At 42.1% G+C, this 72089-nt stretch overlaps 1 long non-coding RNA gene across 1 annotated transcript; it reads right to left on the bottom strand.

Moving 5' to 3' along the window:
• On the bottom strand, nt 47202-54955 carry LOC109225113. The gene is made up of 5 exons (XR_002067851.1): nt 54919-54955; nt 54353-54812; nt 53559-53649; nt 50013-50076; nt 47202-47533 (listed from the first exon to the last, which is right to left on the bottom strand). It is a non-coding gene; the product is annotated as an uncharacterized LOC109225113 (long non-coding RNA).

Genomic DNA, 72089 nt, shown 5'->3' with positions numbered 1-72089 from the left:
TGAGTTAGGCTTACCTAGTCCCTAAGACTAGGTGCCATCACGATACCCAAACGGAGGGAAAGTTGGGTCGTGACAACTCAACATAGAGATAACAACCGGGGATCTCCCAGGATACCTTCCTGTAGTCCCAAATATAAATATCCAGTGGATCTCCCGGGATACCGTCCTGTAGTCCAACTCATAGTGCGCGGGGATCTATCGGAATCCCGATCCGTAGTCCCAAATGTAAATACTCAGTACTGGGGGAATCTACCGGGTGCAGTCCCATAATTCCAATGTAAAAGTGCAGGGGGATCTCCCGGAATACAAATCCGTAGTCCCAAAGTAAACATACAGAGGGATCTCCCGGGATACCGTATCGTAGTCCCAAAGTAAATACACAGTAGCAACATGAAGAATACTCAATTCAATCAAATTTCACACCAAGGTAAAATATGTATTTCTAACCTAGCATGCTGCACATAATCCCGATAAGGCAGTTGAGCAAATAAGCAATTAAGTCAATTTGACATGCTTCCCTAAGCTAACAATAGGCTTAAATTGCAAGTAGTATAAACAGGAAAGGAAACACAATTTTAGTTACTTAATGAAAATAAAATTTTCAATAATTAGCACAAGTATGCACTCGTCACCTCACGTACAAGGCATTTCAAATATCAACAATGCCAAATCCTAAGGGGAGTTTCCCCACACAAGGTTAGGCAAGCCACTTACCTCGAACCAGCTCAAAAATCAACCCGAAACCACGCTCTTGCCACGAGTACTCGACTCCAAATGGCCCAAATCTATTCAAATCAAATTGCATAATGTAAATAAAACTTCAAGTAACTGATTCCACTAATTAATTCTAAGCTAATACGCGAAATTAGGAGAAATGACCAAAATGCCCCACGGGCCCAAGTCTCGGAATCGGGTAAAACTTACAAATTCAGAATCCTCACACTCTCACGAGTTCATGCATACCAAAATCACCAAAATCGGACCTCAATTGGTCCCTCAAATCACCACTCAAAGCTCTCCAATATCAAGCCCTAATCCCTTAATTTTCTTCCTTAATTTCCACGAATACCACGATTTAACAATGGAAAAATGATCATAGACTCAAGTATTGAAGCTTAGGTAGCTTACCTGACTGTAAACCTCCGATTTCCCTTTGAAATTTACTGCCCTAGCTCACTTCCCGTCTTAAAAAATGGAGAACTTAGCAAAAATTCGCGAAGGAAACCTTATATACTTTCTGACTAGGGATTCCGCACCTTCGGTCCATTACCCGCTTTTGCGATCCCGCTTCTGCGGTCTAACCAACCGCATCTGCAGTTCTCACTTAAAGGCCTGGGACCACACCTGCGGTCGCTCACTTGCACCTGCGCCATCGCAGATGCATCCAGGCATCCGCTTCTGCGGCTCCTCGCGACTCACCTCTTGGCCGCTTCTGCGGCTTGATTCCGCATCTGCGGGAGTCGCACCTGCGGCCTCTCAACCGCAGATGCGGTTATGACAGCAGCCATAAACATCAACTGCAACTCCAAATTACTAACTTTCCGTCAACCATCCGAAATCACCCCGAGGCCCCCGGGACCTCAACCAAAAGCACGAACAAGTCATATACCACTATCCAAACTTATACAAATCTTCAAAACACCTCAAAGAACATCGAATCAACCAATTAGCATCGGACTCAAGACTAGAACTACAAAAACTCTCTTTCGATCAAAAAGTCTATCAAACCTCGTCCGAATTACCTAAAATTTTGCACACACGTCACATTCCACACTACGGAGCTACTCCAACTTCCGGAATTCCATTCCGACCTCGATATCAAAATCTCACTATCGAACCGGAAACTTCAAAAATTCAACTTTCGGCATTTCAAGCCTAATTAAGCTACGGACCTCCAAAACACAATCCGAACACGCCCCTAAGCCCGAAATCACCCAACGGAGCTAACGGAACCAACGGAATTCCATTCCGAGAATGTCTTCACACTGTTCCGACTACGATCCAAATTCTAAAACTTAAACTCTCATTTAGGGACTAAGTGTCCCAAAACTCTCCGAAACTCCAAATAAATCCTCCCTGCAACTCACAATAGCAGAAACAAACACGGGGAATGCAGTTAATAGGGGATCGGGGCGTTAATTCTTAAAATGACCGGCCGGGTCGTTACAAGGAAAAAGCAAATTTATTTTTCCTCTAGCGTTTTTACGCTATTTTGATTATTTGGCAATTCTGGATCATATGTTTCTTAGGGGAGTCTCTTTCTAAATCGATAGGATCAAAATTTGTGCATTGTTGTTATGGAGATTCTATGAATATCTAAGTTTTTGTGTGATTTTGTTGCTACTCGAAAAAAATTGAGTCATTATGTCTGGAGAGGAAAAAAGCCAAATAAAAAGCTTAAAGATTTGACTAAACCAACCAAAATTAAATTATTCAACTTCAAAGCCTAAAGAATTACATAGAACCAATTATTTAGAATTTAAAGGTTCTTACATGTAGTAAAATTTTATTATACCTTCGTAATTGATGGAGTTTTATATCTTTTAAAAGCATAAAGCATCCCCTCGAGTAAGTAGTAGATGCGTTTTTAATGTACAAGAGACTTACTATATGTACGAGTCTTTCCGGGATTTATATATAATATATAAACAACTAATTAAAGAGACATACTCCTATCTTTATAAGTCTTTCTAACTAGTCGTATTCAGCGGAGAACAAAGATAGAGAGGATACAAGCGACGAACTATACCAAGGGAGCAACCACATGCCTTCTGGCATTAATTTGATGAATGAGAGCAAATTGAAGTTTATACAGTTAGATTTCTATTACTTTAGTTTCTATTTTATAGTTCAACTAAATTTATTTTGAATATTAATACGGAAAAAAATATTATTATTTCTTACATAAAATTTCTACTAAATGACAATAATTCTATAGACGACGTGGCAACGCATGTCTATAGAGACTAGTATATTATAAAAGTATGAATACAATACAAAAATAACCTTATAATATTAAACATAATACTCACTGTTGATACCCAATTTTTTTCTGTATTTTTAAATATGCAACATACCCTCAAAATAGCCTATATAGGCATATATGAGTACATCCCGAGGTTTTATTATTTTTCCTTAATGTTTCAAAAATGTTTAAACCAATTTACTGCCCTATTTTATCAAGAGAAACCAATAATTGTCACCAATATTATCATTTTGGTGATTCATTTGTTGGATTCTTATGTTTATACTAAAATATAGCTAAGATATTTTTCACACATTTTTACAAATTTATTTGGTATTTTTAAGGATAAAATTGCATAATGGCAATATTAACCATTTTAGGTTTAAATTCGTCTCATATTTATAAAGGGGATCTTATATTTTTAAATTATTAATTATATATTGTAAATCATTTAGTGCTTTCAATTTGTTTTCATAAATTTACTTACTATTTTTTATAAATTAAAGGGGAAAAAGGGCTATTTAAAATATAGCCAAATTGGCTTTCAATTGTAGCCCAAAGTTGGACCCCATTTTCCCAGCCCAATTCAATTGAAACTCGACCCATACCCGCTTTACCCATGCCCGAACCCGGAACCCCACTTACCCGTCTCATCCTGGCCGTTGATCTCTAAGATCAACGGCCCCTATTTCCCCTTACCAAATTAAACCAAACGACCCCCAAGACCCCTCTCATTCCTCACTCAACCGACTCTCTCTCTATCTCTCTATCTCTGGTTCTCTCTAGAACCTTCCCCTTCCCCCTCCGCTACGATGAGTTTCATCCATCTTCGGCCACCTCCTGGCCTGAATCCATGGTGGTTTCACCACCCACCGGCCCTCTAGGGTTCCTACACACCTGTTCGTTGAGGTTTCATGGTTTGAACACGAAGAAGCTTCATCCAGACCTGGTTCGATTCAAGTTTTAGGGCCATCTCCGGCCTCGCTCTGGCAAGCCATGTCTGTTTCGAGCCTGGCTTCGCCTCCTCCTGGTTAGATCAACAACGATCCAAGTCTTTCTCACCGTTTGGGTTCCTCTGAAACCCTAGCTTCTATGGTTCTTATGATTTCTTTAGATCTGTTCTAGATCCAGGTTTTCCCTAAACTTTTAAAATGACTTCTTGATATTTCTTTTAAAACCATGCTTTCAAAACCTTTATTTTTCCGATCTAGGGTTTTTGAGTTATGTTTCTCTGATTTTCTTTGTCTCTTGTGTGCTTCTCTGATTTTCTTTTCTCTTGTATGTTTCTTCTACCATGTTTATCCTACTGTGTTCTTGTTAAAGTTCTTCTACCATGTTCTTATCAGTTGCTTCTACTGTGTTCTTTGTGCGTTCCGTCTACCTTGTTTTCTCCTACTGTGTTCTTGTTAAGTTTTTTCACCATGTTCCTATTTGTTTCTTATACTAGTTCTTCTACTGGTTTCACATGTTGTTCTTTTACTATGCTTATCATGAGTTCCTACTACTAAAAGAGCATGCTAAAGGTCTCAGTTCCTTTCTGAGACCTCTGAACCTGTTTCAATTAGTATCTTTTCCCTTAATCACTTGCCCTTTCGTCTCTGCACTCGGTTAATGGCAAGAACCCTAAATTTGGGGTTCATCCGAGTTTTAAGACCCTTGGCTAGTGGTTTTCTTGCTCTTCATCTTTGAGCTTGTTTGATTTAAGAAAACCTAACTCTTTTGGACCTACTTCGAGTTTTCTGAATTTGTTAACTGAGTCTGGAAATCTCTGTTTCTTTAAGCAATTCTGATTTTCTACTATACCTCTTCTAAGGACTTTGTGCTGGACCCTTATATGCTATTTGATACTATTTCTCTTTTACTGATTTTACAATTGCATGACACTTCTTCTTTTGTGTCCTAAACCTAGCTGCGAATGCCTAATACTTGTATGCTCTTGTGCTGAACCTCCCTCTAAAAATGGCTTTCAATTTTGATTGATTTCAGACTCCCTTTTTGTATAAGTTTGATTGATTTTCTTTCCTTGTTTGCTGATTTCCTTGTTACTCGATTTGAGTCAAAACTCTCCTTAGCTTTCTGGCTTGGTTCATTCATGGACCAATATTTACAAAATCTCTGACCTCTTGATTTACTGTATACTAGTTAACTCTTGCCTTATTTGTTTTAACCGTGTACTTCAAACTTCTTCCCTTAATTAAACTCCTATGTATTTACCCCTAATTGCCTACTTTACACAAGATGTTTATTTGATTTCTTTCCTTAAATAGTTTTCCCGTTTGAGTCTGAATCCCTTAGTTAAAGGAAGTCTTGATTCTTAAATGATATCCAGTTCCTTAATTATTTTCTTACCTTATTTTTGCCTGTTTTTCACACTATAAATACACGACCTTTTCATTGACATACAGAATCACTGGTAGTCTTTCAAAAAAAAAACTTACACATACACTGCAAAAGTATTCTCTTTCTTGTTGCTTGTACTGTGGCCTGTTTACAAGACCTACTGCCTACTTTTCTTTATTTGCTTCTTTGAAACTGGTATGTCCTGATTTAAGTTTCAGCACCACAACAATGTGTTTATTTACTGCTTTTGGTATCCCTATTTACTGCTTATGTATAGTTCAACACTCATTCTAGCTTGTTGATTTCTTTCTGCCTGTTCTATTATGAATCCCAAACCCCTGCCCCCTATGTGTTTAAGCTATGGTTTGAGGCATGGCAATATGCAAGTTATTGTCCATGAATTGAACTTGATCCCCTCGGGATCCTAGCCTCTAATAGTATGTGTTCTGGCAGGCTTATAGGTGTGCTAGCACTCCCCATTGCTGGGCATGCCTAAAGTTTGCCTTTGCCTAAGTAACAAGCTCTTTTACCCTGAATTCCCCTGTGTGTGCTTACCTGTAGCCGATTTCCTCTTTTTTTCCCTTTTAGCACTCTATTCTGCACTTGCACACTTTCTTAGTCTTTAAGTTCTGCCCCCCTCTTGTGAGCCTTGTCTTGGGACCCTTTGAGTTCCCTCTGAACTTGGACACTTGAGGGCTGGCCCTTCCACTGCACTTGTCCCAATCTGATAATACATTTGGGTGTGAGCATTGCCCGGAGTCCCTTCGAGGCTCTTAGGGAACTTTGACACACTCAAATGAGAGAAAGGCTTTGGATCATGATCTCCTGGAGTTGGTTTACCTCATATTTCAGACATGAAGTCTGAATCGGGCTCTCCTTGGTTGTACTTTTATTTATTTGTTTTCTGATGTATTTTTACTTTATTCCGGGCTGTAATAACTTGTAGTAAACTCTTGGGGATGGATAGTGAAAAGGGACGGGTAACTATATATGCAAAAAGGGGTAGATATCATGCCTATAGGAATTTTGAATTCTGCATATGCACATAGAAATCATGCCTATAAGTCCTTTGAATTCTGTATACCCATCATTCACATAGAAATCATGATCATAGGACTACTACATTCATATAGAAATCATGCTTACAGGATTATCTAAATCTGTACGTTCAGCACCTAGATATCATGTTCATAGGTCTTAAACAAAATTCAGCACCTAGATATCATGTCCATAAGTTTAAAATGAGTCTTCTGCATTTTATACCATGTTCAAAATCAACTACGCGTAGAAAGCATGTCTATAGGAACTCCTAATCGAATCTGAGCCGCTTCATTCACATAAGGAACTAAAAATCAGTAACAACAGGTACTATTAGCTGTAGAACTTATAATCTTCGTTAAAAACTGGCCTTTCTTTTAATAATCTGATTCCTTTTTTAATCGGTATGTGTCCAGTTCACTTTAAACCCTGTTACTTCGTTGCTTTCTGAATTCAATAGATACCATTCCTATAGGATCCTTGTCCAACACTTAGGTAAGCCTTAGGGAAAAAGTTATAAACTGAATCAGTTCTATTAATTACAACCAGCAGGCAGGCCTGATTCGGGCTTCTTATCTGAATTATGTAATAAATCAGTCTGCCCTAACCTTTAAGTTATTTCACGTTTAGTATTCAATCAGACCCTAAACAGTACGTGTAAGTCATGCTAATTACGTGTTTCTTTGTTGAAAGGGGGTATATTTGAGCCTTTGCTTGTTATGTGCTTTCCCCCCAACTTGTTATACGTGTTTTGTATGTCGCCTTAGAATTATCCCCTTTGAAACCACAAATAAGCCTAACATCCCTTCCCTTTAGGATTAGTAATCCTAATACCTCCGTGACTGATAGGATTGGGACGGGTAATAGCATGCAATAGGTAAACGAGACCATTCCGCGCTTTAATACCTTAACGGGGTGGGAAGGGTATATATGGATATGATGACCACGCGATAATGTCACGTGTAGCCCCTCATTGAGGAGTGATTACCGGGCATTGTGTAGGGTGATCCATATTATTAATAAACCTAGGACCCCTCTCCCTTTATTCTTTATTTTTGATTTTTTAACTTTTTGTTTTTAAAATCAACTTTTCTAATTATTCTTTCAGACCTTGTTTACTTTCAAACCTTTATGTGACGAAATCTCCTCTTATTTGAGCCCTATTTGTTTGTATCCTAATTGTACCCAAATTCACAATAATAGTCGGGCTGGGAACCACACAAGTGGATTCTGAGGGGTGCCTAACACCTTCCCCTTAGAATAATTTCAAGCCCTTACCCAATCTCTGGTTACTCAAATCAAATCTCCTTGGTGTCCTAATGCACCCTGATCATTAGGTGGCGACTCTTCAAATCAAACCCAATTCCCAAAAGGAATGAGTTGTCCTCCCAAATGTCATAAACCCGATTTCGCGAGAAAAAGGGGGCGCGACAGCATGGCGACTCTGCTGTTGAAATTTTTAGGCTTTTACCATTTCAGGCTATTACTGTGAATTTATGCTTCTTTAGGCGCAATTATTTGTTTATTTCTTTTAAGCATTCAATTTCCTTTTCAACTACAAAACTGACTTGTTTCTTTGTTTCTTGCCTTTACTGCTTTCCTTCATTTCCGCTTTAAATTATGAAACTGTTGTATTTACTGCTTTCTTGAACGTGCAAATACGTGACAACATGCCTCTAATTGTCGCATAATCATGCTCAACATCATAGTCCACTCGTGCCAAGCAAATCCTATGGCAACGCTTATAATAAGTGGTTGCGCTCTTCCAATATTATCACCCCCTAAATCCGGAAAAGGCGTATTTACGGTAAAACCAGTCGATCAACGGTGTAGTCGACGGTTCCATGCCTTTCCCCCTGGAGTTGTCCGCTCAAGGGTACCAGTCTAAAACCCCAAAGAAACCTTACTCTGTTTAACTGTGCATGCATCATTGTCAAACCTAGCCGAGTCAGTTATGTTGTCCGCATAATGACTCTCTAAGATAGCCTTGTCCAAAGTCCACTGGGTTTCCCTGAAACCCAAACGGACAATACCACGTTCTGTGCATTTATTTGGAGAACTAAATGCTTTTATGCCAATTATTGATGTTAAATAGTCGAGTCCGGTGGGGGAAAGGGCCTAACCTTATTTTCTTGCAGATAATGAGGAATGAAATCCCCAGATTCGGCATGGTTACCAACATCCACCCGAGACTGCTAAGCTGGTGGAAAGATCTTCATTTCAGTGACCAGACTCTTGTTAGAAAATATCTAGGGAATCTACCCTCCCTCCTGGAAATTCAACCCAACAACAAGATCATAGAAACTGCTACTCTATTTGGGGATTGTGAAAGGTCCGTCTTCCGCTTCGGAGAAATTGAGATGACACCTTTGCTAGAACAAATAGGAGGATTAGCCGATTTGGTATGGGAGACTCCAGGTTTATTGATGCCTGAGAACCGCAAGGGCAGGGGTTTCCTCAAAATGATGGGTCTGAAGAAGAATCCAGAGCTGACATGCCTCAAAGAATCGTATGTCCCCTTTGAATATTTGTACGAGAGGTACGGTCACAGCAAATCCTACCGTACATATCCTGATGAGTTTGCCATCACTTCATTGGGGCATATTCATCGAAGGGTCTTTGTATTCATGTTCTGTTTTCTGGGGCTGATTGTGTTTCCAATGAAGAAAGCAAGAATCCACACCCGACTAGCCATGGTTACTAAAACCTTAATGGAAGGAATTGGAGGGCAACCATTCAGCATCGTGCCCATGATCGTCGCAGAAATATACCGAGCCCTAGAGAAGTGTCAACGGGGAGCTAGTCACTTCGAGGGTTGCAATTTGCTGCTTTAGCTGTGGCTCGTGGAGCATCTACAAAAGGGTGAATACCGATAAGAGATTCAACGAAGGGACTGGGACGATCATATCACTTTCCATCACCCAAAGCGAATGAATTATATCCCTGATATGTTTGCTCAGCCAGAGGATGCCAAAGGATGGTTCGAGCTATTTGATAATCTGACCGAGGAACAAGTACAATGGATGTTCGAATGGTTTCCGACTGAAGAATTCATCGCCCGATCCCGAGACGCACCTTTTCTGATATTGATCGGTCTGAGAGGAACGTACCCTTACGTACCTCTCCGAGTTATGAGGCAAGCTGGTAGGAAGCAGTTTGTACCCAGGGTCGACAAGATGAGCCATTTCCGGGCTGACTTCCAGGCTGATGATAGTCCTTACAAGTGCCAAGCTCAACATATGTGGCACTGCAAGATCGTCATGGGGAAAGATACCATCGAGCCAGATAGATATCACGCCGGTTGTACTCCCTACTATGCCGGCTGGTTGGAAGATAATCACAGTGGTCCGAGTCAACTTGGGTTTGTTCGGGGTCACAGGATCATAGATGAAAAGTCCGAGGCACAGGTCAAATACAATCAACTATGCAAGAGAATTCGGGAGTGCGAAAGTGAGCACCGTGAGATACAAGAAGCCAATCAAAAACTAATTGAGGAATGGAAGGACATGGCCATCAATGCCAACAAGCGACTAGGATACCTAGAGCGAGGCATAGTGGAGCTGGAAAGAAGGTTTCTCAAAAGGGTCGAAGATTGTCAGAATGCTGAGGGGAACGAAGGCGGATATCTAGCCAGAGCCTACCTGTTGCTGGGACTTCGCGCTGGGGAAGTTATTTGACAAAGCCAGGGATGCCGAGTCTGGGGAAGGTCCTTCAGGGACCAAGTAGATAGGACTTTATCTTTTCGCTATTTAAATGTAATAAGGCCGATGGCTATTAGTGACTTTATTTTTCCTGTTATTTAGTGTCGATTTGGGATTCATCTTATTTCCTATCAATAAAATGAGGCATTTAGCATTCCAAGTTCTCCAAATCAATCTGTCGCTAGGCCTACCCAAATTAGGACGTGATTTACATTCCCGCATTATGTGTTTAAATATTGCATCGATTTTTCATGAACCTCACTAACTTGGTTACCTTTTTGTTTATTTTTTGTTTTTGATTATTCCCCTCTCCAAAGGTTAGTTCGTGAACTCTGGCAACATCATCCTACTTCACAAGATGTAGGGGCCCTCCACCCACTCCTCATTTCAGTCCTGTCAAAAACAAGGACAAAGGGAAGATGGAAGATTTGAACAACGCCAGAAAGGAGAACTCAACTGAACGGGTAGAGGTCACTCATGGTCATGGTACTCTGGTTCCCAAGGAAAATGCATCCCAACTGGAACAAAAGATGCTGAAATTTCAAGAAGAACTTGATCAGGTTTGGACACTGGAAAATCTGTCATTTTCCCTCACTACTCCAGATATCAATTTCCCAAATGCTCAGAACCCTACACCGCCACAGAACATCCCAAAGCAACAGAACCATCCAGCTCATCACCACCACTGCAACACCTGCCATACTTCCAACAATACCCCACTGCTCACCCCCGAACTCCAGAACTCCACAAACGACCACTACCACACCCAACATAATACCCCCATCTATGTGGAGACTGTGCCACACTCCACCCAGCCCATTCAAGCACACCCGAGTCCGATGATAAGGACTTGCTCATCAGAAATCTGGCTAAAGAACTTAAGAAATTGACTAGTAGAATTCAAGGTGCCCGATGTCCAACTGCCCGAGGGGTACAAACCTCCTAAGTTCGAGATGTTTGATGGTACAGGAGATCCGAGGGTCCATTTGAGAACATACTGTGACAAGCTGGTTGGAGTAGGAAAAGACGAGAAAATCCGCATGAAACTTTTTATGAGGAGCTTGAAGGGAGATGCTTTATCTTGGTACATTAGCCAAGATCCAAAGAAGTGGCCGAACTGGGTAAGCATGGCGTCCGACTTTATGGACAGGTTCAGGTTCAACACGGAGAATGCGCCGGATGTGTTCTATATTCAAAATCTAAAGAAGAAGCCCACAGAAACATTTCGCGAGTATGCTACTCGCTGGAGGTCCGAAGCTGCTAAGGTTAGACCTGCCTTGGAAGAAGAACAAATGAACAAATTCTTCATTCGGGCTCAAGACCCACAGTATTATGAAAGGCTGATGATGATCGAAGGCCACAAATTTTCTGACATTATCAAGCTGGGAGAAAGAATCGAAGAAGGCATCAAAAGCGGTATGGTTACGAATTTTGACGCTTTGCAAGCTACAAATAAGGCCTTACAATCAGGCGGTGTGTCCAAGAAAAGGGACGTAGGAGCCGTAATGGTGGCACAGAGAACCAAATCTCCCGTCAAATACCAAACATACCCAATGCCTCCAATCACATATCAGCCTACCCCAAACCACCAAGCACCCTCACCCTCTTACCAAACTCCACCACTCACTTATCAATCACCTCCACCACCCACATGTCAGCCTACTTCACCCAAATATTCCCAACCCGCACATTTACCAAGCCTACCATACTCAACCAGCCCACTATCAATCCCCTCCCGCACGCCAAAACTTCCTAAGACCTCGACCTAACTTTGATCGAAGGCCCCCGAAACAATACACCACTATTGCTGAACCTATTGAACAGTTGTATGAAAGACTCAAAGCTGCTGGTTATGTCACCCCTATCCCTGCTGCTCCTGAGAACCCTTCCCAAAGGGTTAATCCAAATAAATCCTGTGCATACCATTCCGGCATGAAAGGACACACCGTTGACGAATGCCGCTCTCTGAAAGATAAGATCCAGACGTTAATTGATAACAAGATCATTGTGGCAAAGGAACCTGCTCCGAATGTCCGCAATAACCCTCTGCCAGATCACAAGGGTGGAGGCATTCACATGATTGAAATAGAGGATGATTGGGACCCCAAGGGATCGATCGGTTTAATCACAGAAGTTGACGACCCAAAGAAACCAGTAGTCACCCTTAATCCGATCATAGTCCAGATTCAGCCTTCTGGGGACGCCGAGGTAAATATGTCCATGCCACTTGAGTTTGAAGCACCACCATGTGCAAAGACGCCAGCACCAATCGAGGTTGAATTCGTGTCTCCGGCAAAGGCACCTACACCATTCGAAGTTGCAGTTTTACCGCCCAAGGTGCAGGCACTGTTCGGAGTAAAGATACCCACGCCAATTCCAGTGGCAATGTCAGCCATAACACCGTTCCATACAAAGGCTATACCATGGGACTACACAGCCGAGGCAAGAAGGAAAGGCAAGGTTATGTTCGTGGAAGCTACTGCGGCACAGGGTATGACGAGAACCAATAGGGTTTATACCCCGGAACATTTGTCTGAGTCAAGCAAGCAGGCCTCTAGTCGACCAACCATCACTGAAACCGGGCCCGACGATCTCTGGAAAAAAGATACAAGCCAAAGAATACTCGGTGATTGATCACCTGAACAAAACACCAGCGCAAGTTTCCATCCTTGCTTTGCTACAAAATTCTGATGCACACAAGAATGCCTTGTTAAGGGTGCTGAGTGAAGCATATGTGCCAAGAAACATCACCGGCGGAGAGATGACTAACATGGTGGGACAGGTATTGGAAAGTCACAAGATCACTTTTCATGAAGATGAGCTGCCACCAGAAGGGTTGAGTCACAACAAGGCATTGCACATCACCGTGCAATGCGAAGATTCTTTTATCACCAGAATCCTGATTGATGGGGGATCCAACCTCAACATTTGTCCGTTGGTAACACTCAGGACATTGGGAAAGGGACTGCATGAGATCAAGGACGGGGCCATCAACGTAAAAGCTTTCGATGGTTCCCAAAGGTCCACCATTGGGGAAATTAGTCTGTGTTTGCAAATGGGGCCTACTTGGTTCGATGTTGATTTTCAAGTGATAGATGTGCCGGCATCTTACAATCTGTTGTTGGGACGACCATGGATTCATGCCCTGGGTCCGTAGCGTCAACACTACATCAGGCAGTGAAGTTTGAGTGGAATCACCAAGAGGTGATCATTCACGGCGACGGTAGTAATCCCATATACAGTTGCCAAACCATCCCGGCAATAGGAGGCAGAAGAAAGATAGGCGGGGAGACTTATCACCACATCGAGCGGGTCAACGCCGTTGATAAAGATAAATGGTGGGACAACAAAATTGAAAGCATATTGACTGGAGCAGATACGAACCTGGAAATGGACTTGGCAAGAACCTCCAAGGAATCGCTAAGCCTATCAAACTCAAGAAATATGGCACCACCTTCGGATTGGGGTATGAGTATACTTGGGAGGAATTCAATCACTGGTCACCACCATGGCGCGGTCCTTACTATCCATTGGAGCAGCCAATACCACGCTTGGAGCAGACTTTCCAACCGGCCAAAGTTATCTATGGGTCAGAAGAAGAGGAAGCACTGGCAGCAATAAGGAATTTGTTCCTAGAAGACGGTGATATGGATTGTTGTGTCGTTTTCGAGGAGGACGGGGAGGAAGGCCCTTCCATACAGGCAGTAAGCAGAGGAGCATGCCTCAATAACTGGACCATCAGCATAACCAGAGCCCGGCGAGCCTCGGGGTAGCAAGGCTGAACAAGCATCATGCACTATCTTTTATTTACTAGTTAACTTTCCTTGCGCATTTTTTAATTTCGCAATAAGATCTCCAATGTTCAAAAACAGTTATGGAATTTATCAAAGCATTTCGATTTTCTTATAAATCTTACTCTTATTATTTTCTCTCATTACTTTAATTATACAACATTACTATTACTTGTCTTGATGAACCAATGACGGTGACATGCAATGAGATAACGCAACAAATAGACATTGATTCAGAGGAAGATGAAATACCGGAAGAGATTGTTAAGGAAGTCGAGAATTTTGAAAACATGCCGAAGTCCAACCTGGACGAGACTGAAATCGTTAACTTGGGGGACGAAGAGAATGTCAAAGAAACACGAATCAGCATTCACTTATCGCCATCAGAAAAGAAGGAATACACAGAAGTTCTAAGGGAATATGAGGACATATTCGCCTGGTCAAATGATAACATGAGTGGTCTAAGTACGTCTATTGTAGTTCACAAACTGCCGACTGATCCGACATGTCCGCCGGTAAAGCAGAAGCTCAGAAAGTTCAAACCAGATATGAGTCTAAAAATCAAGGAAGAAGTGACCAAGCAGGTCAAAGCCAAAGTTCTCAGGGTAGTGGAATACCTAACATGGTTAGCTAACATCGTGCCAGTGCCAAAGAAGGACGGGAAGGTTAGAGTATGTGTCGACTACCGGGATCTCAACCGGGCCAGTCCAAAAGACGACTTCCCCTTGCCAAACATACATATCCTCATCGACAATTGCGCCAAGCATGAATCACAATCATTTGTAGATTGCTTCGCTGGGTATCATCAGATCTGGATGGATGAAGAAGATGCTGAGAAAACGGCTTTCATTACGCCGTGGGGAACATACTGCTACAAGATGATGCCGTTTGGGTTAAAGAATATAGGGGCCACCTACATGAGGGCTATGACCATCATTTTTCATGATATGATACACAAGGAGATAGAGGTGTACGTAGACGATGTCATCATTAAGTCAAAGAAGGCCACTAATCATATGGAAGATTTGAGGAAATTCTTTAATAGACTGCGGAGGTACAACCTAAAGTTGAATCCCCCGAAGTGTGCATTTGGGGTTCCAGCTGGAAAATTGCTTGGGTTCATTGTGAGTCGCCGGGGAATAGAAATGGATCCATCAAAAGTCAAAGCCATTCAAGAACTGCCACCGCCAAAGAACAAAAAAGACGTGATGAGTTTCTTGGGAAGACTTAACTACATCAGCCGGTTCATAGCACAATCCACAATCATTTGCAAGCCAATCTTTAAGATGTTGAAGAAAGACGCCGTTACCAAATGGACCGACGATTGTCAAAGGGCCTCCGACAGAATCAAGGAGTACTTGTCAACACCACCAGTCTTGGTCCCGCCTGAGCCAGGTAGGCCTTTGCTACTCTACATCGCAGTGTTAAATGGTGCCTTCGGTTGCGTCCTGGGGCAGCATGATGAAACAGGAAAGAAAGAGCAAGCCATTTATTATCTCAACAAGAAATTCACTCCATACGAGGCCCGGTATTCCCTTTTGGAGCGCACCTGCTGCGCTCTGACTTGGGTGGCCCAGAAGCTGAGGCACTACTTTTGTGCCTATACTACATATCTCATATCAAGGATGGATCCTCTAAAGTACATATTTCAGAAGCCCATGCCCACTGGCAAGCTGGCCAAGTGGCAAATCCTGTTGTGTGAATTTAACATTGTCTACGTAACTCAGAAAGCAATCAAGGGACAGGCACTAGCAGATCACCTTGCTGAAAACCCCGTGGATGGAGAATACGAACCCCTGAAGACGTATTTTCCTGACGAAGAGGTATCATTCGTAGGAGAAGACATTGTAGAACCCTATGATGGCTGGAGAATGTTTTTTGACGGAGCAACAAATTTCAAAGGAGTTGGCATAGGAGCAGTCCTAGTATCAGAAACCGGTCAGCATTATCCGGTGTCTGCCAAACTCAGGTTCCCGTGCACCAATAATATGGCCGAATATGAAGCCTGCATCCTATGGCTCAAGATGGCCATTGACATGAACGTTCAGGAGTTGCTAGTAATGGGAGATTCAGACTTACTCATACATCAGGTCCGAGAAGAATGGGCAACCAAGAACTCTAAGATACTCCCATATCTGCATCACGTACAGGAATTGAGAAAGTGGTTCACAAAGAAAGAATTCCGACATGTTCCCAGAATCCAGAATGAATTCGCCGATGCATTGGCTACCCTATCATCCATGATACACCATTCGGACAAAAACTTCATTGACCCTATTCCAGTAAAGATCCACGATCAACCGTCTTATTGTGCCCATGTTGAAGAAGAAGCAGAGGGAAAGCCTTGGTTTCATGATATCAGGAAATATTTGGCAAGACGAGAATACCCAGAACTTGCAAATCCTATTCAGAAGCGCACACTTCGGAGGTTATCCAACAATTTCTTTCACAGTGGAGGATTCCTGTATAGGAGGACTCCTAATTTGGGACTACTTAGGTGTGTCGACGCAAAGGAAGCATCCAAGCTGCTAGAGGAAATCCATGCCGGGACCTGTGGTCCGCATATGAACGGCTTTGTCTTAGCCAAAAAGATCCTCCGAGCTGGTTACTTTTGGATGTCTATGGAGACAGACTGCATCTAGTATGTCCGGAAATGCCACCGTTGCCAGATACATGCAGACATGATAAAGGTGCTACCAAATGAACTTAATGCAACAAGCTCACCATGGCCCTTCGCCGCTTGGGGAATGGATGTTATTGGTCCAATCGAGCCGACCGCTTCCAACGGGCACAGGTTCATCCTAGTGGCAATCGACTATTTCACCAAATGTGTCGAGGCAGCATCTTACAGAGCAGTAACTAAGAAAGTCGTGACAGACTTTGTCCGCGACCGTATTGTTTGTTGATTTGGGATTCGAGAATCAATCATCACTGATAACGTTTCCAACCTCAACAACGATTTGATGAGAGCCATGTGTGAAACCTTGATGATCAGACACAAGAATTCTACAGCCTACATGCCTCAAATGAATGGAGTTGTGGAAGCCGCTAACAAAAACATCAAGAAGATATTGAGTAAAATGATAGAGAAGCATAAGCAATGGCACGAAAAGTTATCATTTGCTCTGTTGGGGTATCGCACCACTGTTCGCACGCCAACTGGGGCAACCCCCTATATGCTGGTTTATGGTACAGAAGCAGTCATTCCCGTCGAAGTAGAAATTCCTTCCTTAAGGATCATACAGGAAGCTGAGCTCGACGACGCAGAATGGGTGAAAAGTCGTTATGAACAGCTAGCTCTTATAGACAGAAAGAGGATGAATGCAGTTTGCCATGGTCAACTCTATCAGAACACAATGTCTAGAGCCTTCAACAAAAGGGTCAAGCCAAGACAGTTCACACCAGGGCAGCTGGTATTAAAGAAAATCTTTCTGCATCAAGATGAAGCCAAAGGGAAGTTCTCTCCCAACTGGCAAGGTCCGTACATGGTTCACCGGGTTCTGACAGGAGGAGCCCTCATACTTGCAGAAATGAACGGAGAAGTTTCGCTGAAACCGATTAATTCAGATGCAGTCAAGCGATATTATGTGTAATCTTTGTGCTTTCCCTATATGAGGTATTTGAACTACGTCTGACCTGATTCCCGTTTAAGAGGGAATACGTAGGCAGCCTTATGGGTTCGGTCACAATTCAATAAAAATTTCATTTCCCTCCGCAATTGGAAACTGGGGTAGAATTTTGAGGAGGACCCTCAAAATTCCGAAGTAATTTCAGTCAGTCATCGCGAGCAGCCATCTATTAAACTGGGGCAGAATTTTGAGGAGGACCCTCAAAATTCCGTAGCAAGAGAGGTAGCAATGTCTTGAGCCACGTCACAGTCATCGGTTCATCTAAAAGTTGTTTCCTAAATATATACTTATGTCATATTTGTTTTTTTTACAAATTCATGCTATTTATTATCGAAGTTGCTTTGTTCAGCAACGCTACCCCCAATGATACATACCGTATCACCAGATCAAAGTCGGACAGGCCAAGCAAGGCCAGCAGGGAAACAAACTAACCTCCCCTCTGGAAAACTCACAATTTTTCTTTGGATGCAGACATTTGGATTGCGAAAGCATCTGACATACTATACACTCACGAGACGAACGTTGTTCAGGAATACGACTCTCAGAATTGTTACATTTACCAGAATCTGCTATCCACGCGCGCCGACGATATTCCCTGTATCGCAATGTCCCCAGCAGTCACAATATCACAACCTGCTATCAGCTAAGAAACCCTATTTGCCATTTTATTCTATTTTTTTGCATTGCATAAGGCTACCATTCTGCCTTCCGAGACTAAACACTGTCTCCATCTGCATTTTTGCATTGCATAAGTCTACCATTCTGCCTTCCGAGACTAAACACTATCTCCATCTGCATTTTTGCATTGCATAAGGCTACCATTCTGCCTTCCGAGACTAAACACTGTCTCCATCTGTATTTCTGCATTGCATAAGGCTACCATTCTGCCTTCCGAGACTAAACACTGTCTCCATCTGCGTTTTTGTATTGCATAAGGCTACCATTCTGCCTTCCGAGACTAAACACTGTCTCCATCTACATTTTGCTGCATTGCATAAGGCTACCATTCTGCCTTCTGAGACTAAACACTGTCTCCCATCTGCATTTTTTGCATTGCATAAGGCTATCGTTCTGCCTTCCGAGACTAAACACTGTCTTCCTCTGCATATTGCATGGCTGAAAGATCACCACTTCATTTACACTTGCATGGCTGAAAGATCGCCACTTCATTTACACTTGCATGGCTAAAAGATTGCCACTTTATTTACTCTTGCATGGCTGAAAGATCGCTACTTCATTTACACTTGCATGGCTGAAAGATCGCCGCTTTATTTACGCTTGCATGGCTGAAAGACCGCCACTTCATTTACACTTGCATGGATGAAAGATCGCCACTTCATTTACGCTTGCATGGCTGAAAGATCGCCACTTATTGCATTTCATGGGCTGAAAGATCGCCACTTACTGCATTTCATGGGCTGAAAGATCGCCAAATCATCTGAGGGCGTCATCGTTCGGAGGCACCATTGTCATAGCCCAAGAACACCATATCATGGCCTGAGGACCCCTTTAATCTTTTGCCTATCATTATTCAAAGGCATCATGGTTCGGAGGCATCATTCTCATGTCCCGAGAGCATCATTTCATGGCCTGCGAATCCTTTATTATACGCTTCATGGCCCGGGACATCATGGTCTGAGGACGTCATCCTAACTGTCCAAAGACAGCATTCATGGTCCGACGGGAACTTGCATCATGTTTAAATTTCCGCACAATGCACGCTTGTATTTCTTATTTGCAGGTAAACCGACGAGCAACGGCCATCTCGGCAGGAGCGATCCCGCTCCAGTTCCCGCAGCCCTAGTAGACCTTAACCATTCATCCCAACCTAAGTATTGCGTCCGTTCTTGAAAGGACTCCATCGGCATACTCTGCTGACGGATCCTGAACTACATATGGCCCGATTCCTGTAAGACCAGGGATATGTAGGCAGCTCAGAAGCCAGGGCACGGCCAACCTTTTCAAACCATGTTGTTCTGTCAAAATTGGCCATCATATCTTTACCCGTCAACTCTTTCATCCTTCCCGGGTAAAGAGGGGCAGTTGTTCATACCCAAATTTTTCCTCTATCTTTAAATATGCAAAATACCCTTAAAATAGACTATATAGGCATATAACAGTACATCCCAAGGTTTTATTATTTTTCCTTAATTTTTCAAATATGTTTAAACCAATTTACTGCCCTATTTTATCAAGAAAAACCAATAATTGTCACCAAAATTATCATTTTGGTGATTCATTTGTTGGATTCTCATGTTTATACTAAAATATAGCTAAGATATTTTTCACACATTTTTACAAATTTATTTGGTATTTTTAAGGATAAAATTGCATAATGGCAATATTAGCCATTTTTAGGTTTAAATTCGTCTCATATTTATAAAAGGGGATCTTATATTTTTAAATTATTAATTATACATTGTAAATCATTTTAGTGCTTTTGATTTATTTTCAGAAATTTACTTACTATTTCTTATAAATTAAAGGGGAAAAAGGGCTATTTAAAATATAGCCAAACTGGCTTTCAATTGTAGCCCAAAGTTGGACCCCAATTTCCCAGGCCAATTTCAATTGAAACCCGATCCATACCCTCTTTACCCATGCCCGAACCTGGAACCCCACTTACCCGTCTCATCCTGGCCGTGATCTCTAAGATCAACGGCCCCTATTTCCCCTTACCAAATTAAACCAAACGACCCCCAAGACCCCTCTCATTCCTCACTCAACCGACTCTCTCTCTATCTCTCTATCTCTAGTTCTCTCTAGAACCTTCCCCTTCCCCCTCTGCTCCGATGAGTTTCATCCATCTTCTCCGGCCACCTCCTGGCCTGAATCCATGGTGGTTTCACCACCCACCGGCCCTCTAGGGTTCCTACACACCTGTTCGTTGAGGTTTCATGGTTTGAACACGAAGAAGCTTCATCCAGACCTGGTTCGATTCAAGTTTTATGGCCATCTCTGACCTCGCTCCGGCAAGCCATGTCTGTTTCGAGCCTGGCTTCGCCTCCTCCTGGTTAGATCAACAACGATCCAAGTTTTTCTCACCGTTTGGGTTCCTCTGAAACCCTAGCTTCTGTGGTTCTTATGATTTCTTTAGATCTGTTCTAGATCCAAGTTTTCCCTAAACTTTTAAAACGACTTCTTGATATTTCTTTTAAAACCATGCTTTCAAAACCTTTATTTTTCCGATCTAGGGTTTTTGAGTTATGTTTCTCTGATTTTCTTTGTCTCTTGTGTGCTTCTCTGATTTTCTTTTCTCTTGTGTGTTTCTTCTACCATGTTTATCCTACTTTGTTCTTGTTAAAGTTCTTCTACCATGTTCTTATCAGTTGCTTCTACTGTGTTCTTTGTGCGTTCTGTCTACCTTGTTTTCCCCTACTGTGTTCTTGTTAAGTTTTTTCACCATGTTCCTATTTGTTTCTTATATTAGTTCTTCTACTAGTTTCGCATGTTGTTCTTTTACTATGCTTATCATGAGTTCCTACTACTAAAAGAGCATGCTAAAGGTCTCAGTTCCTATCTGAGACCTCTGAACCTGTTTCAATTAGTATCTTTTCCCTTAATCACTTGCCCTTTCGTCTCTGCACTCGGTTAATGGCAAGAACCCTAAATTTGGGGTTTATCCGAGTTTTGAGACCCTTGGCTACGTGATTTGCTTGCTCTTCATCTTTGAGCTTGTTTGATTTCAGAAAACCTAACTCTTTTGGACCTACTTCGAGTTTTTTGAATTTGTTAACTAAGTCTGGAAATCTCAGTCTCTTTAAGCAATTCTGATTTTCTACTAAAACTCTTCTAAGGACATTGTGCTGGACCCTTGTATGCTATTTGATACTATTTCTCTTTTACTAATTTTACAATTGCATGACACTTCTTCTTTTGTGTCCTAAACCTAGCTGCATATGCCTAATACTTGTATACTCTTTATATGTACTGAACCTCCCTCTAAAAATGGCTTTCAATTTTGATTGATTTCAGACTCCCTTTTTGTATAAGTTTGATTGATTTTCTTTCCTTGTTTGCTGATTTCCTGTTACTCGATTTGAGTCAAAACTCTCCTTAGCTTTCTGGCTTGGTTCATTCATGGACCAATATTTACAAAATCTCTGACCGCTTGATTTACTGTATACTGGTTAACTCTTGCCTTATTTGTTTTAACTGTGTACTTCAAACTTCTTCCCTTAATTAAACTCCTATGTATTTACCCCTAATTGCCTACTTTGCACAAGATGTTTATTTGATTTCTTTCCTTAAATAGTTTTCTTGTTTGAGTCTGAATCCCTTAATTAAAGGAAGTCTTGATTCTTAATTGATATCCAGTTCCTTAATTATTTTCTTACCTTATTTTTGCCTGTTTTTCACACTATAAATACACGACCTTTTCATTGACATACAGAATCACTGGTAGTCTTTCAAAAAAAAAAACTTACACTTACACGCCAAAAGTATTCTCTTTCTTATTGCTTGTACTGTGGCCTGTTTACAAGACCTACTGCCTACTTTTCTTTATTTGCTTCTTTGAAACTGGTATGTCCTGATTTAAGTTTCAGCACCACAACAATGTGTTTATTTACTGCTTTTGGTATCCCTATTTACTGCTTATGTATAGTTCAACACTCATTCTAGCTTGTTGATTTCTTTCTGCTTGTTCTATTATGAATCCCAAACCCCTGCCCCCTATGTGTTTATCCTATGGTTTGAGGCATGGCAATATGCAAGTTATTGTCCATGAATTGAACTTGATCCCCTGGGGATCCTAGCCTCTAACAGTATGTGTTCTGGCAGGCTTATAGGTGTGCTAGCACTCCCCATTGCTGGGCATGCCTAAAGTCTGCCTTTGCCTAAGTAACAAGCTCTTTTCCCCTGAATTCCCTTGTGTGTGCTTACCTGTAGCTGATTTCCTCTTCTTTTTCCCTTTTAGCACTCTATTCTGCACTTGCACACTTTCTTAGTCTTTAAGTTCTGCCCCCCTCTTGTGAGCCTTGCCTTGGGACCCTTTGAGTTCCCTCTGAACTTGGACACCTGAGGGCTGGCCCTTCCACTGCACTTGTCCCAATCTGATAATACATTTGGGTGTGAGCATTGCCCGGAGTCCCTTCGAGGCTCTTAGGGAACTTTGACACACTCAAATGAGAGAAAGACTTTGGATCATGATCTCCTGGAGTTGGTTTACCTCATATTTCAGACATGAAGTCTGAATCAAGCTCTCCTTGGTTGTACTTTTATTTATTTGTTTTCTGATGTATTTTTACTTTATTCCGGGCTGTAATAACTTGTAGTAAACTCTTGGGGATGGATAGTGAAAAGGGACGGGTAACTATATATGCAAAAAGGGGTAGATATCATGCCTATAGGAATTTTGAATTCTGCATATGCACATAGAAATCATGCCTATAGGTCCTTTAAATTCTGTATACCCATCATTCACATAGAAATCATGATCATAGGACTACTACATTCATATAGAAATCATGCTTACAGGATTATCTAAATCTGTACGTTCAGCACCTAGATATCATGTTCATAGGTCTTAAACAAAATTCAGCACCTAGATATCATGTTCATAAGTTTAAAACGAGTCTTCTGCATTTTATACCATGTTCAAAATCAACTACGCGTAGAAAGCATGTCTATAGGAACTCCTAATAGAATCTGAGCCGCTTCATTCACATAAGGAACTAAAAGTCAGTAACAATAGGTACTATTAGCTGTAGAACATATAATCTTCGTTAAAAACTGGCCTTTCTTTTAACAATCTGATTCCATTTTTAATCAATATGTGTCCAGTTCACTTTAAACCCTGTTACTTCATTACTTTCTGAATTCAATAGATACCATGCCTATAGGATCCTTGTCCAACACTTAGGCAAGCCTTAGGAAAAAAGTTATAAACTGAATCAGTTCTATTAATTACAACCAGCAGGCAGGCCTGATTCGGGCTTCTTATCTGAATTATGTAATAAACCAGTCTGCCCTAACCTTTAAGTTATTTCACGTTTAGTATTCAATCAGACCCTAAACAGTACTGTAAGTCATGCTAATTACGTGTTTCTTTGTTGAAAGGGGGTATATTTGAGCCTTTGCTTGTTATGTGCTTTCCCCCCAACTTGTTATACGTGTTTTGTATGTCGCCTTAGAATTATCCCCTTTGAAACCACAAATAAGCCTAACATCCCTTCCCTTTAGGATTAGTAGTCCTAATACCTCCGGAACTGATAGGATTGGGACGGGTAATAGCATGCAATAGGTAAACGAGACCATTCCGCGCTTTAATACCTTAACGGGGTGGGAAGGGTAGATATGGATATGATGACCACGCGATAATGTCACGTGTATCCCCTCATTGAGGAGTGATTACCGGGCATTGTGTGGAGTGATTACCTTACCCAATCTCTGGTTACTCAAATCAAATCTCCTTGGTGTCCTAATGCACCCTGATCATTAGGTGGCGACTCTTCAAATCAAACCCAATTCCCAAAAGGAATGAGTTGTCCTCCCAAATGTCATAAACCCGATTTCGCGAGAAAAAGGGGGCGCGACACTCACCATAAAATGACATAACCGGAATTCTAGATATTATCCTTATAATCTAATTAGTTTTAGATAATACTACACATTAGGAATTCTACGTGATTAACCTTTAGGAATCTTATTAGTATAATTACTTTCGGGCTGTCTAATTAGTATGAAATCGAACAAGTAAATATCTTTAGTCATGTAATCCTATTACTTTTAGGATATACTTTTTAAAAATTCTTATTACTAATTCAATTTAAAATTATTATAATGTCCTATTACTAATTTAATTTGAGAATGTATTATATTTTCCAAATCCATTTAGAAAAAGGAGAACCTCTATTATTATAAATGCATAAATACAACATTAATATACCAAGATAGCCCTAAAATATTAAATGGAAGAACTCATAGGGAAATGACATAACTGCAATAACCTATTTTTTGGACTACAATACCTTCTATGCTAATTTTTAATATTTAAGATTTCAAAATTAATTAAATTTTATCCCATTATTTTCTTATTAAAAACATGTAGGAAGGTTTAATAAAATAAATTTCATACCGTATTGGCAATACATTATCACTCCACAATGTCCAATACCATGAAAAAATAAAAATAATATTAAATGGACTGCATAAAGAGTTAAAATTGAGAAAACAAAATAGCCCCACGGTAATATATTTTTATATTATATTTGAACTATTTTCCTACTCAAATAATATTTTTTTTATCAATTAAAAAATACTCAATTATTAAACAACAACTAAGCAAAATATTTATGAATATAAATGTGTAAGAAAAAGAAAAAAAATAATTGGTAAGAGTCAATACCACTAATGATTCTAGAGACATAAAGATCTGAAAGTGAAATATTATATCAATCTTTTTTTCTATTTAAAAATAAAATTTATGGTGGATAAAATTATAATTAGGATTAAATATTCAAAAGAAGAGATGAACCAATATTAAGATCTGAATCAACATAGAATAAATTATTTTTTATGTCAAAAAAGAAAAATTAAATCTTTTAATTAATTATTTAGCAAGGTATTCCAATTCAAATATTTTTAAAATTCATCATATGAGTAAAAATTCCTATTCAAGCAGAAAATAAAACCTTAGGGTACATAAATGTATTCCATAAAAGAGCATTAGAACACAAAGAAAAATGTTTGTATATTATTGTCACGACCTAAATTTTCCTCCGTAAGATATCGTGACGGCACCTAGTCTCTAAGACTAGGTAAGCCTATCAACATGCACAATAATTAAAATAACAATAAATACTCTTAAAACTCAACAACTCATTACATATAGAAATTCCCAAAACCCGGTGAATTACAAGTCACAAGCTCTAAAAAAGTATTATCGAATATCTCTATACATCAGAGTCTAATGTGAATAGGGAAAAATAACATAATAAGATAGAGGGGGACTCCGAGGTCTGCGGACGCTGGCAGATATACCTTGAAGTCTCCACGTACGATCTAACTTACTAATACCTGGGCTGGTAGGAAGTACCTGGATCTGCACAAAAAGATGTGCAGAAATGTAGCATGAGCACACCACAGCGGTACCCAATAAGTCCAAACCTAACCTCGGTAGAGTAGTGACGAGGTCAGGTCAGGGCCCTACTGGAATAATAAGAAACAAGGCAGAAGATATAGTAATATAATGAAAAGACTTAGAATTTAACAATGAGAAATTACAGAAAGGTAACAACACAACACATAGGAGTGAACAACAGGGGCACTCTCGAGGTACCGCCTCGTAGTCCCAAAATTAAATACACAACGGGGAAGCTCCTGAGGTACCGTCTCATAGTCTCAAAAGTAAATATGCAACAGGGACATTTCCGAGGCTCGTAGTCCCAAAAGTAAATATGCAACAAGGGCACTTCCAAGGTACCGCCTTGTAGTCTCGAAAGTAAATAAATTACAAAAAAAAAAAAAAACTAAAGACATAACAACTAAACAATGATATTTTAAGAATAGTAATTTCAAGAAAAGAGTCCTACGGTGAAATAATGAATACAAAATCAAGGAAATCAGGTAATTCAATTAAGCATGTTGTACAAGTTGCAAATAAGAGATAAGGCACGTAGACAAGAGAAATTAGGTTAAACATGATGACTACTGTAACGACCCGGCCGGTCGTTTTAAGAATTTATGCCTCGATCCCCTATTAACTTCTTTCCCCATGTTCGTTTCTGCTATTGTGAGTTGCTGGGAGGATTTATTTGGAGTTTCGGAGAGTGTTGGGACACTTAGTCCCTAAATGAGAGTTTAAGTTTTAGAATTTGTACCGTAGTCGGCGCAGTGTGAAGACGGCCTCGGAATGGAATTTCGTTGGTTCTTTTAGCTCCGTTGGGTGATTTCGGGCTTAGGGGCGCGTTCAGATTGTGTTTAGGAGGTTCGTAGCTTTTCTAGGCTTGAAATGCCGAAAGTTGAATTTTTGAAGTTTCCGGTTCAATAGTGAGATTTTGATATCGCGGTCGGAATGGAATTCTGGAAGTTGGAGTAGCTCCGTAGCGTTGAATGTGACGTGCGTGCAAAATTTTAGGTCATTCGGACGAGATTTGATTGACTTTTTGATCGAAAGCGGAATTCGGGAGTTTTTTGGTATTTATAGGCTTGAATCCGATGATGATTTGATGTTTGATGTTGTTTTGAGTGTTCCGAAGGTTGGAACAAGTTTGAATGATGTTATGGGATATGTTGGCATGTTTGGTTGAGGTCCCGAGGGCCTCGGGTGTGTTTCGGGTGGTTAACGGACCAATTCTTGGTTTTTGAGAGTTGCAGATTTTCTTCTGTTCTGTTGCAGAGTTTTGTTCATCGAGTTCGCGAGAGGGCCTCGCGTTGGCGAAGGGTTGTTGAGAGGGGCAGCTGGTTTTTTCTTCGCGTTCGCGATGTAAGTCCCGCGTTCGCGAAGGTTGCAGAGTTAAAGCTACGCGTCCACGAGGAGCGTTCCGCGTTCGCGTAGGGTCGGCTGTTTGGTCTTCGCGTTCGCGGGTGGGCCCTCGCGTTCGCGAAGAAGAGAATTTTGGTCAGTGAAGCTTGGTGCTTCGCGAACGCGATGGTGCTGCCGCGTTCGCGATGAAGAAAATATCTGGGCAGACATTTTATATTTAAAAATAGAGGGTTTAAGTCCAATATCACAAAAACCATTGGAGAGCTCGGGAGAAGGTGAAATTTGAGGAGATTTTCAGTGGAGCAATTGGGTTAAGTATTCTTCACTAATATTTGGTTTATTTCCATGATTTAGTCTTGAATTTCATCATTTAATTTGAGAAATTAGAGTGGGAATTGGGGGGAAATGGAAGAAAAGTTTGAGAATTCTTTTGGGGATTTGAATGGGCAATTGAGGTCGGATTTTGATGAATTTGATATGGGTAGACTCATGAGAGGATAAGGATTCTATTGATGTAATTTTTATCGGATTCTGAGATGGTCATTTTTCCTAATTTCGCGTATTAGCTTAGAATTAATTAGTTGAATTAGTTATTTGAAGTGTTATTTACATTATGCAATTACTTTGAATAGATTTGGGGCATTTGGAGTCGCATACTCGTGGCAAGAACGTGGTATAGATTTGATTGAGCTGGTTCGAGGTAAGTGACTTGTCTAACCTTGTGTGGGGGAACTCCCCTTAGGATTTGGTATTGTTGATATATGAAATTCCTTGTACGTGAGGTAACGAGTGCGTACATGTGCTAATTGTTGGAAATCCTGTTTTCCATTTAAGTATCTATAATTTCGTAGTTTTTTCACCATTTACACTACTTGAACTTTGAGCTTACTGTTAGCTTAGGAAAGCATGCCTAAATGACTAAATTGCCTACTTGCTCAAACTGCCTTATCTGAACTCTGTGCAACATGCTAGGTTAGAATTACCTGTCTATTTTGATACTAAATTGAATTGAGTTTATTATTCTTGTGTTGTTACTGCGTGTTTACATTGGGACTACGGGCGGTTCTCGGTAGATCCCCCTTATCTGTTTATTTGGGACTACAGATGTGGGATTCCAGTAGATCCCTCTGCACAGTTATATGGAACTACGGGACTGCACTCAGTAGATTCCCCCAGTACTGGGTATTTACATTTGGGGACTATGGATCGGGATTCCGGTAGATCCCCAGCGCACTATGAGTTGGACTACGGGACGACACCCGGGAGATCCACTGGACATTTACATTTGGGGGCTACATGACGGTATCCTGGTAGATCCCCGGTTTGCTGGATATTCACATTTGGGGGCTACAGGGCAGTATCCTGGTAGATCCCCGGTTTGCTGGATATTTACATTTGGGGGCTACAGGACGGGATCCTGGTATATCCCCAGTTGCTATCTCTATGTTGAGCTGTATTCTTTATGTGATTTTTCTCTCTGTTGTAGTTGTTGTTATTCCTATTATTATACTGTTTTACTTCATACTGTTACATCTCCTTATATATAAATGTATATGACCAGTAGGGCCCTGACCTTCCTCGTCACTACTCGATCGAGGTTAGGCTTGGCACTTACTGGGTACCGCTGTGGTGTACTCATGCCCTTTCCTGCACATGTTTTTGCGTGTGCAGATCCAGGTACTTCCACTCAGTCTTATCACCCTTGAGGCGAGGTGCTTCTGTAGAGACTTCGAGGTATATCTGCCGCGTCCGTAGACCGAGGAGTCCCTTTCTATTCTCTGTACTAGTATAGCCCTTCTGTATCTTCCTTGTTGATAGACATTTCTGGAGTTAGAGCCTTTTATGTACTCTTAGCTTGTGATCATGGGGTTCCGCATTTTGGGAGTGTTAGGTTGAGATTCTTGTACTATTATATACGGGCGGCATCTTAAACACTGTTTCATTTTGTTATCTCAGTTTTTAATTGTTTTCTTTCCGCAATTGTTTTTTTTCCGCATTTGTTAGGCTTACCTAGTCGTAGGGACTAGGTGCCGTCACGACTGTTCATGGAGGGCGAACTTGGGTCGTGACAACTGCACATGCTATAGAACTCAATTAAAGCAATCCAAGGAAAAACTATTTAGCAAAAACCAGATTTTCCAACATATATCCTGTGTACGTACTCGTCACATGTCTTTCACATATTGCAACAACCATAACAATACCAAATCCTAAGGATAAATTTTTCCCACACAAGGTTAGACAAGTCACTTACCTCAAATCACGCTATCTCAATCTAATAGTAGAGCTTTCCCTCGATTATCCAACTCCGAATGGATTGAATCTAGCCAAAATAATTCGATACAGTCAAGACAATTTATAGGAATCAATCCCATATAAAAATACTAAATTTCAATAAAAATCCGAAATACATCTCAAAAATCAACAGTGGAGCCCACGTCTCGGAACCCGACAAAAGTTACAAAATATAAACGCCCATTCAACCATAAAAATTTTACCAAATTCCGACATTAACTCGACCTCCAAATCCTAAAATCTTATTTCAAATCCCTAGGCCCAAATCCTCGAATTTCACCTAAAAAAATACATAATCTAATCGAAATACTCAATGATAATTCAATATTTTTGACTATCAATGATCACAAGGGACTTACCTCAAGATTTCCCATGAATTCTCGCTCAAAAGTCGCCCCAAACCATGTTTTGAAGTCCAAAAATGACAAAAATGTCGGACCACTTCGATTTTATTCTGTCCAGGGATTTTCACACATGCGGTGCACTTGGCCGCATCTGCAGTCTCGCAGATGCGAGGTCCTTCACGCTTCTGCAGTCCAGTGCGCTTCTGCAGATAGAAGTCCGCTTCTGCGGACTCGCTTCTGCAAGGAAGCTGTCCGTTTCTGCGACGAGGCCTGGCCCTTCCTTTTTCCGCTTCTGCGATCAACCAGCCGCACCTGTGAGCTCGCAGGTGCTCCTTGCACCTGCGGAACCTACCCAGCCCTCACTTCTGGCCGCTTCTTTGTTGGCCTTTGTGTATCTGCGGCGTCGCACCTGCGATCTACACCAGAGGCAAAAATTCCGACAATGGTTTTAAGTCCAAATTTTGATCCGTTAACCATTCGGAATCCACCCGAGGCCCTTGGGGCCTCAACCAAATGTACTAACAAATCCTAAAACATGATACGAACTTAATCGATGCCTCAAATCACATCAAACAACGGTAAACACACGAATCGCACCCCAATTCAAGCCTAATAGATACTAACGAATTCCAACTTCTTCATTCGATGCCGAAATCTATCAAATCAAGTCCGATTGACCTCAAATTTTGCACACAAGTCACAATAAACATAACAGACCTATTCCAGTTTCAAAATCAGATTCCAACACTAATATCAAAAAGTCAACTCTCGGTCAAACTTTCAAACTTTCAACTTCCTATTTTCGCCATTTCAAGGCAAATTTAACTACGGACCTCAAAATAAATATCCGGACACACTGCTAAGTCCGAAATCACCATACGGAGCTATTGAAACCATCAAAATTCCATTTCGGGATCATTTACACATATTTCATCATCCGGCCAATTATTTCAACTTAAGCTTTCAATATTGGAATTAAGTGTTCCATTTCATCCTAAAACTCCCCGACAAGTCATATAATTATGATTGAACACAGAATAAGCAGTAAATGGGGGAACGGGGCTGTAATACTCATAAAGACCGGCCAGTTCGTTACATTCTCCCCCTCTTAAATAAACGTTCATCCTCGAACGTGTTTAGAGTCATACCTGGAGTCTCAAATAGGTGGAGATACTTGCTCCGCATCTCCCGCTCACTCTCACAGGTAGCTTCTCCGAATGGCTGACCTCTCCACTGTACTTTCATTGAGGCTATGTTCTTTGATCTCAACTTTCAAACCTGCTGCTCCAAATAGCCATCGGCTCTACATCATAAGTCAAATTACCATCCAGCTAAACTGTGTTGAAGTCCAAAACATGAGACGGATCTCCGACATATTTCCGGAGAAGGGATACATGAAACACTGGGTGAACACCCGATAGACTAGGCGACAATGCAAGTTTATAAGCCACCTTTCCAATCCTTTCAAGTACCTCAAAAGGCCCAATATACCGAGGGCTCAACTTGCCCTTCTTCCCGAATCTCATAACACCCTTCATAGCGAAATTCTGAGTAGTACCTTCACTCCTACCATGTAAGCAACATCGCGAGCCTTCTGGTCGGCATAACTCTTCTTTCTAGACCGCACCGTGCGAAGTCGATCCGGAATCAATTTAATCTTCTCCAAAGCATCTTGAACCAAATCAGTACCCAATAGCCTAGCCTCACCCGGCTCAAACCACCGGAGATCGACACCGTCTCCCATATAAAGCCTCATATGGGGCCATTTGAATGTTCGATTGGTAGATATTGTTATAGGCAAACTCTGCTAGCGGTAGAAACTAATCCCAAGAACCCCTAAAATCTATAACACAAGCGCATAACATATCTTGCAATATCTGAATAGTGCACTCGTACTGTCTGTCCGTCTGAGAGTAAATTTTATACTCAACTGAGCCTGTGTGCCTAACTCTCTCTACACTGCTTTCCAAAATTGTGTTCCCCGATCTGAAATGATGGACACTGGCACACCATAAAGGCGAACAATCTCGCGGATCTAGATCTCCGCTAACCGCTCTGAAGAATAACTAGTACCAACTGGAATAAAATGCATAGACTTGGTCATCCTATCCACGATCACCCAAATAGAATCGAACTTTTTCTGAGTCCATGGAAGCCCAACAACAAAATCCATAGTAATCCGCTCCCATTTCCACTGTGGAATCTCTAGCTTCTGAAGCAATCCACCTGGCCATTGGTGCTCATACATCACCTGTTGACAGTTTAGGCACTGAGCTACGTACTCCACTATGTCCTTCTTCATTCTCCTCCACTAGTATTGCTGCTTCAAGTCCCGATACATCTTCGCGGCACCCGGATGAATGGAATACCGCAAACTGTGAGCTTTTTGGGGAATCAACTCACGCAAACCATCTACATTGGGCACACATAACCGGTCCTACATTCGCAACACACCATCATCCCCAATAGCGACCTCATTGGCATCGCCGTGTTGAACCGTGTCCTTAAGGACAAGCAAATGGGGATCATCATATCGGCACTCTCTGATGCGGTCATATAAGGAAGACTGAGAAACCACACATGCCAGAACTCGACTGGGCTCCGAGACATCCAATCTAACAAACTGGTGAGCTAAGGCCTGAACCCCCAATGCTAATGGCCTCTCTACCACAGTTAGATATGCTAAACTGCCCAAACTCTCCGCCTTTCGACTCAAATCATCAGCCACCAATTGGCCTTCCCTAGATGATGCAAGATGGTGATCATAATCTGTTTGTAACTTTAACCACCTCCGTTGTTGCAAGTTGAGATCCTTCTGTAACAGATGTTGTAGACTCCGATGGTCGGTATAGACCTCACAATGGACACCGTACAAATAATGCCGCCAAATCTTCAAGGCATGTCAATAGCTGCTAACTTAAGGTCGTGGACCGGATAATTCTTCTCATGTACCCTTAGCTGTCTAGACGCATAGGCAACCACCCTACCGTCTTGCATCAACACTATGTCGAGTGACAAACACGCGACGCATCACAATACACAGTATAAGACCCTTAACCTGTAGGCAATACCAATACCGGGGCTGTGGTCAAAGTTGCCTTGAGCTTTTGAAAGCTCTCCTCACACTCCTTGGTCCACCTGAACGGAGCACCCTTCTGGGTCAATTTGGTCATAGGTGCAGCACTAGATGAGAAACCCTCTACAAATCAGTGATAATACCTTGCAAAACCAAGGAAACTCCAGATTTCAGTAGCTGATGACGATCTGGGCCAACTCTGCACTGCTTCAATTTTCTTCGGATCTACCTAGATCCCCTTGCTCGATACTACATGACCCAAAAATCCTACTGAATCAAGCCAGAATTCGCACTTTGGAAATTTTGCATACAACTTCTTTTCTCTCAAGGTTTGAAGCACAGTCCTCAGGTGTTGCTCATGATCCTCTCGGCTCCTGGAGTACACCAAAATGTCATCAATAAACACAATGATGAATGAGTCAAGATAGGGTTGAAATACACTGTTCATCAAGTGCATAAATGTTGCTGGGGCGTTGGTCAGCCCAAATGACATTAGAAGAAACTCGTAATGACCATACCGAGTCCTGAAAGCAGCCTTTGGAATATCTGGCTCCCGAATTTTCAGTTGATGATAACCTGACCGCAAATCAATTTTCAAGAACACTCTAGCACCTTGTAGTTAATCAAATAGGTCATCAATTTGAGGCAATGGGTACCTGTTATTCACTATAACCTTGTTCAACTGTCGATAATCAATACACATGCGCATGGAACCATCTTTCTTCTTTAAAAACAAGACTGGGGCACCCCAAGGTGATACATTGGGCCGAATGAAACCCTTATCAAGTAGTTCTTGCAACTGTTCCTTTAATTTTTTCAATTCTACTGGGGCCATACGATATGGTGGAATAAAAATAGGATAAGTGCCCGAAAACAAATCAATGCCAAAGTTGATATCCTTGTCAGGTGGCATACCCGGCAGACCTGCAGGAAACACATCAGGAAGTCTCGCGCTACCGAAACAGAGTCAACAATAGGAGTGTCAGCATCAACATCTCTCACAAAAGCCAAATATGTTAAACACCCCTTCCCAACCATTCGCTGGGCCTTTAAGTATGAAATTACCCTACTGGGAACATAATCTAAGGCACCTCTCCGTAATATATGTGGTATACCTGGCATAGCCAACGTTACAGTCTTAGCGTGACAATCGAGAATAGCATAATAGGGCGAAAACCGGTCCATGCCCAAAATAATATCAAAATCTACCATACTGAGCAACAATAGATCGACTCTAGTCTCAAAACCATTAATAATAATTGAACACGACCTGTACACACTGGCAACAATAATGGAATCTCACACCGGTGTAGATACATATACAGTAGAACTTAGAGAATCACGGAATACTCCCAAATATGGAGCAAAATAAGATGATACATAGGAATAGTGGAGCCCAGATCAAATAAGGCTGATGCATTTCTATGGCAAACCATAATAATACCTGTGATAACTGAGTCAGATGCAACTGCCTCAGTCCTAGTTGGAAGAGCATAATATCGGGCGTGGCCTCCCCTTCTAAGGCGGCCTTTACGTGCCCGACCTCCACCTCGAGCTATCTGTGTAGGTGGAGTGACAGCCGATGCAGTAACCTTGACCTGAGAAGCCTGAGGTCCCTATGGAATATGTGGAGCCTGAGTAATCTATGGAGGTGCACCCCTCCTAAGCTTGGGGCAATCTCTTACCATATGACGAGTGTTGCCGCACTCAAAACAAGCTCTCGAAGGACGTGACTGCTGGACTGGCTCGGTCCTAATTGGCTGGACTGACCGCTGAAGCACCCCGTGCAGCAGGTACACTAGACAATGGCGGTGCATAATAAGGAACCTGAGGTCTGGGAGTTGCTGGAATACCACTGGAAGCTAGAAGTGCTAAATGAATAGGATGGCTCACATAGCCTCTAACATGACGGGTTGCAGCTGGGGCAGGGGAACTATTATATGTGCCAGAATCTCGAGGCCTCTTAGCCTCCCTCTCTTCTCTCTCCCGGACCTGCATACCCTCCAATATCCTAGCAATTGGCACTACCTGTTAGTATGCGATGTCCATCTCCAGCTCTCGGGCCATATTGAATCTGATACTAGGGTTGAGCCCCTCGATAAATCGACGAACTTACTCTCTGACAGTAGAAACCAAGGCTGGTGCATACCTGGATAAATTACTGAACCGGACTGCATACTCTGAGACAATCATAGAACCCTAGCATAACTGCTTAAACTATGTGTGCCATGCATCTTTGAGACATTGGTGAACATACTCCATTAAGAACATCTCCGAGAATTGAGTCTAAGTAAGTGAAGCTGCCTCGGCAGGACTACCCAACTCATATGCCCGCCACCACTAATAAGCCGCTCCCCAAAGCTGGAACGCAGTGAAAGCAACCCCGCTAGTCTCCACAATACCCATAGTACGGAGGATACGGTGGCACTCTTCAAGAAATCCCTGCGCATCCTCTGAAGCCAAACCGCTGAAAGTAGGAGGGGTGGTATCTCTTGTACCTCTCGACCTGAGTTGCTCCCCCTCAGAGACTGCTGCCCTAACCTCGGGTTGAACTGGGACAACTGGCTCAAAGGTACATGCGGCTGGAGTCTGTGCTCCTCCCCGACATAAGCTGTGGCAGGAGCAAGTGGAATCAACCCTGCCTGAGCTAGAGTGCTAAAGATGCTCAAAAATTGGGCAAGAGTCTCCTGAAGCGCAGGGGTAGTAACAGGCGCCTCAGGTGCCTGCTCTCCAACTGGAGCTACTAGTGGCTCCCCTGCAGCAGCTTGTGTAGGTTCTCTAGCTGCACCACATGGCCGTCCTCGTCCTCTGCCCGGCCCCGGCCTCTCGCGGCTCCAACAAGGGGCGCGGGTGTTTGATCATCGGATCAAGTTGTGTGTGTTCTCACCATCTGTGAGAGAATAGAAAGGCAATGGTTTAGAATTTCAAAGTCAACAATTGCGCACGATAATGAATCAAAGAAGTGAAGCTTTTTCTAACAGTTCCTTAGCCTCTCGAATATAAATACAGACCGTACCGATCCGCGAGACTCTATTAAACCTGCTTGTAACTCATAACACCTATGAACCTAGGGCTCTGATACCAACTTGTCACGACCCAAATTTCCCTCCGTAGGATATTATGATGGCACCTAGTCTCTAAAACTAGGTAAGCCTATGAACATGCGGAATAATTAAAATAACAATAAATACACTTAAAAGTCAACAACTCATTACATATAGAAATTCCCAAAACCCAGTGAATTACAAGTTACAAGCTCTAAAGAAGTAATACTGAATATCTCTATATCAGACTCTAATGTGGATAGGAAAACAACGTAATAATAATAGAGGGGGACTCTGAGGTCTGCGGACGCTGGCAGATATACCTTGAAGTCTCCACATACGATCTATCTCACTGATACCTGGGCTGGTAGGAAGTACCTGAATCTGCACAAAAAGATGTACAGAGGCGTAGAATGGGTACACCACAACGATATCCAGTAAGTGCCAAGCCTAACCTGGGTAGAGTAGTGATGAGGTCAGGTCAGGGCCCTACTGGAATAATAAGAAACAAGGCAGAATATATAGTAATATCGTGAAAAGACTTAGAATTTAACAATGAGAAATTAAAGAAAGGTAACAACACAACACATAAGAGTAAACAACTGGGGTGCTCCCGAGGTACCGCCTCGTAGTCCCAAAAGTAAATACACAACGGGGAAGCTCCCGAGGTACTGCCTCGTGGTCCCAAAAGTAAATATGCAATAGGGGCACTCCCGAGGTACCATCTCGTAGTCTCAAAAGTAAATATGCAACAGGGTCACTCCCGAGGTACCACCTCGTAGTCCCAAAAGTAAAGAAATCATGAAAACTAAAGACATAACAACTGAACAATGATATTTCAAGAATAGCAATTCAAGAAAAGAGTCCTATGGTGAAATAATGAATACGAAATCAAGGAAAAGCAGGTAATTCAATTAAGCATGTTGTACAAGTTGCAAATAAGAGATAGGGCACGTAGACATGTGAAATTAGGCTAAACATGATGATTGCACATGCTATAGAAACTCAATTAAAGCAATCAAAGGATAACTATTTAGCAAAAACCGGATTTTCCAACATATATCCCGTGTATGTACTCGTCACCTCGCTTACACGGCCTTCACATATTGCAACAACCATAACAGTACCAAATCCTAAGGGTAATTTCCCCACACAAGGTTAGACAAGTAACTTACCTCAAATCACGCTATCTCAATCCAATAGTAGACCTTTCCCTCGATTATCCAACTCCGAGTGGCTTGAATCTAGCAAAAAATAATTCGATACAGTCAACACAATTTATAGGAATCAATCCCATATGAAAATACTAAAATTTTCAACAAAAAAGTGAAATACATCTCAAAAATCAACAGTGGGGCCCACGTCTTGGAACACGAAAAAAGTTACAAAATATAAACGCCCATTCAACTATGAGTTCAACCATTTAAGTTTTACCAAATTCCGACATCAACTAGACCTCCAAATCCTCAAATCTTATTTTCAAATTCTTAGGCCCAAATCCTCGAATTTCACCTCAAAAACACGTAATCTAGTCGAAATACTCAATGATAATTCAATATTATTGACTAGCAATGATCTCAAGGGACTTACCTCAAGATTTCCCATGAATTCTCGCTAAAAAATTGCCCCAAACCTTGTTTGAAAGTCCAAAAATGAAAAAAATGTCGGACCGATTTTATTCTATCCTGGGATTTTCGCACCTGTGGTGCACTCACCGCATCTACGGTCTCGCAGATGTGAGGTCCTTCATGCTTCTGCGGTCCAGTGCGCTTCTACAAACAGAAGTCCACTTCTGCGGACTCGCTTCTGCGACGAGGCCTGGCCCTTTCTTTTTTCGCTTCTACGATCAACCAGCAGCACCTGCGAGCTCGCAGGTGCGGAAAAATCCTCGCACCTGCGGTACCTGCCCAGCCCCACACTCCTGGCTGCTTCTACGATGGCTTTTGTGCATCTGCGGCGTTGCACCTGCGATTAAAGCTTCGTAGGTGCAGTTACACCAGAGGCAAAAATTCTAGTAGTGGTTATAAGTCCAAATTTGATCCGTTAACCATCCGGAATCCACCCGAGGCCCTCGGGACCTCAACCAAATATATCAACAAATCCTAAAACATGATACAAACTTAATCGATGCATCAAATCACATCAAACAACGCTAAACACACGAATGACACCCCAATTCAAGCCTAATAAAAACTAAAGAATTCCAAATTCTACATTCGATGCCAAAAACCTATCAAATCAAGTCCGATTGAACTCAAATTTTTCACACAAGTCATAAATGACATAACAGACCTATTCCAATTTCCAGAATCGGATTCCGAACCAAATATCAAAAAGTCAACTCCTGCTCAAACTTCTCAACTTTTAACTTTATATTTTCGCTATTTCAAGCCAAATTTAACTATGAACCTCAAAATAAATATATGGACACACTCCTAAGTTTGAAATCACCATATGGAGCTACTGGAACCATCAAAATTCCATTCCTAGGTCATTTACTCGTGTTTCGGCCTCAATGGGAAAATAAAATGGAACACCTAACAACGCATCTTCACAGACCAAGAACTACGAGATCACCCCTTTCATTCTGGGGTGATGGAGGGATCGTACCATTCTTCATCCGGTCAATTATTTCAACTTAAGCTTTCAGTATTGGAACTAAGTGTACCATTTCATCTTGAAACCTCCCCGACAAGTCACATAATTATAATTGAACACGGAATAAGGAGTAAATGAGGGAACGAGGGTGTAATACTCATAACGATTGTCCGGGTCATTATACTAACCTTGTGTGGGGGAAATCCCCTTAGGATTTGGTACTGTTGTAAAAATTTGTGATATGTGAGTGCCGTGTATGCGAGGTGACGAGTGAGTATACAGGCTAATTGTTGAAAATCTAGTTTTTTTTGAATAGTAACCTATTATATCTTAAATGAGTTATCCCGGCATATGTGGTTATCATGTTTAGCCTAATATCGCATGTCTATATGTCTTAAATGCTTATTTGAATCTGTGCAGCATGCTTAGTTGAATTTCCTATTTTCCCTTGATTTTGTATTTTGTCTTTAACTATAGTATTCTTGCTGTGAATTTGTTATTCCATCGGTTGCAAGCTGTGTGTTTACTTTTGGGACTACGAGGTGGTACCTCGGGAGCTCTCCTGTTGCATATTTACTTTTGGGACTACGAGGTTGTACCTCGGGAGCTCCCCTATTGAGTATTTACTCTTGGGACTACGAGGCGGTACCTCGGGAGTGCCCCTGTTGTTATCTCTTTGTGTTGTGTTATTACCTCTTTGTAACTTCGCATTGTTAAATTCTCTGTTTTTTTATTATATTGCTATATCTTCTGCCCTAAATTATTACATTCCAGTAGGGCCCTAACCTGACCTCATCACTACTCTACCGAGGTTAGGCTTGGCACTTACTGGGTACCGTTATGGTGTACTCAGGCTACTCTTCTGCACATGTTTTGTGTGCATACCCAGGTACCTCCTACTAGCCATGCTATTAGTAGAGAGTATGTGCTACTGCTACGGAGACTTCAAGGTATATCTGCCAGCGTCCGCAGACCTCAGAGTTCCCTCTATCCTTTAATGTTTTTCTTCTTTATTTTTCCTAGATGCTGATGTATAGAGACAACTACAACAATTCGTTAGAGCTTGTGACTTGTGACTACCGATTTTGGGAGTTGTCTATACTCGAGTTGTTGGGTGACTTGTATATGCTGAGCGGCAGTTTTCCAGCTTTATATATATATATATATATATATATATATATATATATATATATATATATATATATATATATATATATATATATATATATACACTTGTGGTTGTTAAGGTTTAGCCGTTATTTCTGTTATTATTTTAGTTATTCCGCAAATGTTAGGCTTACCTAGTCTTAGAGACTAGTTTCCATCACGACATCTTACGGAGGGAGATTTGGGTCGTGACAGGTATGCACTATACTAGATATTGCTCATGTAGTTGGTGTTGTTAGCAGGTTTTCCTTGAAAATCCTGGAAAAGAAGACCGGGAAGTAGTCAAGTGGGTACTCAAGTATCTGAGAGATACTACTGAAGATTGCTTCTATTTTGGAGGATCTGATCCAACCTCGAAGGGCTATACGGATGCTGATATGGCAAGTGAGATTGATAAAAAAAATCCATTACTGGACACTTGTTCACATTTTCAAGGGGAGCTATATCATGGCAGTCGAAGTTGTAGAAATATGTTGCATTCTCTACAACTGAAGAAGAGTATATTGCCGCTACTGAAGCTGGCAAGGAGATGGTATGGCTAAAACTATTTCTTCAAGAACTTGGGTTGCATAAAAAATGGTATTTCGTCTATTGTGACAGTCAAAGTATAATAGACCTGAGCAAATATACCATGTATCATGCAAGAACGAAACATATTGAAAGAAACATAACCCTTTCTTGATTTCTCTTTCAAAGTAAAGACAATTCAACTTGAAGCTCTTAAAATCCTCAACTTAGTTCCATTTGATAAAATCAACAAGTATAATCAAATAACGCTATCCAAAAGCATGGTGTAAACCTAAAACTACCAGGACATAAACAAGAATAGTAGCTATATACGGACTCTCGTCACTTCGTTCGTACGTAGCCCCCACAATTAACCACACATATTAATTAAGTTCACCTATGGATTAAATTCCTTCTTACAAGGTTAGAAAAAAAGACGTACCTCATCTCAAATCCTACTTCCCACTTCAAGAATGCGCTCAAACCTCCAAATTGATACCAAACGACTCGAAACTAGTCAAACATTACATAAACTAATCAATCTATGCTCAAAAGTTCATATCCTCACTAATAAAGTGATTACCCAACCCAAAATACAAGGTTCCTAAAATTCACCCCTAAGCCCACATGCTCGAATTCCGGAAATTTTCGAAGAAAATTGTTACCCATAACCTTAGGAACATAATACATGATTTTCAATAAGTTTCATAATCAATTTCATGGTCAAATCTCATTTATATCAAAAACCTAGGTTTTCCTCTAAACCCTTGATTTTTACTAATTTTTACATGTTAATCTACCCATAATCTATGTATCTAACTCACATTTGGTAGAAATTACTTACCTCCAAAAGCTAGGTGAAAACCCCTCTCAAGAAGCTCCAAAACTCACCCAAGGAGTGAGTGAAATGTGTAAAAATTGGTTTAAGTCCCGTATTAAATGAACCTCACTGCCTCCAGCTTTTCCACACCTGCGGTCAAAGCGCTGCATCTGCGCCCTCGCTTCTGCGGACAAGAGTCCGCTTCTGCGAAAATGGCCTGGGCCGATTGGCGTCGCACCTGCGGACGGGTACCCGCTTCAATGGAGGATGGGCCGCATCTGCGGAACTCGGGCAGCCCTTCCTAGTCCGCTTCTGCGAGGCTTGGCTCGCACCTGCGAGCTCGCACCTGCAGTTGGCCAAGCGCAGGTGCAGTTATGACAGATCTGGGAGCTTCAGTTCTTGCTACAAGTTTCCAACTTGGTCCGAGCCTCGTCTGATTGACACTAGGGTCCTCCGGGGACCCGCCGGAACATACCAACAAGTTTGGAATCATAAAACGGACTTGCTCAAGCTCTCGGAACACCCGAAACAACATTAAAACTAAGAATTGCACCTCAAAACCAATTGAATAAAACTCAAGAACTTCAAGTTCTTCAATTTACTTCCAATGTGCCGAACCGTACTTAAACTACTTGGAATGACGCCAAATTTTTCGTGCAAGTCTTAAATGACATTACGGAGCTATTTCCAGTCTTGGATTTCTGTTTGGACCTCGATATCACCAAAACCCGCTCCAAACCAAATTTAAAGAACTTCTAAAACCTTCAAGAACCAACTTTCACTATTAGGCGCCAAAATCCTCCCGGGTTATCCAAAACTCGATCCGAGCATACGCCCAAGTCCGAAATCATCATACGAACCTATTGGAACCGTCAAATCCTGATTTCAAAGTCGTTTACTCAAAATGTCGACCAAAGTCAAACTTAGCCTTTTAAGCCAACTTTAAGGAACCAAGTGGTCCAATTTCAACCCGAACTGTTCCAAATCCCGAACTAACTATCCCCGCTAGTCGTAAATTAGTAAAAGCAAGTAAGGGAAGTATTATTTAGGGGAACGGGGTTCTAGAAAGCAAAACGACCGTTCGGGTCGTTACATTCTCCAACTCTTAAATAAAGGTTCGTCCTCAAACGGGTTTATATTCATACTTGAAATGCTGAATAAGTGTGGATATCTGCTCCGCATATACTCCTCGGACTCCCAGGTCGCCTCCTCGACTGGTTGGACCCTCCACTTGACCTTCACCGCGGAGATCCTCTTGGATCTCAAATGACGATCCTATCTATCAACAATGGCAACTGGCTCCTCCTCATAACCCAAACTCTCATCTAGCTGAATAGTGCCGAAGTCCAACACATGTGACAAGTCGGCGTGATACTTCCAGAGCATAGACACATAAAAAACCAGATGAACCCCTGATAGGTTGGGAGGTAAAACAAGTTCATAAGCAACCTCTCCAACCCGCCTCAACACCTCAAATGGGCCTATGAACCTGGGGCTTAGCTTGCCCTTCTTCCCGAATCTCATAATACCCTTCATCGGCGAGACCTTCAAGAGAACCTTCTCGCCTACCATAAATGATACATCATACGCCTTCTGATCCGCGTAACTCTTCTGTCTGGACTGTGCTGTGCGAAGTCACTCTTGAATTAACTTCACATTTTCCAAGGCATCCTTCACCAAATGAGTAACCATATAACTTCATCTCTCCGGGCTCAAACCACCCGATGGGAGAACGACATCGCCGACCATACAAAGGCTAAAATGGAGCGATCTTAATGCTGGATTGATAACTCTTGTTGTAAGCAAACTCAGCCAAAGGCAAGAACTGATCCTACTATCCTCCAAAGTCAATCACACATGCTCTGAGCATGTCCTCTAAGATCTGAACTGTCTGCTCTGACTTCCCGTTGGACTATGGATGAAATGTTGTGCTGAGCTCCACACGGGTCCCCAACTCACTCTGTACGGCTCTCCAGAAATGCGAAGTGAAGTAAGGGCCTCTATCTGATATGATGGAAACAGGCATACCGTGCAACCGAACTATCTCCCAAATATAAATCTGGGCCAACCTCTCCGAAGTATAAGTAGTTGCAACTGGAATGAATTGTGCTGACTTGGTTAACCTATCGACAATGACCCAAACTGCATCAAACATCCGCAAGGTCCGCGGCAACCCGACTACGAAGTCCATAGTAATGCGCTCCCATTTCTACTCTGGTATAGTCATCTGCTGGAGTAGGCCACCCGACCTCTGGTGCTCATACTTAACCTGCTGTTAATTTAGGCACCTAGCTACATACTAAACTATGTCTTTCTTCATCCGCCGCCACTAATAATGCTGCCTTAGGTCACGATACATCTTCGTATCACCTAGGTAAATGGAATACCGAGAACTGTGTGCCTCCTCTAGAATCTTTCCTCTTGAGCCATCGACATTAGGAATACATAGACAACCCAGGAGTCGTAGAACACCATCCTCGCCAGTAGAAACCTCCTTGGAACCATCCTGTAGTACCATCTCTCCAAGGACTGCCAAGTGCGGATCATCAAACTGTCGAGCCTTGATCTGCTCTATCAGTGAAGACTGGGCAACAACTCATGCAAGAACTCGGCTGGGCTCTGAAATGTCCAACCTCACAAGTCTGTTAGCCAAGGACTGAATGTCCAAAGCTAACGGCCTCTCCTCTGCTGAAATGAACGCCAAGCTACCCATACTCTCTGCCTTCTTGCTTAAGGCATCCGCGACCATAATTGCCTTGCCCGGATGATAAAGAATGGTGATGTCATAATCCTTCAGTAACTCAAGTCATCTACGCTGCCTCAAATTGAGATCCCTTTGCTTGAACAAATGCTATAAGCTGCGATGATCAGTATAAACCTCACATGACACCCCATACAGATAATGCCTCCATATCTTAAGAGCATGAACAATCGCGGCTAACTCTAGGTCGTGCACAAGGTAATTCTTCTCATGAATCTTCAGTTGACGCGAATCATATGCAATAACTTGACTCTCCTGCATCAATACACAACCCAAGCCAATGCGTGAAGTATCGCAATACACCGTATACATCCCCGAACCGGAAGGCAACACTAGAATTGGTGCAGTAGTCAAAGCTGTCTTGAGCTTCTGAAAGCTTGCCTCACAATCATCGGACAAACGGGATGGAGCACCCTTCTGGGTCAATCTAGTCAAAGGTGCTGCAATGGATAAAAAGCCCTGCATAAACCGGCGATAATAACCTGCTAACCCTAGGAAACTTCTGATCTCAGTCACCGAAGTGGGAGGAGGCCAACTCTGAACTGCCTTAATCTTCTTTGGATCCACCTTAATACCCTCGCCTGATACAACATGCCCCAAGAATGCTACAGACTCTAGCTAGAACTCACACTTGGAGAACTTAGCATACAACTTCTGTTCTTGCAATGTCTGAAGCACTACTCTCAAATGCTGCTCGTGCTCCCACAGGCTACGTGAGTAGATCAAAATGTCATCAATGAAGATAATGACAAGTGAATCAATATAAGGCCTGAACACCCTATTCATCAAGTTCACAAACGCCGACGGGGCATTAGTCAAGCCGAAGGACATCACCAAAAACTCATAATGGCCATATCTAGTACGGAAAGCAGTCTTTGGAACATCCGAGTCCGGAATCTTCAACTGATGATACCCCGATCTCAAGTCAATCTTAGAGAACACCCTAGCACCCTGCAACTGGTCAAACAAATCATCAATATGCGGCAACGGGTACTTGTTCTTGATGGTAACTTTGTTCAACTGGCGGTAATCAATGCACATCCGTATAGTTCCATCTTTCTTCTTCACAAATAAAACTGCTGCACCCCAAGGTGACACACTTGGTCTGACTAAACCCTTTGCTAACAACTCCTCCAGCTGTTCCTTCAACTCCTTCAACTATTTCGGAGCCATACGGTACGGTGGGATAGATATAGGCTGGGTACCTGGAGCCAAATCAATGCGGAAATCAATATCGCGATCTAGTAGCATGCCTTGAAGGTCAAAAGGAACTACATCGGCAAACTCTCGGACTACTGGCACAGAATCAATCGTCGAAAACTCTGCAGTGGTATCCCGAACATAGGCTAGATAAGCCAAACAACCCTTCTCAACCATATATCGAGCCTTCAGAAAGGAGATAACCCGACTAGCTGTATTAACAGAGGAACCCTTCCACTCTAATCTCGGCAACTCTGGCATCGCTAAAGAAACAGTCTTGGCATGACAATCAAGGATGGTATGATATAGGGATAACCAGTACATGCCCAGGATGTCCTCAAAATGGGTCATATCAAGTAACAGAAGGTCCGCTCTAGTCTTGTAACCACAGAATGTGACCACGCAGGAACCGATAGATCCTATCCACAACCACAAAATCGCCCACAGGAGTGGACACATAAACAGGAGTACCCAAGGACTCACGAGGAATATCTAGGAAGTTAGCAAACAGAGATGATACATATAAATAGGTAGACCCTGGATCAAATAATACAGAAGCATCCCTACCGCAGATAGAAATGGAACCTGTGATCACGGCATATGAGGCCACTACATCTGATCTGTCCGGAAAAGCATAGAATCTCGCTGGAGCGCCGGCTGGCTGGCCTCCACCTAGCTGAACAATAGTTGGCTGACCTCCCCCCACCTGACCTCCACCTCTAGGACGGCCCTTACCTGCCTGTCCCGCACCTATGGGCGGTCGGACGGCTGGTGCTAAAATCATGGGCTGATGACCCTGCTGTACTGCCTTGCCCCAAAGTCTGGGACAAAATCTCTTCATGTGACCGGGATATCCACCCTCGTAACAACCTCTCGGTACCATAGACTGCTGTCCTAAAGTCTGACCATGATGGCCTGAATACCCACTAGAAGAACCTTGGATGGCTGGTGGGCGGTATGAGCTCTCTGGCATGGCACTAAAATAGGCACTGGAAGAACCCTGATGAGCTGGTGGGCGGTAAGAACTCTATGGCATGGCACTAAAATAGGGTCGCACTGGAGTACCCCGAGGAGGTGGTGGTGATGGATATGTGGGCCTGCTAGGCTGACCCCTCCCAAACTGACCTCTTCCCCTAGCCGGGGCCCCTTTAAACTCTCCAACGAAATAGGTCCTATTGTCCTCTTGCATCTACTCTCTACCCCTCTGGCGGTAGCCCTGAATCCTCCGAGAAATCTCCACTACTAACTGATAATCAGTACCCATCTCAACCTCTCGGGCCATACTAGCCAGAATACCGGGGTGTAACCCCGCAACAAATCTCGGCACTCTCTCTGTGTCTGTAGGAAGTATCATGAGTGCATGGCGAGACAACTCAGAGAACCTCGCTTTATAATCGGTCATTGACATCTGACCCTGCTCGAGCTGCTTGAACTGACCTCGCAACTCTTCCTTCTGAGAGGGTGGAAGATACCTGTCCAAGAGAAGCTGTGTAAACTGGTCCAAGTCATGGGAGGAGAACCCGTTGGTCTGCCAAGAAGATAAGAGTGCCACCATCTACAGGCCCTGCCCTCCAGTTGAAAAGTAGTGAAATCCACCATGTGGGACTCCAATATCCTTATGTTGTGCAGTCTGTCCCTGCACCGATCAATAAAGTCCTCGGGGCCCTTATGTCGCTCACCCCCAAAGATAGGAGGGTGTAGCCTAGTCCATCTGTCCAATAATTTCTTCGGATCACCGTCCGTAGCTGGTCTAGGCTCAGGTGCAGCTGTGGCAACTAGCTAGGCCCCACTCACGGGTAGTGCACCCGAGGTCTGATATACGGCAGCCGCGTGCCCAGGAGCTTGAGTAGTAGGGGTCTGTGCTCCCCCTCCTGCCTAAGATGTCGCTGGGTCTGCTGGAAATAAACCAGCCCGAGTCATAGTGTCCATGAACCGCAGCATACGACCCATGATCTCTTGAAAACCCGGTGCTGACATGAAATCTACCGGGGCTGGCTCTACCGCAGGCACCTCGCCCTGCTCCTCAATGATAGGATCCTCTATTGGATCTGCTGGTGGTGCTACTGGGGCAGCTCTACAACACCCTCGTCCCCTACCTCGAGCCGGTGCCCTCCCCCGGCCTCTGCCTCAGCCTCTAGCAACGGGGGGAGCAGCTCCTCCCGGGTCTGGAAAGTCTGCTGTATGTGTCCTTACCATCTGTGAGAGAATGAGAGAAAGGAATTTACCATACCATCAACTGCACGATATGAGATGAATAAAGAGTAGTTTCCTAACACCCTATAGCCTCTCGATGATAAGTACGGACGTCTCCGCACCGATCCACAAGACTCTACTCGGCATGCCCGTAACTTGTGAGACCAACGTGAACTTAGTGCTCTGATACCATGTTTTCACGGCCCAATTCCATTATAGGCCGTGATGGCGCCCAATACCGTTGTTAGGCAAGCCAACAATGATCAAACTGGAGATTTCCCGTATTAAATAAATTACTAAGTGGATACAATTTTACATTTGTTAAAAAGATTTAGAAATTACCAATGACAAAATTAAATGGAAGCAACAAGTACAAGCCGTAGTCATGTAAACAATACCAAAATCATAAGTCTACTAGCGTGTGTGCCAAGACCTAGTGTCACAAGTATGAGGCCAATCTAGTAGAATATACAAAAGAATATTAGTCAACTGTCTGAAAAGAAATAGACAGAAAAATAAAACATAAAGAAGACTCCAGCTGCTGCAGAACGGCTCAGGAGGCAGCTCACCGTGAAGTCTCCAAATGGGTATCAGAGTTGCGTGCCGGACTGGTGACCAGATGCAACTCCCTCAAATCCTGTACAATTAAGTACATAAGTGTAGCGTGAGTACATAAAAATATGTACCCAGTAAGTATCTAGTCTAACCTCGAAGAAGTAGTGACGAGGGGTCGACTCCGACACTTACTAGGGCCAACAATATGATAATATGAAATCCTAATTAAGCATGGTATATAATAATAAAGCTTAGAACAAGAAATAACTGAACAATTCTTCACCACATTTAGGAACCCAAGTCTTTCCTTCATTTAAAGCATATAACCACACAAACAATGAATTTATACCAAATATAAAAGGGATTTCCAGTTCTATTAACACACGAATTCCACCGAGGATGTTCGGCCCGATCTAACATAAATATAAATTGTGCACTGCCAAGGGTCGAAAGGCACGAACTATAGATGCATCTATTAAACTTGCCGAGGCGAATGGCCCTCTCCCATGAGAGTAGAAAAAAGAATTACCCACTCGTGGAATATACTTACAAAGCGGTCAAATACAAATTTATCAAAAGAAACATAACCCTTTCTTGATTTCTCTTTCAAAGTAAAGACAATTCAACTTGAAGCTCTTAAAATCCTCAACTTAGTTCCATTTGATAAAATCAACAAATATAATCAAATAACGCTATCCAAAAGCATGGTGTAAACCTAAAACTACCAGGACATAAACAAGAATAGTAGCTATATACGGACTCTCGTCACTTCGTTCGTACGTAGCCCCCACAATTAACCACACATATTCACCTATGGGTTAAATTTCCTCTTACAAGGTTAGAAAAAAGACTTACCTCGTCTCAAATCCTACTTCCCACTTTAAGAATGCGCTCAAACCTCCAAATTGATACCAAACGACTTGAAACTAGTCAAACATTACATAAACTAATCAATCTATGATCAAAAGTTCATATCGTTACTATTAAAGTGATTACCCAACCCAAAATGCAAGGTTCCTAAAATTCACCCCGGGGCCCACGTGCTCGGATTCCAGAAATTTTCGAAGAAAGTTGTTACCCATAACCTTAGGAACATAATACATGATTTTCACTAAGTTTCATAATCTATTTTGTGGTCAAATCTCATTTATATCAAAAACCTAGGTTTTCCTCTAAACCCTTGATTTTCACTAATTTTTACATGTTAATCTACCCATAATCTATGTATTTAACTCACATTTGGTAGAAATTACTTACCTCCAAAAGCTAGGTGAAAACCCCTCTCAAGAAGCTCCAAAAATCGCCCAAGGAGTGAGTGAAATTTGTAAAAATTTGTTTATGTCCCGTATTAAATGAACCTCACTTCCTCCAGCTGTTCCGCACCTACGGTCAAAGGGCCGCATCTGCGCCCTCGCTTCTGCCGACAAGAGTCCGGTTATGCGGAAATGGCTTGGGCCGTCTGGCGTGGCACCTACAGATGGGTACCCGCTTCTGTGGTCCTGCTTCTGCGGAGGATGGGCCACATCTGCGAAACCTGGGCTGCCCTTCCTAGCCTGCTTCTGCGAGGCTTGGCTCGCACCTGCGGCTGGCAAGAGCAAGTGCGATTATGACAAATATGGGAACTTGAGCTCTTGGTCCAAGTTTCCAACTTGGTCCGAGCCTTGTCCGATTGACACTCGGATCCCCAGGGGCCGTACGAACATACCAACAAGTTTGAAATCATAAAATGGATTAGCTCGAGCTCTTGGAACGCCAGAACCAACATTAAATCTAAGAATCGCACTGCAAAACCAATTGAATCAAACTGAAGAACTTCAATTTCTTCAATTTATGTCCAATGCGGCAAAACGTACTTAAACTACTCGGAACGATGCCAAATTTTGCGTGCAAGTCTTAAATGACATTACAGAACTATTCCCGGTCTCGAATTTCCATTTGGACCTCGATATCACAAAAACCCGCTCCAAACCAATTTAAAGAACTTCTAAAATCTTCAAGAACCAACTTTCACTATTAGGCGCCAAAATGCTCCCGGGTCATCCAAAACCCGATCCGAGCATACGCCCAAGTCAAAAATCAACATACGAACCTATTGAAACTTTCAAATACCGATTCTGAGATCGTTTACTCAAAATGCTGACCGAATTCAAACTTGGCCTTTTAAGCCAACCATAAGGACCCAGGTGTTCCAATTTCAACCCGTACTCTTCCAAATCCCAAACTAACTATCCCCGCTAGTCATAAATCAGTAAAGCAAGTACGAGAAGACTTATTTAGGGGAACGGGGATCTAGAAAGCAAAACGACCGGTTGGATCATTACAAATAGGAAGTTAATAAGATGAGAGATAACTAAATTTAAGAGCAAATGAGATAAGTAAAATAACCCAAAAATCATCATGTGTCTACTAGCATAATTACCAAGACCTGGTATCACAAGTGTATGAGCTACTAGTGGAATATATAAAAGAATACTACACTACTGTCTGAAGTGAGATTGATAGAAAATAAAAGCAAAAGAAAGACTTCGGCTGCTGCAGAACAGGCTCAGAAGACAGCTCACCGCAAAGTCTCGTGAAATCAAGGATGCGCGCCGGACTGATATCCAGATGCACGTACCTCAGATCCTGCACATTTAGTGTAGAAGTGTAGCGTGAGTACATAAACAAAATCAACCTAGTAAGTATCCAGTCTAACCTTGAAGAAGTAGTAACAAGGGGTCGACTCCGACACTTACTATGGTCTAACAATAAAATAATAGAAATTCTAAATAAACATGGCCTATGTAAATGAAACTGTAAACTCAATAAAAAGAAACAAATAATGTAACGACACGACTGGTTGTTATTCTTTCTAGAACCCCATTCCCCTAAATAAGACTTTCGTACTTACTTTTACTAATTTATGACTTGCGGGGATGGTTGGTTCGGATTTGGAAGAGTTTGGGTTGAAATCGCAACACTTGGCTCCTTAAGGTTGGCTTAAAAGGCCAAGTTTGACTTCGGTCAACATTTTGAGTACATGACCTCGGAATCAGGATTTGAAGGTTCCAACAGGTTCGTATGATGATTTTGGACTTGGGCGAATGTCCGGATCGGGTTTTGGATGACCCGGGATCATTTTGGCGCATAATAGTGAAAGTTGATTCCTTAAGGATTTTGAAGTTCTTTAAATTTGGTTTGGAGCGGGTTTTTGTGATTTCGGGGTCCGAACGGAATTTCGAGACCGAGAATAGTTCCATAATGTCATTTAAGACTTGCACGCAAAATTTGGTGTCGATCCGAGTAGTATAAGTGTGTTTCGTCACATTGGAAGTACATTGAAGAACTTGAAGTTCATAAGTTTGAATAAATTGGTTTTAGGGTGTGATTCCTAGTTTTAATGTCGTTTCTGGTGCTCCAAGGTTTCGAGCAAGTCCGTTTTATCATTCCAAACTTGTCAGTATGTTCGGGCGGGGCCCCGGGGGCCCCGAGCGTCAATCGGACGAGGCTCGAGCTTAGTTGAAACTGCAAGAAGGAGCTGAAGCTCCAGGCTTCTGTCATATACGCACCTGCGGTTGGCCAGCCGCAGGTGCGAGACCGCAGAAGTGGCTAAGCCATCGCAGATGCGGCCATGGGTGGCCAGCCCAGAAATCGAAGAAGCGGCCCCCTAACCGCAGAAGCGAAACCGCAGGAGCAGCCTAGCAGGCCCAACCCAGGACAGCAGAAGCGGCCCATTTTCCCGAGATGCGGTTGGCGCAGGTGCGGCCCAGGACCGCAGATGCGAAAACTGCTGAAGGCAGTGGCCTTCATTAAATAACGGGAGTTTGTCATTTTTGACATATTTTACTCCATTCTTGGGCGATTTGGGAGCTTCAAAAAGGAAGATTTCAACCTATCTTTGGGAGGTAACTTATTTATACTTAATGTGAGTTTAGTACATAGTTTATAGGTAGATTATAACATGTAAATTAGTGGAAATTATGGGTTTAGTGTAAAACCTAGGGTTTTGACAAAAATGAGATTTAGCCACAAAATTTGTTATGGAATGTAGTAGAAATCATATATTCTTGATCCTTAGGTTATGGGTAACAACTTTTTTCAAAAAATTTTAGAATCCGAACACGTGGTCCCGGGGGTGAATTTTAGGAAACCTTGCATTTAGGGTTGGGAAATTAGTTTAATAGTTAGAATATGAACTCTTGAGCATATATTGACTAGTTTCTTACCCCATTTGTATAGTTTTGGATCGTTCGGCTCTGATTTGAGGGTTTGAGCGCATTCTTGAAATGTGAAGTAAGCTTTGGGACGAGGTAAGTCTCCTTTCTAACCTTGTAAGAGGGAATAAACCCCATAGGTGAATTAAATAAGTGTATGTGACTATCTGTGGGGGCTACGTACGTACGTGGTGACGAGGGTCCGTACGTAGCTACTATTATGCTAATTGTCCGGGTCGTTTAGGACCCGTATCATGCTATACTTGCAAATGCTTGCGTCCTTTGCTTGCTAGTACGATCACTTAGGTCGTGCTAGAAATTGGTAAATAAATATAGACGGGTATACTCACTTACTTGAGCACTTGTATGAATTATTTGACTATAATGGGCAATGTGTGCTTACTTGATAATAAATTGCTATTTGTGTATCGGACCGATCGCCTCGGTAGTAAATAGATGCATCTATGGTCCGCACCATTCGACCATGTGGCACTGCACAGTTTATTATTATATCAGACCGGGCCGTACGACCTCGGCACAATGTGCGCATGTTATTTATGTGGAACTTTCCGTGAATTACACTGCTTAAATGCTTGAAATGTAACTTATTACATGATATGACTGGAAGTGATAGGTTGTCAAGAAAGAATATCTTATTTCTCCTCGTCTTTGGACTGTCATTACATTCATGCTATTCATGCTTAGTGTTAAATTTAAACTGTATTATTATTGACTCTAGTAGGTGTCAAGTCAACCCCTCGTCGCTACTTCTTCGAGGTTAGACTGGATGCTTGTTGGGTACATGTTCTTTATATACTCATACTACGCTTCCGTACTTAACTGTATAGGACCTGAGGCAGGTGCATCTAGCTACCCGTCCGGCGCGCGTTCCTGATACTTGATCGAGATCTCACGCTGAGCTGCCCCTTTTGAGCCGTTCAGCAGCATGCCGGAGTCTCTCCTTTTGTTATAACTGTCTATTCTATTTCAGGCAGTAGGATAGTTGTTTTTTTGTACATTCTACTAGTTGCCCTAGTACTTGTGACACTAGTTCCTGGCACACACAATTGTAGACTATTACTTTTGGGTTGTATTTCTATTATTATGAATTTGTTAATTATCGACTGTTTTAAATTTAAGATTAAGTTAATGATGGGATTGTTTGGTAAAATAAATGAGAACTCACTAGTTGATTAGGGTTGGCTTGCCTAACAACGGTGTTTGGCGCCATCACAACCTATAATGGAACTTGGGTCGTGACAACATGGTATCAGAGCACTAGGTTCATGTAGGTCTCACAAGTCATGGGCAAACCTAATGGAGTCTTGCGGATCGTTGCGGAGACGTCTGTACTTATCTTTGAGAGGCTATAGGGTGTCCGGAAACTACTCTTTTTTCATCTTCTATCGTGCAGTTGGTGGTATGCTAAATTTCCTTCTTCTATGCTCTCACAAATGGTGAGGACGCGCACAGCAGAAGTTCCAGATCCGGGAGGAGCTGCTCCCCCCATTGCTAGAGGCCGAGGTAGAGGCCGGGGGAGGGTATCACGACCCAAACCGATGGGCCGCGACATGCACCCGGTACCTTACTTAACTGAGTACCTACGTAACGTATCTTTCGTATTATACTACCATAGGTACATGATCCAGAGAGGCTATCATTAGATAAATAGAATAAAACATGGGAAAAATACTCGACATTGGACGACCCAACATGTAAGCCAAACTTATACGTATGACGTACGGGCCTATAAGGCCGGCACGATCTTTTATATACTCAAAACATAGGACGAAAAGGCCATACAAGTATATGTATACATGACATCTGTCTACAGGCCTCTAGGAATACATACAATCATAAAGGTCGGGACAGGGCCCCATCATACCAATCAATACATGTACTAATCATACTGACCAAATAGGCACTCCGGAGCAAATGTAGCGCACCAACACCTTTTGCTGAGCTGATAACTTACTTGGAGGACTCTCCACCTGTCTATCGGAACCTGCGAGCATGAAATGCAGCGTCCCCAGGCAATAGGGACGTCAGTACAAATAATGTACCGAGTATGTAAGGAATAAAAATTATTAAACAATAGACATGAGAGAAACATGGAGTAAAAGACTCAACATGTATATCTGAATAGCTGTGTGAATCATTTAATATTATAATGTCATGCATATGTGTATAAATGTCATACCGTGCGTGGGTATATGAGTTCATAACAACATCAAGCCTCGGAGGGCATCCCGTCATATCATCTCGGCCACTGTGGCATCATTAACGTATACCAGCTGATCAGGTGGTGGTGCGTATATAACGCTGTAACCTTTTTCCATATCCCATACACACACACACACACACATATATATATATATACACACATACGTATATAACGCCATCTGGTCATGGGTCAATGTACATTTATAAATGGATGCAATGCATGAGAAGTATGTCAATAAAATCTTTCGAAATGTCATAAGACCATTATGCCTTTGATTAATATCATGAATAAACTTTATCAACTTACGTATTTTTCTGAGACCCATAAACAGATGATAGAATAACAAGATACATGGGAATTCAAGAACATAGGCACTTCTAATACTTCTATGAATAGAGTCATTTATGGAAGTTGTACATTTTCTCATTTTGCTTGTATCGTATGGATCATGCCAAAAGGAAAAAAAGGGATTGCTGTAACATACCTAAGCCGATTCTCTTGACAATCCCTCTAACACTACTCAATTGCGACAACACGTAACGGCGGGCCGAAGTAGGAAAAAATCCGTATGATATTCTTGAGGAAGATTGCATCGTGCTTCCTTAGAATTGCATCTCACGCTGTTGTAGCATTATGAAATTTCGTATAAATTCATTTGGGAATTCATCCGTTACTTAGCACATACATCTCTTATAATGTGGTGTTATCCAACCTAATTCTTTGAAAATAACGCATGAATGTTACAGGATTTGATCAGACACCACACATGAATGATTGAATGTGAACTGGACTTTGGTAATCAAATTGGGATAAAGCTAGCTAGGATGCACTGTATTTCCAAGCACTATTCCAATTAATTCTGCAATCAAAAGAGACAGACAACTTGGAATTAATATCAAATTATCTTGACACTTTAAAGGAAGCAATCATGAGCTTATGCAATTCTCGTTGAGTACAATTACCAACTGATCCAAATACTTGAAGCTTTAACCAGATTTAGATTGGTATACTGTACGATATACCAAGATCAAAATAGAAATTTACACAAACCTGTTGAAATGGAAGGTTGTTGACGAGAATCCTTGTTTTGCCATTTAATAACAACAGTGGAAGGAGAAATTAACCCCTAGGAAAGGAAAAGCTACTCTTATCACAGTGGTTGTGGGCCCCACTTGTTAAGGATAATTTTGCCAAAAAATTCCTTAATGTGACACATATTATAAATGACTAATGAGTCATTTGGTTGCATGGCACATGCTGCCACGTTTCCACACTTAAACTTATCCAAATTTTATCCACCAATTCCCTTAATTACATGGTTAGTCTTCCATCAAAAATTCACAATTAACCAAATATCCACATAATTAAGAATTATCTCAAAGTACTTAAAATACTACTCACTTTTATCACACTTTATACATCTTACTATCATGGTCATGTGGCACCTTGTATGACACTTGTCCATAAATACCGGGTATTTTAGCTCGGGCCATATTTTATCCCAAAATGACAAACTTCGACGAAATTCATTTTCTTCGATTCGCTTACCCTCTCACCTTCACGAATTAACTTATCACTTGTTTGAAATAGCGTAATACTTATAATCCCAAAATAAATCTCATTCCCTAACTTACGTATTAACTTACGACGAAACTTCAACGTACGAAAATGCGCGATGTAACATCTCATTTCCGAACTTATATCAATTTAATTGTGGCGTACTTCCACGTATGAAAACATGGGGTGTAACATCATTCCCCCTTTGGAACATTCATCCTCGAATGTTGACTGATGTACTTATCATTCTCATAACCCATAGCTCTTGCGAATACTTTAATACTCTTCTTGCCATTTAGGCAACTGTTCTTTGAATAAATCCAAAGGCCAAGACATTCCCCCCTTTAGGCCTCTTTCTCACAGCACGGCTCGTGGTCGGAATCCTTCAAATCTCGTAACTATTGCTACCTTCTATCATGCTGCTCGTATGACTTTTTCCTTATATGTGCGCCTATGCGACTCTTCCCTTCAGCTTTTAGCTGATCTCTAGGCCTCACTTTGGGAATATATACAGAACTTGACAAGATGTCCCTTTGGACATCTATAGGTTTACTGAAGTTCTTTGCTTGATACTTTGTTGAACGTACGAATATTGCTATATCTTACTTTATAGACTCGGTTATCCATTCGTATGACTTTACTGCACCTAGGTAGGTCATAATATACCATAACTCTTACCTCGATTTATCGTTACTGAGGTCTGCTTACCAAACTCTAGGTTACGTTTGCTGCTTATCCCATATGTATAAATCTATGCCCTTTAATGCTTCCTCATTATTGTTCAACTTAAGAATGACGGCCTAATCTCATCTTTTATCTATCACAATCACACCCTCATTCTACTACTAGGGCAGCATTCCATCTCTTTTAAATGCTATTAGTCTTAGACTCTTTTGAGTTCGTTCAGGCTATGCCGAGCTTTCTATAACTTAGAGGAATCATTAGCTCTCTTGTTTTCATGGGCTTAATCCTGAGGACTTATCCATTTCTCGTCACCTTCTCACTTGACCTTTCTTGTCCTTATTCCTGTTTTCCTAAAACCTTGTCACATTACCATACTTTAGCTTGCGACCTATACGTATCTATTTATGCTATTCGCAACCTTCCTTCAACTTGCTTGCACCATAGATTTCCTTATGTTATTCTGGAACATCAAGAGAGACATCACATCGTCTCTAACTCTTCTTTACTTTCTTGGCCAGATCTTTCAATACCTAGAAACCATAGGCTGGAAGATATGCCACTGACGACGCCGTTATCATTCCTGGATACTGAATCCCAACGCTTCTAGCCCTCTATTTGAAGTATGGATTATTCACAATCTTCTACACCTGAGTATCTCGTATGTTTTTCACCTTTACCTTACTTGCCTTAAAATATTGCGTCATATCTTCTATCTCTTTCATGACCTTCCTCCCATATAGGTATAATTCACGTCCATAACTTGAAGCTCTATTATAATACTTGCACCTCTGGTGTATACACAATTCAGTGGGAGCTTCATACTGATTTCTTATGTGGCGGGTACTCTTCTAACTGACTTTACCATAGATCATTATAGAATATGGTTGTTGTACTATCTGTCTTGTACCTTTGATATCAAGAGTGATCCTGTAATGTTCCCAATCACGATGTCTTATAATTTTCTAGGTCCAATAATCAGACTCCTGAATTACTTAGTTGACGTAACTCTTTAGTTTCCTCTTCCCTCTGATCAACCTTTATGTAGGTTTAAGATATCTTTCATTCTGCGGCTCATGGTATTAGTTATTATTTTAGCCCTTCATGGACGCTAGGAATATCCATGATGCCATCTTCTAACAACTCAATCCTTTTTCTATGACTTGGGCTCAATTCTTTCTTTTAACTTATACTGGAGTCTTCTACGGTTGTATGATTGACAACATATATGTTGCATGGATCTCACTCCGAAATCTTAAGTGCGTTCATAACGTAACTAACTCTGGATCATTGATCGAATAATTCCTTTTGTTCCTTCTCAACTTTCTTCAAATGTAAGCAATTGCTTTTCCTGGTCTTTTTGCCCCCTTTTGCGTGCATACTTAGCTTATCCGAGTTCTCACGCATGCCGAAGTTTTTGTGCAACTCATATGGTCTCGAATATTACTTTTGGTTTTACTCCCCGCTCATTAGACATGGTAGGTGCAACTTTCTTTTGGAATGTATACAATTTTGTAGTTAAACTGTTGTTACACAACCATTTCCTCTTTAGGTCACTGTGCTTTGGTTGAAGCCTTCTTCCTTATTTTCTCAACTAGTCTTTCATTGTAGTACTTAGGGGGGGGGGTCCTCTGACTCTTGTAAGGCTGCGAGCTTATCACATCGTATGCCTGACAGAATTTTTGATGTTCTTCCTCGCCTATAATTACCCGTAGTTACTTATCTCCACGCCCTTGTGCTTGTAGGGTTACTTCTGAACTAATATTTTAACTGTCTTTACAGTGGCACTCTCTTTTATTTCCGTAACACTCATACGATACCTTTTTAACTTCCCCAACTCCTATATGGATATATTTCAAGGATCACGATGTCATAACTGCGAGGCTGAATTCCCCATATTGGGGTTCCCTATGTTTATCTTGCACGATCTGTTGATTTGTCTGTATCCTCTTGTCTAGCCACAATTAGGTTTTTCCTGAATCAACTACTAACTACTTGTTGTCCCATTCCCGTATCAATATTCCGTGTAATCTTTCTTGGGTCATTTCTTTTGTAATCTTTTCTCGCACTGGCTCCTTATTAATCGATAACATCTCGGGCAGGAACCCTTACTTCCTCTGCTTGACTTCGTGTTTGCATAATACTCTGGTATCGTAGCATATCTGTAGGTGTTGAATAAGTGCAATCTCATCCCTTATTCATTTTATCGCATTCTTCCTTTACCATCCCATAATTACCAAAACCACTTAATTCTGACTTAATGCCACCTCACTCCACATTCCCCCCTTTAGGGAAGTACTAATAATTAGCGCTACAACGATCTACCTATAGATATTTTACCTCTTCATCATTGGAGTCTTCTCACATTATCGATGACCCTTAATCGCCTTGTGGTAATCCTTCTGTACCAAGGATAACGAAATTCCTTACTCGCGAGGGTGACACTTAGTGTAACTAGCACATACAGTCCCTTAAGCTTAACTTTGCTCACATTGCTTGCTTTAGGGAAACGTCTTCCTGAATAACCATTCTCTGAATTTCTCATGAATCTTCTTCTATGGTCCATCACAATATGAAGTTCTCATGATGCCGACCATCATCAAATCACTCAGTCCCTAATTCATGTTTAGTTTATCTTATTCACCAATCCATACTGATTTCTATTACTCTAGGGTCTAACTTTTCCTTCCGGTAACACATCAGAGTCACGAACTTATTTCTCGAAATGAGGATATGACTTTATGACTTATACTCTTTTGTTGCCTCAAGGCCTGTCACCTCTCGTATTTTCCTTCCCTTGTCTATAGACTCTGTAATGCTGTCTCTTTTTTTTTATCTACCGTTGTCATCCATGTACCATATTTTACTCATAATGCTTCATTAACTCTCTTCTTATTTCCCTACTAGCATTTCTGTCTATCACTTTATTATGAAAACTTCAACAAGATATTCTTTTACTTTTAGCTCCCCTTTTGCTCCATCCACTGGCTCTTCGGAATGCCTAACATTCTCTCTCTACTAGGTACGGGAGCCACGCTAAGATAATATTTATCCCTTTCAGGCTTCCAGTGCCTATCTTTGTAGTACTCATATCTAGATGTACTATTTTAGAGTGCACTATCTGGGTGTCTCACAAGGAGATTTATTAGCACTTTTGCAATATCCTTCGGAAACGTCAACTAATACAAACAATCCATCCACCATTTTGGGTTACTCTAACCCCAGCCAGCTTCTGATATCTCGTCCTTCTCTTAAACCATATATATTAGCTCCTATAGGGCATAACAGAGATCGGTGTGGCCAATTGTACATACCTCTGTTACTGTTGAAGGTAACTCAAAAGACTTATATTCCTCTGCCTAAGTTGTAAATACTGTTAACCTTCATTAACTGGGCGCCTCGTACCCTTCTTCATCTTGCTTCTTTTGCTGGTTGAAACTTGTAATTATCATATGAATCTCTCATTGTCTTTCCCCATAATGGTGGATAGATATTCTAGCCTTAAGGCTCCTTATCAAGAGGTTTATACGTCTTAGTACACACAAGATCTACTAAAGACCTTATATTTACTTATTATAAGCATCATGAAAAACCAAGTTCTTCTGATTCAACTCTTCCATAGTGACATTCAATCTCTTACCACCTATCTTTCTCGATGTAGACATCGTCGTATTATGAATAAGATAGAGTTTAGGAAATTGAGTTCTTACAACTGAGCTCTACCACACGATCTAGAGTAACAAGAAGAGTGACAGTCCTAAAGGCCCTGTAGCCTCCTGCTTATAAGTGTGGTGCACGATACACCCATAAACAAGATTCTACTAGACATAGCTTGTAGACATCCCTAGGACAGAACTGCTTTGAAACCATTTTTGTCACGACCCAAACCGATGGGCCGCGACATGCACTCGATACCTTACTTAACCGAGTACCTAAGTAACGTATCTCTTGTATCATACTACCATAGGTAAATGAGCCAGAGAGGCTGTCGTGAGATAAATAGAATAAAACATGGGGAAAATGCTCGACATTGGACGACCCAACATGTAATCCAAACTTATACATATGATGTACGGGCCTATAAGGCCAGCACGATCTTTTATATACTCAAAACATAGACCGACAAGGCCATACAAGTATCCGTATACATGACATCTGTCTACAAGCCTCTAGGAATACATATGATATATCATAAAGGTCGGGAAAGGGCCCCGCCATACCAATCAATACATGTACTAATCATACTGACCAAATAGGCAACTCCGGAGCAAATGGAGCGCACAACACCTCTCGCTGAGCTAATAACTTACTTGGAGGACTCTCAACCTGTCTATCGGAACCTTCGGGCATGAAATGCAGCGTCCTCAGGCAAAAGGGATGTCAGTACAAATAATGTACCGAGTATGTAAGAAATAAAAATCAGTAAACAATAGCCATGAGAGAAACATGGAGTAAAAGACTCAACATGTATATCTGAATAGCTCTTTGAATCATTTGATATTATAATGTCATACATATGTGTATAAATGTCATACCATGCATGGGTATATGAGTTCATAACATCATCAAGCCTCTGAGGGAATCCCATCACCAGCTGATCAGGTGGTGGTGCGTATATAACGCCGCAACCTTTTCCCATATCCTATATACATACATACATACATACATACATACATATACACGCGTATATAATGCCATCTGGTCATGGGTCAATGTACATGTATAAATGAATGCAATGCATGAGAAGTATGTCAATAAAATCTTTCGGAATGTCATAAGACCATTATGCCTTTGATTAATATCATGAAATAAACTTTATCAAGTTACGTATTTTTCTGAGACCCATGAACAGATGATAGAATAACAAGATATACGGGAATTCAAGAACATATGCACTTTTAATACTTCTATGAATAGAGTCATTTATGGAAGTTGTACATTTTCTCGTTTTGTTTGTATCGTATGGATCATGCCAAAAGGAAAAAAAAGGGATAGCCTTAACATACCTGAGCCAATTACCTTTACAATCCCTCTAACACTCGTCAATTGCGACAACACGTAACGGCGGACCGAAGTAGGGGAAAATCCGTATGATATTCTTGAGAAAGATTGTACCGTGCTTCCTTAGAATTGCATCTCACGCTGTTGTAGCGTTATGAAATTTCATATAAATTCATTTGGGAATTCGTCCGTTACTTAGCACATACATCTCTTGTAATTGTGTGTTATCCAACCTAATTCTTTGAAAATAATGTATGAGTGTTACAAGATTTGATCAGACTCCACACATGAATGATTGAATGTGAACTGGACTTTGGTAATCAAATTGGGATATAGCTAGCTAGGATGCACTGTATTTCCAAGCACTATTCCAATTAATTCGCAACCAAAAGAGACAGACAACTTGGAATTAATATCGAATTATCTTGACACTATAAAGGAAGCAATCATGAGCTTATGCAATTCTCGTTGAGTACAATTACCAACTGATCCAAATACTTGAAGCTTTAATCAGATTTGGATTAGTATAGTGTACGATATACCAATATCAAAATTGAAATTTACACTAACCTGTTGAAATGGAAGGTTGTTGACGAGAATTCTTGTTTTACCATTTATTAACCACAGTGGAAGGAAATTAACCCCTAGGAAAGGAAAAGCTACTCTTATCATAGTGGTTGTGGCCCAACTTGATAAGGATAAATTTTGCCGAAAAATTCCTTAATGTGACACATATTATAAATGACTAATGAGTCATTTGGTTGCATGGCACATGCTGCCACGTTTCCACACTTAAACTTATCCAAATTTTATCCACCAATTTCCTTAATTACATGGTTGATCTTCTACCAAAAATCCACAATTAACCAAATATTCATATAATTAAGAATTATCTCAAATTACTTAAAATACTACTCACTTTTGTCACACTTTATACATCTTACTATCATGGTCATGTGGCACCTTGTATGGCACTTGTCCATAAATACTGGGTATTTTAGCTCGAGCCGCATTTTATCCCAAAATCACAAACTTTGATGAAATTCATTTTCTTCGATTTGCTTACCATCTCACCTTCACGCATTAAATTATCACTTATTTGAAATAGCGTAATACTTATAATCCCAAAATAAATCTGATTCCCGAACTTACGTCCATTAACTTATGATGAAACTTCAACGTACAAAAATGCAGGATGTAACATCTCATTTCCGAGCTTATATCAATTTAATTATGGTGTACTTCCACATATGAATACATGGGGTGTAACAGAGGGCACTTGCCCGAGGTAGGGGACGAGGGCGTCCCAGAGCTGCCCTAGTTGCACCACCGACGGATATTGCGGGGGATCCTATTATCAAGGAGCAGGGAGAGGTGCCCGCGGTAGAGCCTACCCCGACGGACTTCATGGCAGCACCGGGTTTTCAGGAGGTAATAGGCTGTATGCTGCGGTTCATGGATTCTATGACTCAGGTTGGTTTATTTCCAGCAGACCCAGCCACGTCTCAGATAGGAGGGGGAGCACAGACCCCTACTGCTCAGGCTCCTGGTCATGCAGCCGCAATGTATCATACTCCTGGTGCACTACTCGCGGTTGGGGCCTAGCCAGTTGCCGCAGTGGTACTCGAGCCAAGACCAGTTGTGAATGGCGATCGTAGAAGTTATTGGACAGATGGACTAGGCTACAGCCTCCTATCTTCGGAGGTGAGCGTCATGAGGATGCCCAGGATTTCATTGATAGGTGCAGGGACAGACTGCACAGCATGAGGATATTGGAGTCTTATGGGGTTGACTTCACTACTTTCTAGCTAGAGGGCAGGGCCCGTAGATGGTGGCAGTCTTATGTTCTTGGTAGACCAGTGGGTTTCCTCCCATTACTTGGGGTCAGTTAACACAACTTTTCCTGGATAGGTATATTCCACCCTCTGAGAGGGAAGAGTTCCGGTATCAGTTTGAGCAGCTTAAGCAGGGTCAGATGTTAGTGACCGACTATGAGGCGAGGTTTTTTCAGTTGTACTGACATACACCGATGATACTTCCTACTGACGTAGAGAGGGTGCGGAGGTTTGTTGCAGGGTTACATTCTGGTATTAGGGCCAACATGGCCCGAGAGGTTGAGATGGGGACTTCTTATCAGCTGGTAGTGGAGATTGCTTGAAGGATTAAGGGCTACCGTCTGAGAGGTAGAGAGCAGATGCAGCAGGACAAGAGGGCTCGATTCTCTGGAGAGTTTAGAGGTGCCCCGGCTAGGGGCAGAGGTCAGTTTGGGAGGGGTCAGCCCAGCAGGCCCCCATATTCAGCACCACCACCTCCTCGAGGTGCTCCAGTGCACCTCTATTTCAGCGCCATACCAGAGAGGTCTTACCGCCCGCCGGCCATCCAGGGTTCTTCCAGTGGGTATTCAGGTCCCTAGAGTTCTTCCATCTCCTATTTTAGTGCTACGGCGGAGAGTTCATACCGCCCACCGGCTATTCAAGCTTCTTCCAGTGGGTCTACAAGCCATCAGGGTAGTAGGTCACTGCACCGAGGGGTTGTTTTGAGTGCAGAGATCTCGGTCATATGAGGAGATACTGCCCTAGACTTCGGGGCAAGGCAGTACAGCAGGGTCAGCAGCCCTTGACTACAGCATTGGTTGTCTAGCCGCCTAGAGGCGGAGGGCAGACCGGTAGAGGCCGTCCTAGATGTGGAGGCCAGGCAGGGGGGTCAGCCAGCTACTGTTCAGTTAGGTGGAGGCCAGCCAGCCGGCGCTCCAGCCAGATTCTATGCTTTTCCGTCCAGACCAGATGCATTAGCCTTAGATGCCGTTATCACATGTATTATTTCTGTCTGCGGTAGGGATGCTTCAGTACTATTTGATCCAGGGTCTACCTATTCATATGTATCATCTCTGTTTGATCATTTCCTGGATATTCCCCGTGAGTCCTTGGGTGCTCCTGTTCATGTGTCTACTCCTGTGGGCGATTCTGTGGTTGTGGATCAGATCTATCGGTCCTGTGTGGTCACATTCTGTGGTTTTGAGACTAGAGCAGATCTCCTGTTGCTTGATATGACCGACTTTAAGGTCATCCTGGGCGTGGACTGGTTATCCCCATATCACGCCATCCTAGATTGCCATGCCAAGACTGTTAGTATAGTGATGCTAGAGTTGCCGAGGTTGGAGTGGAAGGGTTCCTCAGTTAGTATATCTAGTCAGGTTATTTCTTTGCTGAAGGCTCGATATATAGTCGAGAAGGGTTGTTTGGCTTATCTAGCGTATGTTCGGGAGACCACCGCAGAGTCTCCGACGATTGATTCAGTTCCAGTGGTCTGGGAGTTCGCCGATGTATTCCCTTCTGACCTTCCTGGCATGCCACTGGATCGTGATATTGATTTCTGTATTGATTTGGCTCCAGGTACCCAGCCTATATCTATCCCACTGTACCGTATGGCTCCGAAAGAGTTGAAGGAATTAAAGGAGCAGCTTGAGGAGTTGTTAGCAAAGGGGTTTGTGAGACCGAGTGTATCACCTTGGGGTTTACCAGTGTTGTTTGTGAAGAAGAAGGATGGGACTATGCGGATGTGCATTGACTACCGCTAGTTGAACAAGGCTACCATCAAGAACAAGTACCCGTTTCCGTGCATTGATGATTTGTTCGACCAGTTGCAGGGTGGTAGGGTGTTCTCTAAGATCGACTTGAGATCAGGGTATCATCAGCTAAAGATTCGGGACTCAGATGTCCCAAAGACTGCTTTCCGTACTAGATATGGCCATTATGAGTTTCTGGTGATGTCCTTCGGCTTGACTAGTTCCCCAGTGGCATTTATGGACTTGATGAATGGGGTGTCAGGCCTTATATCGATTCCTTTGTTATTGTCTTCATTGATGACATCTTGATCTACTCACGTAGTCTGGGGGAGCACGAGCAGCATTTGAGAGTAGTGCTCCAGACATTGCGAGAGCAGAAGCTATATGCTAAGTTCTCCAAGTATAAGTTTTGGCTTGAGTCAGTAGCATTCTTGGGGCATGTTGTATCAGGAGAGGGTATTAAAGTGGATCCTAAGAAGATTGAGGCAGTTCAGAGTTTGCCACGTCCTACTTCAGTGACTAAGATCATGAGTTTCCTGGGGTTTGCAGGTTATTACTGCCGATTTGTGCAGGGCTTTTCATCCATTGCATCACCTTTGACTAGATTGACCCAGAAGGGTGCTCCTTTCTGTTGGTCCGATGATTGGGAGGCGAGCGTTTTGAAGCTCAAGACAGCCATGACTACAACACCGGTTCTAGTGTTGCCTCCGGTTCAGGGATGTATACGGTATATTGCGACGCTTCACGCGTTGGCTTGGGTTGTGTATTGATGCAGGAGGGGCAAGTTATTGCATATGCTTTACGATAGTTGAAGATTCATGAGAAGAATTACCATGTGCACGACCTAGAGTTAGCAGTGATTGTTCATGCTCTTAAGATATGGAGGCATTATCTATATGGGGTGTCATATGAGGCTTATACTGATCATCGCAGCTTACAACATTTGTTCAAGCAGTGGGATCTCAATTTAAGGCAGCGTAGATGTCTTGAGTTACTGAAGGATTATGTCATCACCATTCTTTATCATCCGGGCAAGGCAAATGTGGATGCAGATGCCTTAAGCAGGAAGGCAGAGAGTATGGGTAGCTTGGCATTCATTTCAGCGGAGGAGAGGCTACTAGCCTTGGACATTCAGTCCTTGGCTAACAGACTTGTGAGGTTGGACATTTGAGAGCCCAGCCGAGTCCTTGCATGTGTTGTTGCTCAGTCTTCATTATTGGGATAGATCAAGGCTCGGCAATTCGAGGATCCGCATTTGGCAGTTCTCAGGGAAACGGTGCTACAGGGTAGTGCCAAGGAGGTTTCTATTGGCGAGGATGGTATTCTGCTAATCCAGGGTCGCCTATGTATTCCTAATGTTGATGGCTTGAGGGAAAGGATTCTAGAGGAGGCACACAGTTCACGGAATTCTATTCATCCAGGTGCTACGAAGATGTATCGTGACCTGAGGCAGCATTATTGGTGGCGGCGGATGAAGAAAGACATATTTGAATATGTGGCTAGGTGCTTGAATTGCCAACAGGTTAAGTATGAGCACCAGAGGCCAGGTGGCCTACTTCAGCAGATGCCTATACCTGAGTGGAAATGGGAGCGCATTATTATGGACTTCGTAGTTGGGTTGCTGCAGACCTTGCGTAAGTTTGATGCAGTTTGGGTCATTATCGACAGGTTGACCAAGTCGGCACACTTCATTCCGGTGGTGAATACTTATACTTCAAAGAGGTTTGCTCACATCTACATTCGGGAGATAGTTCGGTTGCACGGTGTGCTTGGAAAAGGTAAAGTTGATTGAGGAAAGACTTCGCCCAGCTCAGTCCAGACAGAAGAATTATGCGGATCAGAAGGCACGGGATGTATCATTCATGGTCGGCGAGAAGGTTCTCTTGAAAGTCTCGCCGATGAAGGGTATTATGAGATTCAGAAAGAAGGGCAAGTTGAGCCCCAGGTTTATAGGCCCATTTGAGGTGTTGAGGCAAGTTGGCTTATGAGCTTGCTTTACCCCCCAGCTTATCGAGAGTTCATCCGGTCTTTCACGTGTCTATGCTTTGGAGGTATCACGCCGACTTGTCTCATGTGTTAGACTTCAGTACTATTCAGCTAGATGAGAGCTTGGGTATGAGGAGGAGCCAATTGCTATTGTTGATAGACAGGATCGCCAGCTGAGATCCTAGAGGATTTCGGCGGTAAAGGTTCAGTGGAGGGGCCAACCAGTCGAGGAGGCGACTTGGGAGTCCGAGGAGGACATGTGGAGCAGATATCCACACATATTTAGCACTTCAGGTATGAATCTAAACCCGTTCGAGGATGAATGTTTGTTTAAGAGGTGGAAAATGTAACGATCCAATTGGTCGTTTTGCTTTCTAGAACCTCGTTCCCCTAAATAAGACTTCCCGCACTTGCTTTTACTGATTTATGACTTGCAGGGATGGTTGGTTCGGGATTTGGAAGAGTTTGGGTTGAAATCAGAACACTTGGTTCCTTAAGGTTGTTTTAAAAGGCCAAGTTTGACTTCGGTCAACATTTTGAGTAAAACGACCTCGGAATTAGGATTTGAAGGTTCCAACGGACTTGGGCGCATGTCCGAATCAGGTTTTGGATGACGCGGGAGCGTTTTGGCGCCTAATAGTGAAAGTTGATTCCTTAAGGATTTTGAAGTTCTTTGAATTTGGTTTGGAGCGGGTTTTTGTGATATCGAGGTCCGAATGGAATTCGGAGACCGGGAATAGTTCCATAATGTCATTTAAGACTTGCACACAAAATTTGGTGTCAATCCGAGTAGTATAAGTGTGTTTCGTCACATTGGAAGTAAATTGAAGAACTTGAAATTCATAAGTTTGAATCAATTGGTTTTAGGGTGTGATTCCTAGTTTTAATGTTGTTTCTGGTGTTCCGAGGGTTCGAGCGAGTCCGTTTTATCATTCCAAACTTGTCGGTATGTTCGGGCGGAGCCCCGGGGGCCGCGAGCGTCAATCGGACAAGGCTCGAGCTTAGTTGAAAATGTGAGAAGGAGGTGAAGCTCCAGGCTTCTGTCATAACCGCACCTGCGGTTGGCCAGCCGCAGGTGCGAGAACGCAGAAGCGCCTAAGCCATCGCAGGTGCGGCCATGGGTGGCCAGCCCAGAAACCGCTGAAGCGACCCCCTAACTGCAGAAGCGAAACCGCAGGAGCGGCTGGCCTTCCGCAGAAGTGGCGCAGCAGGCCCAGCCCAGGATCACAGAAGCGGCCCATTTTCCGTATATGCGGTTGGCGCAGGTGCGCCCAGGACCGCAGATGCAGAAACTGCTGAAGGCAGTGGCCTTCATTAAATAACGGGAGTTTGTCATTTTTGACACATTTTACTCCATTCTTGGGCGATTTGGGAGCTTCAAAAGGGAAGATTTCAACCTAGCTTTGGGAGGTAAGTTATTTCTACTTAATGTGAGTTTAATACATAGTTTATGGGTAGATTATAACATGTAAATTAGTGGAAATTATGGGTTTAGAGTAAAACCAAGGGTTTTGACAAAAATGAGATTTAACCACGAAATTTATTATGGAATGTAGTAGAAATCATATATTCTTGATCCTTAGGTTATGGCTAACAACGTTTTTCAAAAATATTTCAGAATCCGGACCCAGGGATGAATTTTAGGAAACCTTGCATTTAGGGTTGGAAAATTAGTATAATAGTTAGAATATGAAATCTTGAGCATATATTGACTAGTTCTTACCCCATTTGAATAGTTTTGGATCGTTCGGCTCTGATTTGAGGGTTTGAGCGCATTCTTGAAATTTGAAGTAAGCTTTTGGACGAGGTAAGTCTCCTTTCTAACCTTGTAAAAGGGAATTAACCCCATAGGTGAATTAAATAAATGTATGTGACTATCTGTGGGGCTTACGTATGTATGTGGTAACGAGAGTCCGTACGTAGCTACTATTATGCTAATTATCCGGGTAGTTTAGGAGTCGTATGATGCTATACTTGCAAATGCTTGCTTCCTTGCTTGCTACTAAGATCACTTAGGTCAGGCTAGAAATTGGTAAATAAATATAGACGGCTATACTCACTTACTTGAGAACTTGTATGAATTATTTGACTATAAATGGGCAATGTGTGCTTACTTGATAATAAATTGCTATTTGTGGATCGGGTCGATCGCCTCGGTAGTAAATAGATGTGTTACACCCCATGTGTTCGTACGTGGAAGTATGCCATAAGTAAATTGATGAAAGCTCGGAAAGGGGATGTTACATCCCGCATTTTCGTACGTTAAAGTTTCATCGCAAGTTAATCGACATAAGTTCGGGAAGGAAATTATTTTAAGATTACAAGGATTATGCTATTTCAAACAAGTGATAAGTAAATTCGTGGAGGTGAGAGGGTAAGCGAATCGAAGAAAATGAATTTCGTCAAAGTTTGACATTTTGGGATAAAATACGGTTCGAGCTATAATACCCGGTATTTATGGACTAGTACCATACAAGGTACCACATGACCACGATAGTAATGTGTATAATGTGTGTTAAAAGTGAGTAGCATTTTAAGTAATTTGACATAATTTTTAATTATGTAGATAATTGGATAATTATGATTTTTAAGTGGGAGATTAACTTGTAAATTGAATTTTGTGAATAATTAACTATGTGACATTTTGGATAATCATTAGGGGATACCACTTCGATGTGCCATTGTAGAATTATGGCAGCAAATTGCCACCTAATTAAGTGCTTAAGGAGGTGGTGGCAAAACTTTAAAGATATGGGCACCTTATCTCATTCTTGTTGGAGAATTATATTAAAAGATCTTTCTTTAAGCCACAAAATGGAATGGAAATGTTTTATATCTACTATGTAACGGATGGAGTTTCAGCAAGAAATTCCTATGGAATTATCGCGTAATAGCAACGTGGGAATATCGGATCTAAGGAAGTACGGTGCAATCTTTCTCAAGAATATCATATGAATTGTTCCCTATTTCGATCTCGCCGTTATGTGTTTAATCGCGATTGACGTGTGTTAGAAGGATTATCAAGAGAATCGACTCAGGTATGTTAAGGCTATCCCTTCTTTCCTTTTGGCATGATCCATACGATACAAATGAAATGAGCAAATGCACAACTAATGACTCTATTCATAGAAATGCTAGAGCTGCCTATGTTCTTGATTCCATATGTATCCTATTATTCTATTATCTGTTCATGGGTCTCAGAAAATACGTAAGTTGATAAAGTTTATTTAATGATATTAATTAGAGGTATAATGGTCCTATGATGTTTCGAGAGATTTTATGTGACGACCCGATCAGTCGTCTCATGAGTTACCGCTCCGTTTCCCCCATTTCTGCTTCTTTATGCTTCGTTATCCGTGTTTTTAGGTGGTCAAGTTGATTGGTTTGAGTTCGGAGTGAATTTGGTAAGAAATGAGACACTTAGTCTCTTTTAAGAAGGGTTAAGTTGGAAAAGTCAACCGGATGTTGACTTATGAGTTAGAGGGCTCGGATGTGAATTTCCGATGGTTCGGTTAGCTTCGAGAGGTGATTTGTGACTTAGGAGTGTGATCGGAAGTGGTTTTGGAGGTCCGGTGTAGAATTAGGCTTGAATTGGCGAAGTTAGTATTTTGGCGATTTCCGGTTGATAGGTGAGATTTTGATCCGAGGGTCGGAATGGAATTCCGAGAGTTGTTGTAGCTTCGTTATGTGACTTGGGATGTGTGTGTAAAATTTCAGGTCATTTGGAGGTGATTTGGTTGGGTTTTTGATCAAATGCGTGTTTCGAAAGTTTTAGAAGAACTTAGGCTTGAATCCGATGTAATTTGATGGTTTTGGTGTTGTTTGAGGTGTTTTGATGATTGGAACAAGTTTGAATGATGTTTTAGGATGTGTTGGTGCTTTTGGTTGAGGTCCAGGGGGCCTCGGGGTGATTTCGGATGGCTAACGAGAAGAATTTTGGACTTGTGCAATTTCACATTTCTGCTGTTTCTGGTATTTTCGCACCTGCGGCTTGGGAACCGCAGGTGCGGTATCGTAGATGCGGGAAGGTGGACCGCAGAGGCGGAATGGCTGAGGGAGGCCTGGAACCGCAGATACGGAAGAAGAGCCGCACCTGCGGAGCCGCAGATGCGTCTATTAGATCGCAGATGCGGTTAGAGGGATTTAAGTGAAATCCGCAAATGCGGAGGAATTACCGCAGAAGCGGTCCCGCAGAAGCGGGTATTTGACCGCAGATGCGGTTTCGACTGGGCGGAATGTATAAAAGGTTCTTCTTCGCGATTTTTGAGGGGTTTATTCATTTTAACTTTGGACTTGGAGATTTTTGGGCGATTCTGAAAAGGGATTTCAAAGAGTTTCGATAAGGTAAGGATTTCGGACCTAAAACACAATTCTATGGTGATATTTCATGAATTAGGACTGAAAATTAAGGAATTTTTGGACTAAAAATGAAGGTTTAGGGCTTGAGATTAAGAGAGTCTAAATTGGGGATTTGAGGGGTCAATTGAACTCCGATTCTTGTATTTTTGATATGTATGAACTCGTGGAGAGATAAGGAATCTAATGATGTAAAAAATTTTGAGTTTCGAGAAGTGGGCCCGAGGCTCAGGTTTTGCTAATTTCAAGATTTTTGATATTTTTCGATTGTTTTCGCTTGGGCTTTGAGGTGAGTAATGATTGTAAATGATGTCCTGAGGGTTTGAAATCCCGGATTTTGCACAACGTAGTGCTATGTTGAGGTGAGACACACGCTGTATGATGGGCGTGGGGTCCATTACTACTGGGGATTGTAACTTGGTCCGTCTCGATTGATGATTTCACCATATTTTTGACTGAGATTTAATTATTATCATTATGATTTGGGCTAGTTGCCATGTTTGGGGCCTTGTGCCGACTTGTAGAACCCTTAGGGGCATTATGACTGATTTTCCTCACTTTACTTGTTAAAAATCATATCCTCAGTCATGTTTCTATGTGTTTAAAACAATGTGAACTGGTTTTATCAATGCTAATCCTAAATGAGGGAAATATGTGGGCTGAGATCCCTACCTTATATTATTGTGCCCGAGAGACTGTGAGTAAAATGACTGAGAGGGGTTGAGAACCCAACAGTGAGGATGTTATATATGTTATGGATCGGGCTGCACGCCGCAGCAAATGCTTTTATGGATCGGGCTGCACGCCGCAACAAATACTTATATGGATCGGGCTGCACGCCGCAGCAAATGTTTATGTGGATCGGGCTGCGCGCCGCAGCAATATAGCGCTTGGGCTGTAGGAGCCCCTCCCGGAGTCTGTACACCCCCAGTGAGCGCAGTCGACTATTTATATGGATCGGGTTGTGCGCCACAGCGATGCACGGATCGGGCTGCACGCCGCAGCGGTTATTTTGATTTTGGTTATTGTGAGAGATATATGGTTACTGTGTTCGAGGAACGGATTTATACTCGTT

The sequence above is a fragment of the Nicotiana attenuata genome, chromosome 4, assembly GCF_001879085.1.
Source record: "Nicotiana attenuata strain UT chromosome 4, NIATTr2, whole genome shotgun sequence".
Lineage (NCBI taxonomy): Eukaryota > Viridiplantae > Streptophyta > Magnoliopsida > Solanales > Solanaceae > Nicotiana > Nicotiana attenuata.
This window is presented reverse-complemented; position numbering and strand designations above follow the sequence as displayed.